The 72,089-nt window shown below is 45.1% G+C and overlaps 1 long non-coding RNA gene across 3 annotated transcripts; it reads left to right on the forward strand.

Moving 5' to 3' along the window:
• The first annotated feature begins 47,724 nt into the window (after positions 1-47,724).
• LOC123073876 (uncharacterized) lies at positions 47,725-50,869 on the forward strand. Of its 3 annotated transcripts, none has more exons than XR_006435775.1 (4): positions 47,725-48,188; positions 48,270-48,597; positions 48,718-49,001; positions 49,750-50,869. It is a non-coding gene; the product is annotated as an uncharacterized lncRNA (long non-coding RNA). The 3 variants fall into 3 exon arrangements; XR_006435773.1 differs by having other exon boundaries at positions 48,718-48,755; positions 48,838-50,868; XR_006435774.1 differs by having other exon boundaries at positions 49,204-50,867.
• Positions 50,870-72,089: the final 21,220 nt, after the last annotated feature.

The raw sequence follows: 72,089 nt of genomic DNA on the forward strand, positions 1-72,089 counted from the left end.
TTCTATGTCTACTTTGTCTAACAGTTGTAACTTGCAGGTTCTATTGTCGGTATTGAAACATGGTCTGCTCCATCATCGATCTATCCCATCTGCCACGTTCCATGAGCTCTTCCGGGAGGCCGATGCAGGCGGGTATGGGTATCGGACCTTCCAATAGTCTAACCCCCCCCCCCCCCCCCCCCCCCCCCCCCCCCCCTCAATAAGGGAAGGCACCTTCTCGCCATGTGGCTCCTCCAAAACCACCAAGCACTCCTTAGCCAAGAGGAGATTGTCAATGATGGCCTCGCCAACTAAGGGGTCTAGGAGGGAGGGGGGCTATGGCCATCAGCCAATATGGACTTCTATCTTTGATGTCTAGAATAAAAAGTACAAAGGTTTGTGTACCTTCTGGTTTATACTAAAATGTCAATCAGCTTTTGATAGGTGTGAGATTTTGTAATGTTTTATAAGAAAGGACACATAGTGAGAAAAACATAATCTGAGCTAGAGCTGATGTGTAATCAGAGCTCGCTTGTTTGACGAGCTAAGCTGACCTCAATCTTTGTCACTCACACTCAGACTCGTATGCACACCTACGTATACCTCACAATTATTAAGATAAAATAGCTATATTTATTTTGTAAATTTACAATTGTTCTAGGATATTGGTTTTTATGAAAAAAGAAAGATCAAGTTTTTTTGTGCAAAAACAAAACAAAACAAAACAAGAGTAATAGATCAATTAGTGTACATATGAACTTTCCTGTGTTGAAGAGGTGCAAGTCGTATGGCATCCAAACTACATTGAAGCTTTCAAATGCTGACCACAACCCCTTCTGCCAAAATTCCCCTGAGTTGACATTCTTACCACGTGGCTCATTGCAGCTAGAATTGAAACTCCCCTCCTCCCCTCTTAACTTCGGCCATCCCTGTGGGGTGACATAGGCAGAGCCCCAAAACCGCCACCGCCTGGACACACCTCGCGTCCATTCTCCCTCACTGCTGCCGGTTAGCCCCGCTGGGCAAAGCGACGGCGGGCGGCGCCCGCAACCTTCTAAACTCCCCATCTACCCCATAACCTGCACAGGTCGTTGCAGGTGGAACTCTCTGTAGCGCCCTCACACTTCTGCCGCTCAGGGGTGGATGTCGTTATCTGAAGGGCCGGCACCCTGCCTCGGCTTGATCTGGGGGCGCGACTGTTCTAGTGGCCCGTCATGGCTCAGATCTAGATCGAGACAAGGATCTTTGACCATGGTCATGGTCACAGCAAGGGGGGCTGCGGCAGCCTCCATCCTCGTGAGATGTGCAATATGATATTTAATTACTTTTGTAATGAATGTTAGTTCAATTATTAAATGTGACATGCAATGATCTTTTCAGTATGTTGTGGTTCAGCAGAAAGAGCTTGTAGTTATTCTAGAGTCAGACCAAGTCACAAAGCACATGATTAGCATCAGCAAAATGTGTGCGATGATTATCACCATCGCATGCAGTTCCTTTGGTTCAATCGTCTGCCCAGTACAACATAGAATTCTCACCGTACAGTCGCACGCGTTGTCCGAAGTTAACACACACATTTTTTATTTAGTATACCATGTGGAGAACTTGCACACGGTGGAAAGATTACGCGATGCCTGCGATGCTCTCATCATCGCAGATAATTCGTTCATACCAACCATTTTTGCCCAATATGGCACATGGTAGTCCTTTCTAAATTATGCCCGATGGGTCAGCCAACGCACATGTTTCATTTCAGGATAGACGATTATATCCTCTATTCTTAAAAAGTCCACTCCCACTACAAGCAATTCTCACAACATGCAGCCTTTCACCTCATCAAGTGTGCCATGTCAGTATCCACTCCCACTACAAGCAATTATTAGAACATGCATTCTCCCACCTCACCAAGTCATGCATTCCCCACCATTTAGATAAACTCACGTCCTTAGCATGTTATCTTATTCATGTGGTATGGAATGTTGACTAGAATTGGCAGTATATATTGACCGTTAGGATGAATTAAAGCGTGGTAAATATGAATTAAAGAAGGCAATACGTGCGTACAAGTATTGGCAAGTGTGTCATCTATTCGTAAATACAAAAGCATTTTTATTGAGAATTTCTATAATTCTACAAGACTTTTTGGAGATATGAATATGGAAATGAAAAAGAAGTATATTAATCTGACAATCTGACTTGAGATGTTTCTTCATTAAAAAGTTTAATTTAATTCAATTAAAAAATTATTTAAAACTTTAAGTTGCTAACATCACAAAAAAAAATGCTAAGATGCAGTAATAATATTTCATAGCTACATGTCTCTTACTGTTTCCGCGCCAACGCATTGGGTATCATTTAGTTTTATAATGAGTGTGATGCCTTCGTCACACAGAGTTCAACTCTAAGTGTGTGCTATGTGTGTCTCTTCATAGCACGGTTCTGCACCAGTGATAGTCCATTCAGTTTTGCCTTAACATTGCTCAAAGTAGCACACCATGTAATTCAAGTTATCTTTGAAGTATAGAACAAAAACTGGAAAGATTTGTTATTCTTTTTGTTTTAGACTAAAATGCCCATCAACTTTTAATATGTGTGAGATTCTATAATGTTCTATACGAAAGCACACATAGTTGAAATAGTCAATACGACCTCAACAGTATCCAAGGTCGCTTGTTTAACGATGTAAGGTGAGTTCAATCTTTGTCACTAAGACTCACACTCATGTGCACACTGACATATCTTACTAGTAATAAGATAAAATAGCTAGATTCATTTCGTTTATTATAATTGGGGATAATGTTTTTTTGCCATCTCCCTGCTCTCATTTTTGAACAAGAGTAGTAGCTCAATTAAGGTACACTTCATGTTTCCTATGTTGAAGGACTGCAAGTCGCATCACATTGTATCTATATGGAACTCTTCAACTGCCGCCCGCTAACCCTTCTTCCGAAATCCCCCTCGGCTGTGTGCTGCACTCAACCTCAACCACCGCTTAAGTAAATCTGTCGGTATAACGCTGCGAGACAGCTGCGAGACCTGCTGCCAGATCTCATCCTTGGCTTTCTACCGAGGGGAAGCAGCTTCGCTGTGAGACCATTGGGTCTATCCATGTAGACCGGGAAGTCAGACTTTCCACAGCCTAATACACCTATGCTAGGCGGCATGCATCAGTTAGACACATATACGGTTTCTAAAGCTACACATCAACTGATAGAACGCTTTTGTTTCCTGACGCTTCCCATTCCATAGAGCTAAAGGTAGTACATGCGTAAGTCTCTAGTATACTTTGATTTTGCTCTGCAATCTCAGGAGGAAAAGATAAGTGAAATTTTCTAACAAATTGCAATGCAGATATTCACAATAGCTGTGTGGAAGGTTTTATTTATACCGTGGATACCGATTGACCTCACAACACCACTTTTTTCAAAGAAACATCATTAATTATTTGTCCAAACCAAATTAATTAATTGTTGTACTAATGGAGCAGTCATGCAGTTTTCTCCTTCGGCAAATACATTTATGTTTGCGCGCCTACATGGCTATCGTCCTAGGCATGGATTTGCATGCATGCGGCATGTAGACCAAATAAATTCTTCGAGGTCATCATCATCAAGTGCTAAATCTAAAAAATTCATAATATCTCATTCAAATATTTTACCCTTTTCAGGATCTGTTTTCACCTCCCATTTTATCGTGCCAGGAGCATAGACACTATCAGGTAATGATACAAGAGTTACCAGACCACTGACAAATAGTTATCAATTTTTTCGAGTTCACAGTTATCAACTTGTTAATATGAGAACCAAATGGTCCACATTTAGTTATTAGCGTTAAAATCGTGCGAGTTACCAAGCTCATCTTACATTACCTATCGACTCCATAACTAGGTCATGCACAAAGAGTGAGGGCTTTTGGTGGCCGGGCTACAGGCAGGCCGTAATCTGGTCCGTCGGGATGGGCTTTGGGATTGTGGATCAGTCATGTCATTGCAGCAGCGTGGCAGGCCTAGTGGGTGAAATACAGTCCCTGATACACCTAGCCTCGCATAGGCGTATTGATGTTCGGCCCAGCAAATGTTCCTGTCCCCCGGCCAGCTCGATCACTCATTGGCATGGACCGGCATTTTGGTACAGGGTGATGTTTTCGAAACATCACATCTAAATGGGTCCAGTGACATATGTGGAGCATGTAGATCCACGCGACCAGGTTGGCTCACATTACCCTCTCTCCCACACAAGGCTCGCACCGGCGGCTGCTCTGTAATTTCACACAGGCGCGGCGGCGGCGGCGATTCCCCACCGGCGATATGTCGACGGACGGACTTGAGCTCGACGGGTATGTTCCTATTGCTTCAATGGTCTCTCTTCCCCCGAGTTCCTTCTCCCGTTCTTTTGCAAAGTTCATCTACTGATGCTGCTAGATCTTGGTCGCAGGAGGGGGGAGCACACATCGGCCGATGGGGTTGTGATGTGTTTCCAGTGGAATCCCAAGATTCCATGAGTGCACCAGTTCTTCAGCTCGAGAAGGGCGGCGAAGGACGTGGAGCTGGAGATGGACAGAGATACGAGGTCTGCTTTGAAGCTACCAGCGGCCGGGCGAGGAGGTGCGTTTTTTCCTAGTCCCAATCATGCTTTATTCGCAGCTGTTGAGCTTAAACTGCTTCTCCCAGTTTAGTTCAGTTTCTGATGTGTCGAGGCATAAACAGGATTTTGTTCTGAGGCATCTCCCTTTCTAGGGGAAGCATAGTAGAGTTATCATAGTTAGAATTGTGAGTTGCACAGACATTGGCTCCTCGTAACCTTTTTTTTCTGATTAGCAAGCAGTGTAGTATGGATGTACAATCTGGGCTGTGTGGGACGCTCCTTTTTGATTCTAGGATTACCGAGAATATGATGTTATGCTGCTAGATAAAATTCTCGTTTGTGGATTTAGCACGCTGCAAAAGGAAACAAAATTAACATGTGCATCGGTTTGGAGGTTTGATTTTGTAATTATAGCTGGTATCGGGTGTGGATCGTAACAACAAATTAAGGTTGACATTGAGGATGTGTTTATTCTATATGTAATCCTTCTGTTCAGTCTGTAGGCAAAGAGAAACAGAGCACTTAGGTGGTTCCCCACTCCGGCGGCGGCTCAACTCCAATCTGCAGAACACCGGATGCCAAGGGCAAGGCCCTCGTCCACGGATCTTTAGGGGGAAATTCATTTTCTTCGTTGTTTCGGTCGGTGAGGCTGTATCACACGTCAATTACTTGCGCTTTTCTCCTAGCTATTGTTCATCAGTTTCAGATTTGAACTTTTTTGGTGATTTTTATTTTGTTCCATCTATTCCTTTGGTACGGGTGATCTAGCTGTATGGCTCGATCGAGATGCATATCACTTTTCTTGTTGACTCCGAAATAGACTGCTCTCCTTTATTTTCTTGTAATCCCCTTCCATCTATTCCTTCTGTACAGATGTGGTTTTCTTTTGTTTACTTGTAATCCCCTTTGTCCGGATTGGATAGGTCTCTCCTCATCTTGTTGTTGCGCAGATCCGAATTTGCCGTGATGTATTTTTAGACAATATAGAGAATTTTTTTATTCATACCCATGCTTATGTGCCAGACCGGCTTAATTTTTGTGATTTCTTAGATTCCTCTAACTTGGATAATCGATGGTTAATCGTACTGGAACTTAGTAGATTTGATGTTCTGTTCTTGATGTGCTAATCCAAGGTTGATAATTATTTCATTCAAGTGGGGTAAAGTTTGAATTCATACCACTGATTGCAAAGATCTTCTGTTCCATGGATTTCAGTTTGTTTTGTTGACCCCTTTCCCACTACAGTCACAGAACTGAGCAATGTTGATGGTCAAGTGTGCCGTGGCGGCAAGGCCACATTCCTTGCCGGGAACGCTGGTTCGGGAGCTACAAGTGGTTGGACAAGAAGGTATTTCAGATTAAAATGTTCTGATCCAAAAAAAACCTTTAATTCAGAACATAGTATGTGCCGGCCTTGTTCTTGGTTAGGTTTTGAATACAACCACATTTCACTCCCGAAATCAGTATCATACAAAATCAAAATCCGTGGCTTCTGTGCCCCTTGTGCAAGAAACATTCTATGGGTTAGATATTTGGAAATAATGTGATGATGCATGGATGGGTTTTCTTTATTCACAAAATGAATTTTACATGTCTGAATGCATTGCCTGATTGGCTTGTTCTTTGTTCACTGCACAACTTACTTCGGAGCATCCTCTAATGAAGCGATTTTTTGTTCTGTTCTTGATCAGAATCATGCTGATATGGTCTGTATCCTGAACCCTGAAGTAGAAGGCGTTTAATCCGATGCATTTTCCTACTGTTGTGATCTTATAATATTGCCTTCTGGCCAAATCAGCAAAATCCCTGGTTGAAGCTGCGCAAGCTCTGTTTCTTTGGCTGTTGTTCCCTCTCAGCAATCCATTCGACTCGGGTATATGTTTGTAATTATTGTAATGGATTTGTACCATTTGTGAACCATGTCAAATTGTTAAGGTGGATGATGGGTATTACAACTATGTATGCATGGTTGCTAGTTCTGTTCGTAGAACTTGATCTGTGTATTAGTCAAAACCGACACATGTTGTGTGTTAGCTTAACAGGAAGAAACTGCAATTGTCAATGAGAGCAATATGTCGAGAAGGGAGATGGCCCAGTAGTCTAATGATTTCTGTAACGGAGTGTTTGAATCATCTTGGTCTGGCAAACTATTGTTAATTGCTTTTCCCAACCGTGACCATCCATTCTTGGTGTAGGCGTACAAATCAATGGTTTCACTAAGGTTTTGGATTGGTCTTGCGATTAAGAAATTGGTTCGTGTACTTGGAAGAAGTTTGAGTGGTGACCGCGCCTAGCGACAGCTGCTGTAGCTACGTGCTAGTGAACTTGACCACACTGAAAAGTGCAGCGCCTGTGCAATGCTGATCAAACTGTGGTGAGGTGACATGACAACACGGCTTAAAGTGCACCGGCCTGCGCAAAGCTGTTCACACCGGCCCTGGCGCTGTTTCACTTTACGTCCAGACTGACGCGGTTTAAATCATTGTTTGGCCTCTAACCGGCTTAATTAAGCTAAGTTATGCAGCCTGCCATGAATCAGTTGGTGTGCCAATGACGACGCTGTAGCATTTCAGATTGTCAGTACACATTTTTTTTTGCGGGTGCAGTACACATTTTCTTAGCAAATGAAACATCAACATAAACAATTAGGCATGAACGTGGCGCTCCGGCGTGATTAATTGAGAATAATATGTTTGTTCTATCGTATAAACCATTAGCAGTTTAGCACTAAACATGACGCTAAGCTATTTCGTGCAGAACACATAGAACCCAAGTGCCAAGTTAGTCGTGATGCTTTTTAGATCAAAAAACATTGTAGCACTTGCTAATCCCCACAGACAGTAGTGTTAGCATGAAACAGAATAAAAGTAATCAGTGGATGGTGGCTATGGTGAACAAACTTGTGTCTTCCCTCAGCGAAAATGGTCCACGTCCATACTTGAACAACCAATGGGCTCCGTTGGCCAAAAATCCTCCATGGCATGCATGCACAAGGGTGTGCACTGGTCTTGAGCCTGCGGTCGCTGTGCGTAAATGTCAGATGAGCAGGAGCCTATGTAGGAGATATGCCCTAAAGGCAATAATAAATGTTATTGATTATCTCCCTGCTCATAATTATGTTTATGTTCCATGCTATAACTGTTGTGGTTCCCGAGCCCGTATATCCATAAAGGCTCTGGGGAGAACCCATATGCACGTGTGGAATAATAAACGGTAAAATGTATTCCTAGTCGTGCCTCTAAGACTAGCTCAAATGTTGCATGATGATTATGTTTTCCCAATCATGGGCATGTATATGCCAAGCAACTTTGAGGGCACAATGTCAGGAAGGACATTTGTGTTGAATCGACCCGAATTGATGTTATGCTATGAGATACATTCGTCACAAGTTAATGGTTTATAACACAGAGATAGTTAATGTTTGCATAATTCCTTAGACCATGAGAGTATCGAGTTTCTTCATGCTTGCTTCATGAACTTTGGGGTTTGTTAAACGTCATCCGTAACTGGATGGCTATTACGGCGGCTTACGGGTTCATGGGAAAGTATGTTAAGTAACTTGATAGCTCGAGATTGGGATTTGCTCCTCCGACGATGGAGAGATATACTCGGGCCCTCTCGGTGTTACGGTGTCCATCATCGTCTGGCCAGACACTTTGTGATTTGATCACGGGGATGCCGGAACACGAAACGAGAAAAGAGAACAAAACCGGTAACGAGGTAACTTGCATAGTGGACAAAGTGTTGGCCCACAGGGATGCAATAAATCTCACCTCAGGTGTTTGTGATATATCGTGAAGCAACAGGAATAGCTCACCTCAACTGGAGGTTCACTCGAATATTCATTCGTGTGGGTATAGGGGTCAATATGGGTGTCCACGGCTCCGATGTTGATCATTGATCAGAAGGGGTTCCAGGTCATGTCTATACTTCACCGAACCTATAGGGTCACGGTCATTTATCTGCTGAATACTAGACAGGGAGTCTGAGAGAAAATCACCGAAAAAGTTTCGGACACCGAAAAGTTTCGGACAGCGGAATCGTACCGCAGAGAGAGGTCACCGGATGAGTTTCGGTGAAACCGAAAAAGTTGTTTCGGGGTATGCCATTAAGTCAAAATGGTTTCGGCACATGCCTGATAATTCTTGGAGGGTGCCAGAATCATTCTGGAAACTTTTTGGAATATTCAGAAATAAAAACCGAAAATGTTTCGGAGCTGCTGGTACCGCTTTGGCTGTTTTTCGCAGATGAAATTCACTAATCTGAAATTGTTTCAGAATGAATCCAAAATCATTTTAGTGGGTACTGGAATTATTCTAAGACCCACAGAAATATTTTCGGATTTAGTGGACGCGAAAATTTGTCTTCATGAATAGTGAAAACGCATTGTTGTTTGCTTTTCGCAGATGAAAATCACTAAACCGAAATTGTTTCGGAACGCGTTGAAAATTATTTTAGTGGGTACTGGAAATGTTCTAAGCCCACATAAATATTTTCAATTCGAAAGGACGCTGAAATATGTCGTCATGAATAGTGAAAGTGCTTTTTGCTTGGCTTCTTGGAGAAGCCACCTTGAGGGCCTTTTTGGTATTTCCCCCCTTGCCTTCTTGGAGAAGCCACCCTTGGGCTTGGCCTATAAATAGGGGTGGAGGGGGCTGCCTAAAGGATCATCCCTTCTCACATACATGCCATTGCAATGATCTGGCTTCTTCTCTCCCTCCCAGCGAAATAGTTTCGTAGAGCCGAAAGGCTGTCTGGGTTCCGGCAGGAACTAGTTCTGGACGGCGAAGCCCTGCCGGATAGCTGACACCGTATGTGTGCAACTCTGTAGAGAGGTCGTAGTTTCAATCTTAGTGCCCTGAGGGGCTGTTCGAGAGTGCCTCCCGAAGGGCTGTCCAAGTGACGGTCCAAGTTCTATGGGTCCTCCCGGAGGGCTGTCCGAGTGACCGTTCGAGTTTCGAAGGTCCTCCCGAAGGGCTGTCCGTGACACCGTCCGGGGGACTGTTCGACCGCCTCCCGGAGGGCTGTCCGTATGGCGGATGAGGGTATACATCCTCGCGGTTGGGAGGATGTAAATCCTAGCTGCGGGGATCTGCACCGCTGATCGTCATCGACTCTACTTCTCGCTGCGCTACGAGTCGGTAACGAAAAAGATCAAACCTTGTATGCAGTCTCCATAGTGGTCCTGGGCTGGTGCGTAGGTCAGAAATTTTTTGTTTTCTGCTACGTTACCCTATAGCCTAGCTGCCTTTTGCATGTGCGTGCGGCCAGACGAGTTCAATACGAGCCAAAAACAAATCAAATACATGACATATACAACGCCAGCACGCATCCCTGTGCACATGGAGCGGCCGTGATTCCGGCCTGCCTGCAGCGCGGCCACCATTGGCATTTTTCGATGCACAAATAGCTATTTAACTAAATGTACTATGATGATAAAAAGTATAACCAGTACAACTTAGGTACGTACGCGCGCTGGTGATAATTTTTATCTACACAATTGGGTAATAACATCAATGCCATGGTGGTACTAAATCATGTTTTATTACACCAGTGCAATGACGTCAGAGGTAGTTGTACCATGAATAGATGGGTAAATGCTTCAGTGCGATGGTGTTAAATACAACCTGGACAATTAGGTAACTTGTACATTATTCTCATGGGTTTTCACCTTGAGAGAATATGATATGTATTCTTCCATAGTCACCCACCACCGCTCTACCGGTCCACATGACTAGCACCCCAAAAGAGAAATTCTTTGATTGGAAAACACTACACTAGTAGAAAACAGGGCTTTGGTCACAGGGCAGTTTTCACATTAGCCCCGGTTCAGTCACGAACCGGGACTAATGTGAGCATTGGTCCCGATTCGTGAGCCCAAGGGGCCGGCCGGGGCCTCGTGGGCATTGGTCCCGGTTCGTATGGACCCTTTGGTCCCGGTTGGTGGTACAAACCGGGACCAACGGGCCACGCTCCTGGCCCACCACCCTTTAGTCCCGGTTCATACCACAAACCGGGACTAAAGGGCTGGTCCTAGTTGCGGCCAGTGTTTAGTCCCACCTCGCCAACCGAAGGGGGCTCACACCAGTTTATAAGCCCGTCCCTCTCTGCCTTTTAAAGTGAAAATAGATGCCCTTATACAGGGAATTTGACCTAAATTCACAGTAAATTTCATAGAAATTTATTATGAATTTAGGTTGAATTTTCTCTATAAGCACATCTATTTTCATTTTTTTTATATTTATAAAATAAATAAACCTTAATAAAACTAAATAAACCTTAATAAATTAAGTAAAAATAGCAGGAGAAAAATAAATAAAAATAGCAGCAGCAAAATAAATAAAAATAAAATGCGTTTGGAAGGGATTGTCCGTTTTGTACACGAAGTGCATCCAGTTTATGCCGTAACCCTCTCAACTTTCTTGCACATGCTATGTGGATGAAATGATGATATCATGCCAACTTTCAACCTTTTCAGAGTTCATTTGAAATGCTTTTCAATTTTAGGGTCTTATAGCTCAAAATAATTAGTAAATGCATGAAAAATAACAAATGAAGTCAAAAAGGATTGAAAAATAATGATGTGACTTTGAATGGTGCATTTTGAACACACAAAAAGTCAGGAGTTCAAATAAGTTTTAAAAAATGAAATCCCTTTGTAACAGACGAGTTTCCGGATGAAATCCTGATACTTTGAAGAGATTATCCGTTTTGTACACGAAGTGCATCCAGTTTTTGCCGTAACCCTCTCAACTTTCTTGCACATGCTATGTGGATGAAATGATGATATCATGCCAACTTTCAACCTTTTCAGAGTTCATTTAAAATGCTTTTCAATTTTAGGGTCTTATAGCTCAAGATAATTAGTAAATGCATGAACAATAACAAATCAAGTCAGAAAGAATTGAAAAATGATGATGTGGCTTTGAATGGTGCATTTTGAACACACAAAAAGTCAGGAGTTCAAATAAGTTTTAAAAAATGAAATCCCTTTGTAACAGACGAGTTTCCGGATGAAATCCTGATACTTTGAAAGAGATTGTCCGTTTTGTACACGAAGTGCATCCAGTTTTTGCCGTAACCCTCTCAACTTTCTTGCACATGCTATGTGGATGAAATGATGATATCATGCCAACTTTCAACCTTTTCAGAGTTCATTTGAAATGCTTTTCAATTTTAGGGTCTTATAGCTCAAAATAATTAGTAAATGCATGAAAATAACAAATGAAGTCAAGAAAGGATTGAAAAATGATGATGTGGCTTTCAATGGTGCATTTTGAACACACAAAAAGTCAGGAGTTCAAATAAGTTTTAAAAAATGAAATCCCTTTGTAACAGACGAGTTTCCGGATGAAATCCTGATACTTTGAAGAGATTGTCCGTTTTGTACACGAAGTGCATCCAGTTTTTGCCGTAACCCTCTCAACTTTCTTGCACATGCTATGTGGATGAAATGATGATATCATGCCAACTTTCAACCTTTTCAGAGTTCATTTGAAATGCTTTTCAATTTTAGGGTCTTATAGCTCAAAATAATTAGTAAATGCATGAAAAATAACAAATGAAGTCAGAAAGGATTGAAAAATGATGATGTGGCTTTGAATGGTGCATTTTGAACACACAAAAAGTCAGGAGTTCAAATAAGTTTTAAAAAATGAAATCCCTTTGTAACAGACGAGTTTCCGGATGAAATCCTGATACTTTGAAAGAGATTGTCCGTTTTGTACACGAAGTGCATCCAGTTTTTGCCGTAACCCTCTCAACTTTCTTGCACATGCTATGTGGATGAAATGATGATATCATGCCAACTTTCAACCTTTTCAGAGTTCATTTGAAATGCTTTTCAATTTTAGGGTCTTATAGCTCAAAATAATTAGTAAATGCATGAAAAATAACAAATGAAGTCAAGAAAGGATTGAAAAATGATGATGTGGCTTTGAATGGTGCATTTTGAACACACAAAAAGTCAGGAGTTCAAATAAGTTTTAAAAAATGAAATCCCTTTGTAACAGACGAGTTTCCGGATGAAATCCTGATACTTTGAAAGAGATTGTCCGTTTTGTACACGAAGTGCATCCAGTTTTTGCCGTAACCCTCTCAACTTTCTTGCACATGCTATGTGGATGAAATGATGATATCATGCCAACTTTCAACCTTTTCAGAGTTCATTTGAAATGCTTTTCAATTTTAGGGTCTTATAGCTCAAAATAATTAGTAAATGCATGAAAAATAACAAATGAAGTCAGAAAGGATTGAAAAATGATGATGTGGCTTTGAATGGTGCATTTTGAACACACAAAAAGTCAGGAGTTCAAATAAGTTTAAAAAATGAAATCCCTTTGTAACAGACGAGTTTCCGGATGAAATCCTGATACTTTGAAAGAGATTGTCCGTTTTGTACACGAAGTGCATCCAGTTTTTGCCGTAACCCTCTCAACTTTCTTGCACATGCTATGTGGATGAAATGATGATATCATGCCAACTTTCAACCTTTTCAGAGTTCATTTGAAATGCTTTTCAATTTTAGGGTCTTATAGCTCAAAATAATTAGTAAATGCATGAAAAATAACAAATGAAGTCAGAAAGGATTGAAAAATGATGATGTGGCTTTGAATGGTGCATTTTGAACACACAAAAAGTCAGGAGTTCAAATAAGTTTTAAAAAATGAAATCCCTTTGTAACAGACGAGTTTCCGGATGAAATCCTGATACTTTGAAAGAGATTGTCCGTTTTGTACGCGAAGTGCATCCAGTTTTTGCCGTAACCCTCTCAACTTTCTTGCACATGCTATGTGGATGAAATGATGATATCATGCCAACTTTCAACCTTTTTAGAGTTCATTTGAAATGCTTTTCAATTTTAGGGTCTTATAGCTCAAGATAATTAGTAAATGCATGAAAAATAACAAATGAAGTCAGAAAGGATTGAAAAATGATGATGTGGCTTTGAATGGTGCATTTTGAACACACAAAAAGTCAGGATTTCAAATAAGTTTTAAAAAATGAAATCCCTTTGTAACAAACGAGTTTCCGGATGAAATCCTGATACTTTGAAAGAGATTGTCCGTTTTGTAAACGAAGTGCATCCAGTTTTTGCCGTAACCCTCTCAACTTTCTTGCACATGCTATGTGGATGAAATGATGATATCATGCCAACTTTCAACCTTTTCAGAGTTCATTTGAAATGCTTTTCAATTTTAGGGTCTTATAGCTCAAAATAATTAGTAAATGCATGAAAAATAACAAATGAAGTCAGAAAGGATTGAAAAATGATGATGTGGCTTTGAATGGTGCATTTTGAACACACAAAAAGTCAGGAGTTCAAATAAGTTTTAAAAAATGAAATCCCTTTGTAACAGACGAGTTTCCGGATGAAATTTAAACTATTCAAATTTGGAAACTAATGGAGTAACAGAAAGTTTATAATTATTCTGAGCTAAAAGCAAAAAGAATAAAAAAATAAATCAAAAATCAAAAGAAAATAAATAATTCAAAAAACAAAAAAATACTGGAAAAAATAAAAAATGCCGCCTAATGAGCCACACGGCCTGCATACGACTAGAAAACCCATCTGCACATGGGCCAGGATGCAGGCCCGCAGGCCCAATAGGCCCAACATGGCAGTGATAAAGGTAGGCATGTGTAACGCCTGCATATTAGAGAGGAGCTCAGCACCTGAGCTGCAACGCAGCTTATAAACAGGTGCTGAGCACTCTCAGCTAGCGAGGTGGGACTAAACTTCCCACCGCACCGCGCCAGCACATTAGTCCCGGTTGGTGGCTCCAACCGGAACCAATGCTCCCCTTTGGTCCCGGTTGGTGCCACCAACGGGGACCAAAGCCCTCTGCTTCCCGCCCTTTGCGCTTGTGAAAATAGGACTTTGGTCCCGGTTGGTGCCACCAACCGGGACTAAAGGGTGGGTATTGGTCCCGGTTGGTGCCACGAACCGGGACCAATGCCCTTGTTATATAACCAGGACTTGTGAAAATTTCATATCTCCGTCGCCAGTGTCCCCCCGCCCGACGACGCCGCGAGCTCGATCTACGCCGCCAGGCTGCCCCGCCTCCGTCGCCGTCGCCCGTGCCCCCGAGCCCACGCCATCGCCCGTCGCCGTCGTCCTCCGCCCCTGCCGCCGTCGCCGTCGCCCGTCGCCGTCGTCCTCCGCCCTCCGCCGCCCACGCCGTCGCCCTCCGTCGCCCGATGTGAGCCGCCGCCACGCCCTCCTCCTCCCTGTAATGGCCGCCGCCGCTGCCGCCGCGCCGCCGCACCCCCTAGCTAGCTATTACATATGTGTAGTTTAGATTTGTAATTTAGTTGTATTAATTTGGATGTGTAGTTAGATTTGTAGTTAATTTAGTTGTTGTAATTTAGATGTGTAGTTTAGATTTTTTTGATGATATTATTATTGAATATGCAAATGTTTGTATGTTCATATATATGCAAAGAATATATCAATTTTTTCATAGAATTTTTATGATTTTTTTTCTGTTGTAGTTTTGTTCAAAGAATTTTTATGATTTTTTTGTTCATAGAATTTTCTTTGTCAATTTATGTATATGTTCATATTGTGTAGGAATCTGAAAATTGTGTATGATCAAAGTCATTTATGTATGTTCATATTTAGAAGAAAAAGAAGGAGAGAGAAAATGAAAATAAGAAGAGGAAGAAGGAGAAGAAGAAGAAGAAGAATAAGAAGAAGAGGAGAGGAAGAAGAGGAGAAATAAATAAGAAGATGAAAAAGAAAAAAAAAGACTAGAAGAAGAAGAAATAGAGGAGAAGAAGAAGAAATAGAATAATATATTATTCTATTTTTTCTTCTTCTCCTCTATTCCTTCTTCTTCTCCTCTTTTTTTTCTTTTTTCTTCTTCGATCTCCTCCTCTATTCCTTTCTTCTTCTCCTCTTTTTTTCTTCTTCTTCCTCTTCTTATTTTTTTATCGGGTATGTCGTTGTCGATATACATGCCCCCCTCCCCGATAAGTGTTTAATAGAATTAGTTAGAAAAATAATAGAACTAGTTAAACTAGCTAGTTTATTTGTAGTAAGTACTACTTTATTCTATTTATAGTAAGGAAATTAATAGAACTAGTTTGTTTTTTTAGTTAAAGCAATTATTCCCGCATCGACGTCGACGATGCCTATCCCGCATCCTCGTCGTCGACTCGGCGGAGGAGGCCGGCTTGATCAGAGGGGCCATGTCCGGGACTGGGCTCCGCTGGGCTGGTTTTGGGAGGTGCTACCTTCCGGTGGGCGTAGGTTGGTGAGGAATCAGCCCGTCATTGACCCGATCCTTGTTTGGTGGCGCTCGCGTGGGCCAGTGACGGTGCCGAGGCTTTCGGACACCGCGGAGGAGGTACGTCACCGTGTCAGCGAGGAGGACCAACATGTCCGTCGCTACATGGTTGCGTTGGAGGGCAGGTTCGACAATACCTGGCAGGTTCTTCAGGGATCTCACTGGAGCTATGATCCTGTGATGGTTCCGTCCCTTTGGGTGTCCACCGCCCGCGCCGATACCCGCCGGGCGCTACTGTTCTAGCTGTACTAGCGATGCTATATGTATGATAGTATTCGAGGTGTATTAGTGATAATATTCGGCGATGTACGGATGCATGGAGATGATGTAGTTTTGCTTATAATTGAATGCATCCTAATTTGAATACTACTTTATTTTGTGATTTGATTTTGCTTATTGAATGCTCAAAGTGGAAAACTACTCCGATCCTACTTTGAATGCTAAAATTGGAGAGCACTATGATTAGTTGATAGCTTATAGGGTTTTCGTTTTCGCAGAAATCTAGGAGCCCCCCCGGCCCCTCCATCATCCCCGCCGTCGTCCCCGTCACCGCCCCCTCCGACATCGAGGTGAGACAAGCCAAATCCTCTTTTAGAAAGATAATTAAACGATATTTCGGGTTGACTGTAAGTCTATCGAGTCTCCACCATATATGAGAGGACGAAGAATCCCGACTGTTGTCGTGGGGGTAGCTTCTCCTTCATTCCCGTGTGCTAGACAATTTGGTGTAATGCACTCGAGAACGAAAGGAGGAGCTACCATCACCGACGGTCGCAAATGTCAGAGAGGAATCAGTGAGGGAGAGTTCCACCATATATATATGAGAGGACGAAGAATCCCGACTGTTGTCGTGGGGGTCGCTTCTCCTTTGTTCCCGTGTGCTAGCTAGACATTTTGGTGTAATGCACACGGGGACAAAGGGAGGAGCGACCATCACCAACGGTCGAACGTATACACCACGTGAGCTGAGAGTTTTCAAGAAAAGACTCGACAAACCGATAGTCAACCCGTGATGAATAATAATGATCTAACTTAGGTTTTTTAGTACATATATTTAATTGTAGATGTTTAATATTTGAATTATATATGAACATAGGAAATGTCGTACTCGGACGATGAAAGTCTCCCGGGGGAGTGCGACTGGTGCCACGACGACCGAGGTCAGTACGACATGCCTCACCTGGACGAAGATCGGCGCTTCAGTATTAAGCTGGAGGAGACGTTCGATGTTGAAACGGTACGCAACGACGACAAGCTAGTGTTATTTTTTCGTAATTAAGCACAACTTCAACTATTTCATCTTTTACAATTCGGCTAGCTTATCCCATGCCATGCAAGACGCTACGTCTTGGAGAGGATGGGTTTTGAAGACCATGAAAGTATGGAAACAAAGAAAATTCACCTAAGGACCCATCATGATATAGATTTTGAAGTAAAGTTGTATAATTCTGAGAGCGTAAGCCATTTTTGTTGCAAAAATTGGGAAGCATTTTGCAAGATGTATGGTTTTGATGAGGGTATGCTTGTCACCATGGATCTTGGTGATCCTGACATCGAGCAAGACAATATGGACATTTGGGTCCTTGTTGATACGCCTCCAATCCTACCGCTATGTGAGTTTCTCAAACATAGTTATTAGCTAATTTATATTGTTCATTTCAAAATAGTTGACAGCTTATTTTCATTGACAACTTATTTTGATTGTTCAAACAATGTGCGGAACATGGTAGACAGAACCTACTACACCGATGGCTCTGAGTTAACTTATAAGGAGAACACTCATCTGGTCGGATTTTGTACTGATACTGAGAATTACAATATCTACAATCAAACTCCTCATCATTATGGTCCTCCATACGTGCCACTAGTGCACGTGTTGAACTACGGTAACTACTATGGAGATACCCTGGTAAGATTTCTTACTATTACGACATCCGTGCATATTTTGCATAGTTCTAAAACTAGTGCATTATCATTGCTAACTATGAAGTTATTACTATGTTTTTCAACAAATAATCCCAGAGGATTGTGTGCCTCATTTGATGTATAGAATGGTAGGCTTGATGTTTTGAATATACAACCAGGTTATCCTACGAATCTCAGTTGTCCATACCGGATTTCTAAAAGAAGTGGAGACATGCAAATCAAAGAATGGAAAAAATGTATGGACAATCGCAAGGAGCTTCTTGGAAGCAAAAGGAAGTGAGGCGCAAGAATTGGAGACAGGATGATCTCCATTCTCCATAATGGAGAGTCAGGGTCTATATTGTTTTATGCTATTTTACCTTAAAGAGGGTATTTCGGTCCTACCTAATATTGATGATCATGTGCTAAGAAAAATTAAGTAGGGTTGGTTCGATGACTGTGAGGATGATGATCGTATGACTTGTTATTAATAACGAGTAGAAGTTGTATGATGATGATTAGTAGGACTTGTTATTATATATGATGATGCATGATGCGTGCATGAAGAGTTATTATATATCAGCGGGTGAAATGAACATGGATTGGATTGAAGTGAAGGCAACATGCATGTGGTGCGTGTCGAAAGTAGTACAATCCAAACTTGATCAAGTCCGGATTAGTATTACTTTCGACATGCACCACATGTTGCCTTCACTTCAACCTAAGCCATGTTTAGGCATAGCAGTACGTAGCGTTGGTAAACCAAGCACAGAGATATAAGAGAGGACACTTCTCTCTAATAGCTACCTAATAACAACCTAAATTAACCCCCCAAAACCCCCAACCCCCCCCCCTCTTTCAAAAAAAACAAAAACCTCAGCTCCTGCCAGGTGCTGACGCGTGGATGCCTATTGGTCCCGGTTGGTGGCACGAACCGGGACCAAAGGCCCTCCTGCCTGGGCTCCCCGCACCGGCCACGTGGACGGCCTTTAGTCCCGGTTCGTGTAAGAACCGGGACTAAAGGGTTAGGGCATTAGTAACGACCCTTTAGTCCCGGTTCCTGAACCGGGACTAAAGGCCCTTATGAACCGGGGTAAAAGCCCCTTTTCCTACAAGTGCTATCACATCAGTTCCGATCAATACTGCATGCATCTTCCACTTGTCAATAGTTGCAGTGCGTGTCATGACATCCCCTAGCATCTGTCGTGGCCTGAAGATGCACTATCTGGACACATATATGGAAAACTAAAGTACCACTAAAGATTAAGAAAATTACGTGGTTTCTGCATAGGGGGTTATTCTCACCAAGAACAATCTGGCAAAGTGAAGGTGGAAGGGTAGTAATAAACAATGTTGTTTCTGTGATTAGGAGGAAATAATATGTCATTTGTTTATTTTTTTCCTGCTTGCTAGTTTAATGCATCGTACAATTCATGTGGCTTATAAGCTTTCTCCGCAGACAAAAATATCGAATATGTGCCGCAACTGTTTTGGTGGGGTTGAGCTTAAGACCAAGGCGCGCCTCCGTGTGGGAGTTTATGCCGTGCTTTGGGCTTTATTGAAACTATTTAAATTATTGTATGTTTGACAGAATAAAGCTACATAATTTTATGCAGGTTATCTTACGAGCTATAGGACAGATCCATATTTGGTCCTTACTATACAATACGAAAGTGGGGGAGCTTATGGACTATGGGTGCAACCAATGGCAGATAGTGACAAGGATACGTGGCTCGTGGCTCCCCCCGCCCCCGCGTCGTCTCCTCTGAGGCGACTCGGGGGTTACCCTAACCGCCGCCGCCGCCACCCCTCCCTCCCCCTTCCCTACCCTCCGCATCCGCCCGAGGTGCCCGCCGGCACGCGCGCGCGACACCGATGAAGGTGGCGGCGGGGATCTGGCGGCTTCACCTGCGTGGAGGGCCTAGGCAGCCGGGGCGGCGGCCCCGGATCTGGCAAGGCGGCGGCGCCTGGGCGGCAGGCTCGCCCGCGGGTGTGGGTCTTCGTCCTCAGCCGCGTGGGCAGCGAACGACGGGGGACACGGTGCGTGGTCGGTGGGCTACTCCGGTGGTCCTCTAACCTCAGATCTGAAGGTTGTTTATCCTCTTTCCTCTAGCCCGCTCACAACCTGTGCTAGCACCGGTGCTTTTTTGCCGGTCTGTTGGTAGCTGGTTGCGGTGGTGTTCGTCGGGACCGGGAGAAATCCCTGGTTGGTGTCTCCGACCACGGCGGTGGCCAGGCCCTCGGGCGCGGCTCCCCTTCTTGAAGGCACCGTCGAGATCCCCTCTTCCCACCCCTCCCCCTCCGTTCCAAGGTTAATTCCTGTAATCCCTTGCGGATTCGGCGGCGGCGGCGCTCGGCGTCGTAACCTCCCTGGGGGCGTCGTCTGGTTAGAAGGGTGTAGGTGTGCGGTGCTAGATCCGAGGTTTGCAATTGCAGCGGGGGTCCGTGTGACAACTTGGTTTCCAGCGATGCCAGGCTTGCCTTTCTCTGTTTGGTGCTTGTTGGCCGTCCCCTGTTCGCCGGTGCTCGGCTCCCTTGAGCCTGGGTGGAAGAGGAAAGGGTTCCCCTTCCCGGCAACAGAGCCGTGGCAGCTCAATGAGCACCAGGGCCATATCCCGCGCATCCTGTGCATGATCTGTTTCCCTGTTGCTCACCGCAAGCTCGATGCTTCTTCAGTTCCGATGTGTCGTTTCCTGCAGCTTACTCTCTTCTTGTTTGGACACCGGCGGTCTGTGCTTATATGCCCAGTGAGGTATGCCCGCTGCTGCGACATGGATGCGAGCAAATGTTCTGTGTCTGCTACCCCAAGATCGTGCCTTTCCTTGTTCTAGGGTGAACCCATCCCTCGCTCGACGGTGCGGCGTCCTTCGATCCAGGACGAGGGGGTAGGGACCCTCTTCGGCGAGGGAGAAGGAAGGTGTGGTATCTTTCTGGTCCAGTGCAGGAGTTTTTGGCGTGTTTGTGGCCAAGGCGGTAGGCAATGCCATTGTCGATGTTGTTTCCTTGGGCGCCGGTGTTTCAAGCTTCAAGGGCAGTCCTTTCTTCAAGCGGTTCTTCATCTCTATCTAGTTTAGGTGCTTGTAGTTTGGGATTGTGTTGTAAGCTGTATCTTCAGCACCCATGTATCTTTGGGCTGCTCGTGTTTTATTTTCTTTGTAAGTGGCGGTGGGCTGCTCTTGTTGGTTGTAATACCTGGCCGGTTGATGGCTATGTTAAAGCCGGGCTCATCCTCGAGCCTTCGTTCTAAAAAAAACAAGGATACGTATAACCGGTTGGACGGAGGTTCAATGGTAATCTATGTGTTGTACCACCGGTTGTTGTTTTTTTTTATAAAGGCCGGTTGTTGGTTTTTAGTTGATCTTTTGTACTTCAGTACTTTGATTTTGCATTTGAATTTTAATAAATATATAGTTGTGCGCATCGTATTGATGCAGAGGTCCGACTCCTTTTCTAAAAAAAACTCAAAAATCTAGATGCCAACTCTTGCTCTGGCCCTTGGTCGAGCCAAACCCGGCCTCCCCGGCGTTCGAGCAGGAGGGATATGAGATTTGAGCCTCCTCCGATTCAACGCCCAGGACATGATGTCAAATCCACGTGATCTGGGAAACCTAACCCCCGCCGAGATGCACCAGCCTGTGCCCACCGCTGCATCCTATCTCTTTATTGTAAAGATATATAGGAGGTTATTTCGATTTTATATCCTTCCGTATTTTCTTTCTGCTGCAAGCCGTCACTCATTTCCAATCTTGAGCAGTCCATTAACTAGATCAATTTTTAATATTTCACCGGGCACAGAGGTTGATCACCTCAATTTTTAACCGAGACTAGCTCCGGCCAGATAAGCGGGTCGTGCATGCATCGGAATCAAGAACGGACTAGGCATTCCACACAGCTTCATCGTCCCAGCATAGTTTCCGGTAGAGGCCAATTAAAGGAGGGAGCCTGGTGCACACAAACTACTATTGTGCTTCCGCGGGTGCCGTACGAAGCTGCATCTGTTACAACGAGTAAAGATGGACCACAACGTGGTGGAAAGTCGCCATGTCTTTGACTCATGCATCAGCATATTTTTTAAGAATACATAGAAGCATGTGTATCAAATGTTCTACAAGAAGGGGAATATATCCTGTCCACACGATATAACGTTACAGACGCAGTGACGATCCACTTGCTAGCCTAGAACAACCACTCTTCATCCGTCCACGAGCCAAAGAAGATCTGTAGATGGCCACAAAGCTGCCCAGCACGTAGTACACCCAGCTTGGCCTTCATCGATGACTCTCTGTAGGATTCTGGCTTCCAAAGGGTTGGCTTGGTTAAAACTATGTTGTTCTTGTGCTTCTAGATTTCCCATCGACAATAATGATTGATGATTGCGGCCAAGTTTATTTTTTTGGAAGAAAAGGGCCCAAGGCCATAAATTAAGTAGCATAGGTCATTACCAACACATGGTATTGAAAAATAAACTACATTTAAATACTCCGTGGTGCCTCTGGCAGTGGCGGAGCTAGAAGTTTTGTGGAGCCTAGGCAAGTTGAGCATAAGTGTATAATCTAGAAATCAAAAATCGGGTATTCCGATACACAATATACAAGATACCACACAAATCCACATTACTAATCAAGTGAAAACATAAATAGAAAAGACAAACAAAATTTAATTTTAAAATAAACTAATATATAATATATCAATATATGCTTCATACAACAAATAAAGTTGAGACTTGACAACAGAAGATATATAGCCAGTCTTGCATATAGGCAAACTTGCCACGTTGCCAACAAAAGTAAAGCTATCCATACCAGAGGTCACCAGATGTGACTATGCAATAGCTTCAACCACGGTAAAAAGCATCTCTCACTTGTTCATCTCTGAAATTTAATGATAAATTTTGAAGTAGGTTGTTAAACAAGCAAGTAAGGAAAATGAGATACGACAAGTAACAAGTTCGTATTACAGAACTATACTTGTGTCAAAGATATATTGCATTCTGAGTGTGAAGACACCAAAAGGTAATAAGTATTGCATGAATACAATGGTCTGCAAGTTGCCCTATTCTTATATAATTCGATTTTCTATTTTCCAGCAGCCATCAAATACATTTTATCTCTACTCATGATTTTATGATTGTTCGCAACGAAAAATTCCCTCAATTTAAGCTAAGGGTTCAATGAACACGACAAACAAAGCTCTCAAATACTTATCAGATGTATGAAACAATTGCTAGTTAGCTAGTTCTACTACAGATTTATTTACCTGAAAATAAATAATTGTATATGAGAAAAATCATATGAGGAGCTTTAGGAGGCCCTGCCCTGGCCCAGTGATCAACACAGAGTAATCTGGAATCTGTTTTATCTTCCCTTCTACAGTTCTACTTCAAGATGTTCAGTGATGCGAGCTGGCGCAAAAAACTCTCCTTCCAATTTATTCTGCAAGAATCTTTTCAAAAAAATAAAATCTGCAAGAACAATTCATTCCCTAGCCTAGACCAATTGTTCAAAGACGAGGGATCCCTAGCCGGCTAGCCCTACTTACGATGGATAATTCTTAGTTTCTAACCGAACTACCGAAGATGACGAGGACGAGTAGACTACCAGGGCGCCGGCCAGTCATTCGTCTAGGCGTCTAGGGCTCTAGCGCCAGGCCACCAGCCACCAGTCCCTGCGCTCGCCGCCAGTGAGGAAACGAAGACACGGAGTTCGAGCAACCAATTTGTCCATCCTACGAATTCCCTCGTGTCTCTTCTACATCGGCCTTGGCTGCAGACTACCATTGGGCCGTGAACCTGTGAGAATCGAAGGTCCATTTTTTTGCTTGGGTAAACCGAGCTACCAAACATGTTTGGTTCTTTGTTAATTAGTCTCGATCGCAGTTGTCGAGGCCTAGCGAGCCCGGGCAAGTGCCCAGGGTCACTGGGCAGTGTCTCTGCCACTGGCCTCTGGGCATCCACCTCAGTGGAGCAAACTTTTTAAACACAGAAGCTTTTAAAAACTTCTTTAAAATAGAGGAGCTTGTAAAAGCAGTGGTCGGGAAGTCACCAATTTTCATCAGAAGACGCCGACGGTTGTGATTTGTGAAGCAAATCTCAGCCCCAGAGAAGAAAACACTCTAGACCACAAAAAGATTGCCGAATCCAGATGGAACCACTCTAGACCGATCGAACTGCAGAAGATTTGCTAGAGAAACGGCTCCGCGCGCCCTCCCCCGTCGATAAGCACACACGATTGGAAAAAGGCTTATAGGTGGGATCAAATTAGTGGCGGGCAGAGTCAGGAACATGCCACTGCTTTACTGGAAAGGAAGAAGTGGTGGGTAAAAATCATAGCCCGTCCCTAAACTTTCCATAACATTGGCAGGCAAAATTCATGACCCATTCATAAACTCCTCCAAATTTGTCAGCGGGCTGAAAGCAAACAGTGGCGGGCACGTCAGAATTGCCCGTCGCTGGTTTGTCTTGCACCAGTGGTGGGCGGAAAGTATGTCCGGCACAGCAATATTTGGGTAACCTGCACCCATTTTTCTCAAAATTTTCAAAAGTTTGAAGTAACTCCCCTGTATACTTAAACAGCGGCCACGTGTGCATGCACGCCCAGGATTCCATGCACGTCGTAATCCCTTCCTTCACTCCCGATGAATGTGTCAAGGTTAAACGCTCATCATGACAACTCCCATCGGCTGTAACTCACGTGTATATTTAAACGCTCTGTGTGAGATGAATGAACATAGAGAGAGTTCACTTGTCTAACTCAGGTGCCGTGCGAAGCTGCATGTGTAAGGGTTAACGACGAGCAAACATGGACAGCAGTAAGGTGGTGGCAAGTCGCCATGTCTTTGACCCATGCATCAGCAATTTTTTTTAAGAATACGTACAAACATGCATATGAAATGTTCACACAAGAAGGGGTACAAAGCCTGTCCACACAATAACGTGACAGCCGCACCGTACAATCGAAAAAGTCGCTCACATGAACCGCCTCCTCCTCCTCCATAAAAAAAGCTAGGGTTTGTGCCTCTCGCCGGCTCCGCCGCAGGTCTGCCTCGTCTCCGGTGGCCCTAGGGCCATGGAGGCGAGGTGGATCCTGGCAAGGGCCATGGAGGCGAGGTGGATCCTGGCAAGGGCCATGGAGGCGAGGTGGATCCTGGCAAGGGCCGGCGAGAGAGCTCCGTTGTTAGTCGTTCCTTACAGATTTGTTAGGGTTTATGTCCTGCTCAGGAAGACGAGACGGCGGCGGCTCTCTGAAGATGGAATAAAGGTCTCCCCGCCTAGCCCCCGTTCCAGTGGTGCGTCTAGCATCACTGGTGGGCATGTGGAGTGTGTTTCCGGCGGATCTATCCTCGGTGGATTTGCTCGGATCTGGTTGTTTTTCGTCTATGTTCGTGTGTCTTCGGATTGGATCCTTTCGATCTACGTTATCCTTTATCGGCGGCGGTTGCTGTTCTGATGCGCTGGTCCTATGGGGCCTTATCACGACGACTTCCCGACTGTCTACTACAACAAGTTGTGCCTGACTCCAGCGAGGGAGGGGCGATGACAGCGGCGCGCCTTCAGCTCGCTTCAGTGCTTGTAGTCGTCGCTAGGTGGTCTACGGACCTGGATGTAATTTTTATTATTTCTGGTGTTCGTTGTACTGCCATAATTGATGATGAATAGATCGAAAGTTTTTCGCAAAAAAAAAATAACGTGACAGCCGCAATTATCCAATTGCTAGCCTAGAACAACTAGTACTCTTTACCCGTCCACGTATGCAATGGACCAAAGATGGTCAGTCCTCTCGAAGGAATGGCAGTTCATCGACATAATATAGTCCTAGATAAGCCCAGTGATGCCGACGCACCAGCAATTTGCTTGGGTCTTGCTCAATCATTAGCATTAGTGCTTAGCATGGAAATCCTTATACCTCCTAAGCCTACGCTACAAAATTCTGTGATCCAGTTGTCCATTTTCCTCTACGCGTGAAACTTCAACTCTATGTCTAGAACATGGTTGGTTGGGGTCTTGGGGCAGGATGAGCTAGCTCTCCTCACGGGTATAATGTGCCTAGAAGCATATGGTTCTCATCAGTAAAGAAATGGGAGAAAAGGGTCACAAATAATGAGTTAGATACGAGTGTGAAACTTATCACACACACACACACACACACACACACACACACACACACACACACACACATAATTGTTTCGTGCAATGGTGCACCTACCCACTTTGGCGAGTAATCTTAGGGTCTGTGATCATGAACAAAGTCATGAAGTGCTCACTTTGATAAGAGTACATGCTGGCTGGAAGACGTGGAACTTATGTCAGCTTGGGGTGTTGAGTTTGTACCGAATAAGTGCACAAAACTATAAATTCAATTGATGGCCAAATTACTAAACCATCTCTCCCTTCTCTTAATATACATAGACCTCAAAGACAACCGCAAAGGATTTTGTTCAATAGTTAATATCGTTGATCAATGATTCGAAGCCATCGATAAGAACAACACTATTGCGCGCGTGCTCAGTTCATCCCCGCCGAACATTTCGTTTAGGCGGGATTTGATTGGCCGCAGACTTCTGTCACGGCATAATCTTTTGTCCCGGTTGGATTTGATTAACCTGACACAAGGTCGGGATGTGTTTCGCTGGAACCTTACTACATCAGGGTCTTTTACAGTAGACTCTATGTACCGTGCGCTCACACATTCTGAGGTACCAGTGAGTAATAACAAGAAAATTTGGAAGTCCAAGATTCCACTAAAAGTGAAAATTTTCATGTGGTATCTTCGTAAGGGAGTTGTGTTGACCAAAGACAATCTCGCACGACGCAACTGGCCAGGGAGTAAGAAGTGTTGTTTTTGTACTCATGACGAGACAATCAAACACCTCTTTTTCCAATGCAAGTTTGCACGTTCTACGTGGTCAATCATCCAAATAGCGTCAAATTTATATCCGCCCACAAGTGTTGCCAATATATTTGGTCACTGGTTGGACGGTATTCCAAATAGGTTTAAAGCGCTTATAAGGGTGGGAGCATACGCCTTAATTTGGTCGCTCTGGCTATGTAGAAACGATTTGGTTTTTAATGGAAAAAATGCTTCTCCTCTGCAGGTTGTTTTCCATTGTACGCAATCGCTTCATACGTGGTCTATGCTACAACGATCGGAGCACCAATCGCTATTCAAGGCGGTGTGTACGCGGTTGAAGCAGGTGGCTACAGAGATCTTTTCCCAACATGGGTGGCAGCATAACCTCCGGATCGATCCACCACCGCCTTCGACATAGGCATAGTGTCGGTCTATAGGACTTTACTGTTGCCGATATGTCGGTTTATATTTCATGTTTTTTGTCAGACTTTTGGATTTGGCTGTGTGCATCTCAGTTATGTAGAGGCGGGGTGTTACTCATAATGTTTTCTATCCCCTTGATGCTACATTATGAGATAATAAAATCGCCCTTTATCCAAAAATGATTCGAAGCCATAGAGTCAACATATCCATGCACCAACAGCTATATATTCCCCTTAGATTGAATTCTATTTACCAAAAGTTGTGCAGAGCCGTCCTATGCAAATGGTTAAAACTCCTAAGCACGGATGTTAATGCGAAGGTGGGAGCTATCACAAACAATCAGGCGGAACAAAACTTGTGAGATTTGCCGAACATTCCAACACCTGCCACTTGATAGTTTACTTCCCTGTACATTTGTAGATGTTAGTTGTTTTTCTTTTCTTCAATTTTTACATATTTAAACTATGGATATATTGAAGAAAATACAGTAGAACAATTGTTCCGTGGTTTCTGGGTCGAAACAGTTATGAATACTGCATGTCTTTTACTTGTACCACACCACATCTCAACTACTTATGAAAGAGTGAACTAGAATTTTTCTACAGCCACACAAACAAGTGTATATGGACAACGAAAACCCTCAGATCTAATCCATTTAGTCAAATCTAAGAGCCCATAACGATCCGGTGCTCTTCCATTCAATCTAACGGTTCGGATACGATGTTCTTGCGCGACGGATCCCCCCTCATCGATCTGCCCTGTAATTTAGGAAATCAAACTAACTATCATTTAATTGTGAAACCCCCCGTCTCCTTCCACCTCTGTGTGGGACCCTGCGCGACCACTCCTCCCTTCCCCTCCCCCTCACGCCTCCCACGAGTGCCGCCTACCCTCACTCTCCTCAATGACCAGGTCGGTACCACCCCTGACCGGAGCAGCGATGGTTCTATGATGGAAACCTCAAAGAAGGATGGTGAGGGTGGTGACACTGCAGCCGGGCGGCAACGCCACACGCCCACACCCAAATTCTAACTTGATCCCGTGAATCAGAAACGAAGGTATTATTGTCTACAGATTGATACTGTTGTAGTTGTCACTTGTCATTCAATTTGATTACACAAATCACTTATTAGTAGTTAGTATATTTTGTCACTTGTCAAATCAATTACATATTACATATTTGCTTTGTACTCATATTAGAATTTCATAGGTCATGAAGAGAAAGACACCACAAGATAAGTAAAATTTTCAAGCCAATTCCTCTAAACTCTAACTCTATAATTAAAAATGCAAATCCAACTAGAGAGGTAGATGTCATAGAGCAACCTACTGGACAAAATGTTCCCCAATACCAGTTCAGTTGATATGCAAACCCTCGAGCAAAATATTATGGCCTTTGTTGAAGTTCTACAACAACATAGAATCGGAAGCACACCATATGAGCGAGACACTCAAAAGGGCCAACAAATTTCAATCAGTTATGTCTCTTGTGTTATGTTTTCTGTGTACTTCAATGTGGTCTTCGCCCCCCCCCCCCCCCCCCCCCCCCCCAATAGTCAAATCCTGGCTCCGTCCCTGGGCGCCGGCGCCGGCGGGAGGCAGAGAATCTTAGTTTGTTTGGAGGCGGCTGTAGCTAGGCGCAGGGTTGACTTGCCATAGCAGCCCTCCTCCTGTCCTGTACTCCATACGCATTGCAGGTTGCAGAAAGACAAGCTGCGCTTTCCTGCTTACTCAATTCAATTTAGCTGACCCAAACTAGATTGCCTCCGGTGAGCCGAGTCAATGCTATGTTTGGCCAAGCCAAACTGAACTAGCTTTGCCGGTGGGAAGACAGTCGGCTGCAGACGAGAAGGACAAATTCATGCTTGGATCTGGCACTCGAGCAGAGGAAGAGGTCAGCTGGGAGGCAGCTCGGTAGCCATTATTGCGGCGAGAAAGACGTCGGGGGAGATCGGTCAGTGCCTTACAGTTGGCTTCATCTACGTGGTACATGTCAGTCCATGATGTATTCTTTCGCGTACAGGCTGTGGTATTTCCTCATAAACTGAATTTGGATAGGCTATGGTATATTTTCTAAAAAATTGAATTTGGCTCACATCACGATGCTCAATTGAATGGTACACAAGCCATATGCAAAAAAAAATTGAATGGTACAGATAGCAGGAGCAGCTGGGCTCGAGAGCCAAAACGCTGCTCTCCATCTTATCCTCAATCTACCTCTAATAATAAAGCATCTATTGCGTCTGCCCGTTGCAGGAAAGCCCCTATGTTATTATATAATTAACCCGCGGTCCAATAAAAAAGTGAAAAAAACCAACTCAGAGTCGAGCAACCGCGCCTCCCACCCCTATCTGTATCCACCCCCGCCGCCGGCCTGCATCCTGCGCCACGCCATCCTCTCCACACCCCGGTCTGCCTCCTCTCCGCCGCGTCGTCCAAGTCCTCCGCGCGTAGTTCGCCGACGCCGAGGCCCAGGCCGCCGCGCTCCGGGCCCGCTGGACGGCTCGAGCGCGCGCCCCCACTACTAGGAAAAGGGCTATAGATGGAATGGCCACTAATGGCGCACCAGACATGTGGTGCGCCATTGCTATGTAGCAGTGGCGCACCATGTGCTGGTGCGCCATTAGTGTGAAATACACTAATGACGCATCAGACACACGGTGCGCCATTAGTAACAAATTTTACTTTTTTTATTTTGTCAGACATACTAATGGCGCACCAGCAACATAGTGCGCCACTATAATATTTTTTTATTTTTTACTTTTTTATAAAACTACTAATGGCTTAAGCTAGTAATGGCGCACTGCTCCCCCGTGCGCCATTAGTGTATATTTCATGGACACTTGATCTCGATCCCCCTCCATCTCGATCGCTATCCCACCTCACCAGATCCGGTCCCCCTCGCCGCCGAGCACCCCCCGCACCCTCTACCCCGCTCCACCGGGCGCCGCCGCCGACCCCCCGCACCCTCCCCCGCTCCACCGCCGCCGACGACCCACTGCATCCTTCCCTGCTCCACGCCGCCGACGACCCACCGCACCCTCTCCCCCGCTCCACCGCCGCCGACGACCCACCGCACCCTAGCTCCCCTGCTCCACCGCCGCCGACGACCCACCGCACCCTCCCCGGCCCGCTCCACCGCCGCCGACGACCCCCCGCACCCTCCCCCACTCCACCGCCGCCGACGACCCACCGCACCCTAGCTCCCCTGCTCCACAGTCGCCGACGACCCACCGCACCCTCCCCGGCCCGCTCCACCGCCGCCGACGACCCCCGCACCCTCCCCGGCCCGCTCCACCGCCGCCGACGACCCCCCGCACCCTAGCTCCCCTGCTCCACCGCCGCCGACGACCCACCGCACCCTCCCCGGCCCGCTCCACCGCCGCCGACGCCCCTCCGCACCCTCCCTGGCCCGCTCCACCGTCACAAATTATTACTGTTTTTGTAAAAAAATTGTTACTGTTTCATATTCATATTCATTTTCTAAAAAATTTATTAGATGCAACAAAAAATAAAAAAAAATTACTTATGGCGCACCTATGGCTGGTGCGCCATTGCTACATAAATTTTTTTTACTAATGGCGCACCCGTCGTGGGTGCGCAATTGCTATGTAAAAAAACATTCTAATGGCGCACCGCTTCGGGGTGCGCCATTAGTAAGTTTCCCCCCTTAGCTAATTCCTCCCCTCTCCCTTGCCAGTCCACCCGCGCGCTCACCTGACCCACGACGCCGCCGCCCCGACCCCCACCGGACTCCACCCCCGTCGCCCCCGCGCCCCCGTGCCCCCCACCACTGCAGCTCCCCCGCGCCGCCGCCCCCGCGCCCTCCACAACTGCAGCTCCCCCGCGCCGCCCCGCGAAGCACGTGGCCGCCGGCCTCCCCACGACCAACCGAGGCACCCAGGAGGACCGCCGCCGTCTTCTTCTTCGACTACGAGGACCCGGACGAGCTCGGACGCCCTCGAGCCATCCCTTCGACGCCGCCGCCGCCGCCGACCCCGACCCCAACCCCGACCCCGACCCTCCAGCGACCGGCCGCGCCCGCCCAGGTACCTCTCCTCCTTCCTCCTTCCTCATTCTTGTCCAGCGCCCGCCGCCCCGACAGCATCTCCAGCAGCACCTCTGAGCAATTTGCTCCACTTGTTCATGCAAGCTAGTAAAACTGTTGTTCTTCTTCTTGCTCCTGTGATGGATTTTCTGAACCTTACATTCGTTCATGCACTAGTACTTCTTCTGCTCTGTTTAAAACTGCTCTTCTCTTTTTGTATTAGTCTCAAATAAGCAAGCATGATGCAATTATGATATGGGCAACCGCAGATAAGTAGTAGGAGTAACTATGTTTGTAAATCAAAATTGCTTCACTCCTCGTGATAATCTGCAGATTCAAGTTGTGGCAAAAAAATGTTCTGTCTATTTGCAGTGTGGAGTATACAGTTATTACAGTGTCAATGTTGATGATTTACAGTGTGCAGTAGTCATATTTTTCTTTGAAATCTAAGTGCAATTTCTCTGTCTTGTTGCTAACTGAATTTACAGTACTAAGTGGTCTCTAAATTCTGCAGTATTTATGTTCATGACTTTACTGAACTAAGTTGTCTTTTCTAACAGTGCCTTGATTTAAATAGTTATATTTTAGCTTCATGGTTCTGTGTAATTTGTGCCTTGATTTTCTGTCATCTCTGAATTTTGCTGTTCCTGTGCTTGCTACTCCTTAATTCACACATGTACAGGAGGTACAAGAGGTTAAATTGAATCTAACCCTCCAATGTTATATGTTTTGAACTCCTTTCTAAAATCCCTTCTATTATTTTTATCCCAAACAAGTACCCAGGTTTATAAAGATCTAGTGAGCATTGCCAGTGTTGGGGAGGGAGTGATCTGAATTGGTTTATGTGACTCATCCTCATTAACTTTTCTCTCTAACCTTTTTTACAATACAAATAAATTGTTCCTTCTTCTGTATTTGACCACTGTTTATTGTGGTTTTGATTTTGTTACAGTGTTCTCAAGTATAACAACATAGTGGGATCATTTGTCAACATAGTGGGATCATTTTGCAGATTCCAGCAAACAACATAGTGGGATCATTTGTCAAGGCCAGCATCGGAGTGCTAATTTACAGGTATAAATAGATAAAAGATTCAGAGTGTAGCTCTTTGTGCTCCCTGCATCCTTTTTCTGAGTTGTTTGTGCTCCCTGCATCTTTCAGCTCTCATTTTCAGTGGAGTTGTTGAATTATATGCTCTTATTGGACATGTTTTACGTGTTGATCCATCAATTCCTAGTTTGCTGGGTTTTGTCTCCGACCATCGTGTCGTGATGATTTTGCAGGTACCCTGAGAGGCCCTTGAGTTTGCCGGAATGTCGATTAACTTCCGTTCCGGCAAATTCGGGTACTCCATATGTCCTATTTTCAGCAAAGGTCATGCTGAAATTTTTTCGTGAATTTTAGCATTACTTTGCTAAAAATAGGACATATGGGGCACTTCCGACTAATGCATGGGCCGGGGTATCTTAGTACTTAATTAAGTAGGATCAACTTCCTCTTGTGTTATTCATATAGAAGTGTGATATCTACTCATAGTTATTACTAATGTCAGTTGCTCGTCATCGATAAACCCTAATCTGGTAGGATGACCTACTACAAAAGCCCATACCACATATTCTATTTGGATGGGTGTGTTTTCACCACACTGTGGATTATCTTATTGGACCCAACAGAGATGATGTAGTTTTGAATTATGAACATAGGAAATGTCGTCATCGGACGACGAAAGTCTCCCGGGGGAGTGCGACTGGTGCCACGACGGTCGAGGTCTGTGCGACAGGCCTCACCTGGACGATGATCGGCGCTTCAACATTAAGCTCGAGGAGACCTTCGAAGTTGAAACTGTACGCAACGACGACAAGTGTTTTTTGCATAATTAAGCATGACTTCAACTATTTCAACGTGTAATTTCATCTTTTACAATTCGAGTATAGTTTATCCCATGCCATGCAAGACGCTATGTCTTGGAGAAGATGGATTTTGAAGATCATGAAAATTTTGAAACAAAGAAAATTCACCTAACGACACATCATGATGTGGATTTTGAAGTAAATCTGTATAATGCTGAGAGCGTAACCCATTTTGGTTGCAAAAATTGGGAAGCATTTTGCAAGATGTATGGTTTTGATGAGGGTATGCTTGTCACCATGGATCTTGGTGATCCTGGCATCGACCAAAACAATATGGACATTTGGGTCCTTGTTGATACGCCTCCAGTTCTACCGCTATGTGAGTTTCTCAAACATAGTTAATTATTAACTAATCTATATTGTTTATTTCAAAATAGTTGACAACTTATTTCCATTGACAGCTTATTTTGATTGTTCAAAAAATGTGCGGAAAATGGTAGACAAAACCCACTACACCGATGGCTCTGAGTTAACTTATCAGGAGAAAAATCATCCGGTCGGATTTTGTACTGATCTTGAGAATTACAATATCTACAATCAAAATCCTCAACATTATGGTCAATACGTGCCACTAGTGCACGTGTTGAACTACGGTAACTACCATGGAGATACCCTGGTAAGATTTTTTACTATTACGACATCCGTGCATCTTTTGCATTCTTCTAAAACTAGTACATCATTGCTAACTATGAAGTTATTACTATGTTTTTCAACAGAGAATCCCAGAGGATTGTGTGCCTCATTTGATGTATCAGAATGGTAGGCTTGAAGTTTTGAACTTATATCCAGGTCATCCTACAAATCTCAACTGTCCATACCGGATTTCTAGAAGAAGTGGAGACATGCTAATCAGAGAATGGAAAAAATGTATGGACGGTCGTAAGGAGGTTCTTGGAAGCAAAAGGAAGCGCCGCGCAAGAATTGGAGACAGGATGATCTCCATTCTCCATAATGGAGAGTCAGGGTCTATATTGTTTTATGCTATTTTACCTTAAATAGGGTATTTTAGGTCCTGCCTAATACTGATGATCATGTGCTAAGAACAATTAAGTAGGGTTGGTTCGATGACTATCAGGATGATGACCGTATGACTTGTTATTAATAACGAGTAGAAGTTGTATGATGATGATTAGTAGGACTTGTTAGGATTAGTATTAATTTCGACAAACTCGCTACTCGCGGTCTCAAGACTTGTAATGTTCTATCTTTGTTCGGTCTTTTGAATTCGGAGACTAATATGATGAATTGTATTCGGAGACTAATCTTCTATTGTATTCGATGAATCTGCTGTTGCTGTGTGGTGCTGTTTATATTCTGTCCAATAATATATTTTGTAATCTGTGCAAATATCAGAAAAGAAAAAAAATCCCTAATATACATACTAATGGCGCATCACCCAAACGTGCGCCATTAGTATGCCAAAGGATACTAATGGCGCATCACCCAGCAGTGCACCATTAGTATGGCAAAGCACATGCCCACTGGGAGGCATACTAAAGGCGCACTGCCCGGTGCGCCATTAGAGTACCAGATACTAATGGCGCACCAGCGGTGTGCCATTAGTAAAAATTACTAGTGGCGTGATGCTAGTGGCGCACCAGTAGTGCGCCATTAGTAGGCAAAACTGGTGCGCCACTAGTAAGCCTTTTTCTAGTAGTGCCCCGATCGCAACGGGCTGCTCAACATGCTCCTCGTCGCCGTGGGCAATGGCCGGGGGGAGGAGGAGGACGCACGGGAGGCGGGGCAGTCGCAGAATCAGCGCGCGTCGGATCTGGCTGAGCCTTACAGTGACACGGACGGGGAGGCTCTGGCCGCGGCCGCCGCGCTCTATGCCCCGCCCCTGCTCGCCGAGCCCTGCCTCTTCGGGTCTCCAGCCATGTATGCTTCCGGGGACCCCACAATTCCAAGCTCGTCAGCAAGGGGGGGGGCGCAGACAGCAGCCTAGCCCATCATGGCGTCCACCAAGGTGCAGCAGATCATGACCCTGGCCATCAACCTCAACTTCCGCTTCCTCCGCGGGCCTGGCATCTCATCTCTCTCCCTCTCCCCATCTTCTCCACCTCCGGCCGTCGCCACGGCCAGGCCGGCATGGTGGTGCGCCATGCAACATCCAGTAGAACCTCCCCACCTGTGTTTTGATTTTCGGCCAAAAAAATCAATTTTCGGCCGAATTTCGTCCATCTCGCCTGGGCCCGGTAAGTATCTGTGCCGGCCCAAAATTTCGGCCCAGTTTGAACGGCTTTTTGGACCAATCCTACTTCTGGGGCCTCCCCACCGTTTGCCTAACTTAAAAGCATCGAACCATGCTTGAACCCTAGACAAATCACGATCCCCGCTCCTCCTGTGTCCGCGGAGGCGGCGGCGGCGCTGCGCTGCGCCCAGACGCGACTCCTCCACTCGTCGCCGCCTGCCTCCCCGCTCGATCCTGCCCCGTTCAAGCCATCCCGACGGCCAGCCCCCTGCTGCTGACCTCTGCGGGCTGTAGCTAAATCCATCGACAACTCCTGAACTCTGCAGCCTCTTCCTGTACTTGTTTCAATCTTTTCTTTTGGAGCTGATGGTGATGTTGGACTGACGCAAAGTTTGGTAAACATTTATATATGTACTCCTTAGTGTTGTTGGACTGCTATACTTTTGCTCTGCTTTTTTCAAAAAAATTGGCCGAATTTCGGCCAGATTTCGGTCAAATTTCCTTTAAAATTTAAATTTTGGTTTTGTAATTTCGTCCGAGATTTTATCGAAATTTTTGAAATGGCCGAATTTCGTCCATCTCGTCCAGGGGGGAAAAATATGCAAACCGAAAGCCAAAACACAGCTCCCCACGCCATCCACCAGCGCCGCCAGCCACCATCACTTCCATCTTCCAGCGTCAACTCATCATCCACTCCATCCACCAGCCATGCAACACTACCGGAATCGCACCCTATGCCGACGGCCAGGGCCGTCGGCATAGCCATGACTAGCCGTCGGGTCAGGCCTATGCCGACAGCCCCCGTCGGCATAGGGCCGTCGGCAACATATCCGTTGGCGTAGCCAGGATGACCGTCGGCATAGAAAATCCGTCGGCATAGACCCTATGCCGACGGTGGCCGTACATCTATGCCGACGGCCTTGGCCGTCGGCAACTTCATCGCCTAACGGCGGCCGCCGTCAAGTGCTGCCCAATGGCTTCTCGCCACGTGGCGAGACGCCGTTCAGCATGGGCGTGTCTATGTCGACGGCCCAGCCGTCGGCTTAGGTTGACATTAGGCCGTCGGCATAGACACGCCACGTGTCAGATACTGGGCGCTCCTGGGGCAGGTCTATGCCGACGGCTAGGCCGTCGGCATAGTTTACACGTGTCGTCCACTGGGAGCTCACGCCAGGCCTATGCCGACGGCCAGGCCGTCGGCATAGTTTCCACGTGTTGTCCACTGGGAGCTCATGCCAGGCCTATGCCGACGGCCAGGCCGTCGGCATAGATTCTGTCCAGTTTTTTTGCAATCCTCTGCTTTTTTGCAAGCCACACAACATAACTAAGGATTCATTTAAATTAATCACATCAAATTTTCAGTTTCTACCGCGTTTAATCCACCTACATCTCTAATAGGTAAAGATGGGTCCTAATCCCACCCGAGGATGTGTAGATTGAGTACGTTCTCCATTCTACCCCGTTCCGAGACAAAATTTCAGCAGCACCTCCCCGCTGTTCTCCAGATACACGTCTCGGCAAATAGCCGAGAGAATGTGCTCCGGAGAACAATGGGGAGGCGCCGCCGAAATCCTGTCTCGGAACGGGGTAGAACATGGAGAACATACCCAATCTACACATCCTCGGGCTGTCCGTGGAAAACGCTGGACAATCCGAAAGAGCTGCGGTGATACATATGCAATTGAATGCATATTTATCGATGCAACCCTTTCGGACGGGAGACGCCTAGGTTACGCCAGTTGACTTGATAATGAAATCTAGTCACATGAAAAAGGAGGTGATGGATTTGTAGCTCACCTTCCGCTGTAGAGGATGTAGTCGAACAGCAGAGGGATGCTCAGGGACCAACGCGTCGGACAACGGCCACTCCGGTGAAACGTGACACCACAAAGCCTGCAAATTCCACCCAAAAAACAACTTAGATCATCACATCTCAGTCAAGTGTCAAACTTTTGTCTTCTATTCTTTTAACAAGATCATCATGACTATCATTTTTTTAGCAAGATCATCACATCTTAGTAAGTTTCAAAATTTTGTCTTCAATTATTTTATCAAGATCATTATGAGTATAAAAAAATAGCAACAACATCATCTGCTCCTCATTGATTCATCTCATCGAACCAATTTTTTTTGCAACATATGCAACATATAGCATCTCATCTAACCAAATTTTGTTACTACCTATCTCACTATCTATCTAACTATCTAACTATCTACCTATCTAACTATGTATACAACTATCTATCTAACTATGTATCTAACTATCTAAATATCTATCTAAATACCTATCTAACTAGCTACAAAATTACCAAAAAACACTAAAAAATACATAAAATTTCACCTTCGAGAGGGCCGGCCGGAGTTGGGGCGGGGAGGCGCGGAGTCGGGGCGGGGAGGCCGGCGGGGGGTCGGGGCGGGGCAGCCGGCGTGGGGACGGGGCGGGGAGGCTAGAGGGGGGTCGGGGCGGGGCGGCGCGGGGTCGGGGCGGGGCGGCCGGAGGGGGGGCGGGGCGGGGCGGCCGGTGCGGGGCCGGCGCGGGGCGTCGCGGAGTCGGGGCGGGGCGGCCGGCCCGGGGTCGGGGCGGGGTGGCTCGGGGTCGGGGCCGGGAGGCGCGGGCGGCGGCGGGCTCGAGGTGGGGCGGCGCGGGTCGGAGCGGGGAGGCGCGGGCGGCGGCGTGCTCGGGGCGGCGCGGGCGGTGGCGTGCTCAGGGCGGGCGGCGGAGGAGGTGGGCGGCGGCGGTTAGGGTCGGGGTCGGGTGCGGTTAGAGGGAGAGAAATGAGTGGAGGAGGAGGGTGGCCGCGCGAGGGGATAAGGTTGGCCCTATGCCGACGGCATGGCCGTCGGCATAGGCTCGGCCCACATGTCAGCAGCCCGGGGGGAGTGGATAACGTGGACATATGCCGACGGCCCGGCCGTCGGCATAGATGGGAGGCCTAAGCCGTCGGCATAGATGGCAACTACTTTTTTTTTGAAAAAATAGTCCCACCTCGCCGAGGGAAAAGCAATTTGACCTGTTTAAATAGTTCACTAATCCATACGTTATAAGCTCCGGTATTCATTAGACTTATATGAAGAAAATGGACAATTGCTGTGAACTTTTCAGTGCTCGGGCACCGGGCGTGCCCGGGCAGCCGGCCCGGTGCCCGAGCACTAAAAGGTTCACAACAATTGTACATTTTCAATGATGAATACCGGAGTTTTTAATCAATTCAATTATTACATTTTTAGATTCTTAGTTTACCGTCTGTATGGGACCCGGTACCCGGCACCTGGAGGGGGGAAACGGACGCGTCGGGTCTACACGGAGGGGATCTTGCCGTGGGTCTGGCCCGGATGTTGCTCCTAAGTGTTCCTATGGGTTTACCTAACACAACCGGGTGGATAGGTCCACTGCTTAAAGCCCGTCCGTACAAAGTCAAAGGGCTAGATCCCGTGGTCAAACGCTACAGGGTTAGGCGGGACGGGGCCCTGGGGGGTAGCAATGCCACCCGAGCGTCGCACCGGGCCCTCATACATGCGGGGTGGTGTGGTGCCATGTCCGAAGAGGCGGCACGCGTCTCCGGGGTGTGCCCCCTCACGGACAGCGCCGCCGCCGGCACCTGGAGGGGGGAAACGGGCGCGTCGGGTCTACACGGAGGGGATCTTGCCGTGGGTCTGGCCCGGATGTTGCTCCAAAGTGTTCCTATGGACTGACCTAACACAACTGGGTGGATAGGTCCACTGCTCAAAGCCCGTCCGTGCAAAGTCAAAGGGCTAGATCCCGTGGTCAAACGCTACAGGGTTAGGCGGGACGGGGGCCCTGGGGGGTAGCAATGCCACCCGAGCGTCGCACCGGGCCCTCATACATGCGGGGTGGTGTGGTGGCATGTCCGAAGAGGCGGCACGCGTCTCCGGGGTGTGCCCCCGCTCACGGACGGCGCCGCTGCCGGCACCTGGACGGGGAAACGGATGCGTCGGGTCTACACGGGAGGGGATCTTGCCGTGGGTCTGGCCCGGATGTTGCTCCAAAGTGTTCCTATGGGCTGACCTACCACAACCGGGTGGATAGGTCCACTGCTCAAAGCCCGTCCATGCAAAGTCAAAGGGCTAGATCCCGTGGTCGCTACAGGGTTAGGCGGGACGGGGGCCCTGGGGGGTAGCAATGCCACCCGAGCATCGCACCGGGCCCTCATACATGCGGGGTGGTGTGGTGGCATGTCCGAAGAGGCGGCACGCGTCTCCGGGGTGTGCCCCCATCCAAGTGACGGCGGCACTGCCTTGCGTGCAGGGGGGCACACCGCGGAGCCCCAAGACGGGCGTCTACGCATGCCTGAACACTTTCACATATGCATCGGGACCCGTGCGATGTTTCGGTGACATAGCTACACCCCGAATCCCCCCCCCCAACTAGAATTCCCTCCGTGTCGACCATTTCCCCCCTCCGTGACACGGCGATAGCGACGTTCGTAACGGGGGGCAATCGATATACAATCAGGGTATGTTTTTTTTAGATAAGGCATAATTATCTTATGCAAAAACAAAAACTAAAATAAAGTAAAAATGAGAAAATAAAGTAAAAATAAAAAAATAGTATGCCGACGGCGAGGCCGTCGGCATACCTGTGCACACACGGAGGTGCAGTCCCACGGATCGATGACGTGGCATGGCGCACGGATCGATGACGTGGCAGAGGGGCCTATGCCGACGGCTATACCGTAGGCATATATTTGCCATAGGTAGTATAAAGCGAAATTTAAAATAAAACTAAAAAAATGTATGCCGACGGCTAGGCCGTCGGCATATCTGTGCACACACGGAGGTGCAGTCCCACGGATCGATGACGTGGCAGAGGGGTATGCATGGGCCAGGTCTATGCCGACGGCATAGCCGTCGGCATAGGGCTGGCACGGGTATGCCGACGGCCGCCGTTACCACCCGTCGGCGTAGGCTCAACGTCGTCAAACGGTCAGCGCTGACGGCAAGGGCTATGCCGACGGCCGCTCCTATGCCGACGGGCCCCGTAGGCGTACCTCGAGCGGTCCCGACGGCCTCGTATATGCCGACGGCCCCGTCGGCATATATGTATTTATGCCGACGGCTTTTCTACGCCTACGGCCTGCCCTTGGCCGTCGGCAAACGAAGTTTTTCTGGTAGTGCAACGACCAGACGAAGGGGCGCTGGTGTCTGGTCCTTCGCGAAGGCCACCGCAGCTCATCTCCAAGACCTCCTCTGCTGTCGTTTGTACCCCAAGTTCTTCACCGAATCTCCTCACCCGCTGGCTGCTGCTCTTCTTCTCCCTCGACCTCATCTCTGCTTCTGATCCTCTGCTGCCGCACCTAACCTGCTGCTTCTACTCTCTGCTGCTACCCTCGAGGCCTCGACTGTTGTACCTCTCCTTCTCCAACGAACTGCTGTTCCTAATATTCTCTGAACCCAAACTGTTGCTGCTCCGCTTCCTCTCTGAACATCGGTCTGCTGCTGCTTCTCTTCTGTACAACAAAACTGTTGTTGCTCTCTTTCTTTCTCTTTCTCTCTCTCTTTCTATGCGTGTGTGTGTGTAATTTCTGTGAGTTATTAGTGCATGCTCGATCAACTATATTCAAATCAGTATTAGTTCTATATGTGTCTGTTATGTTTCCTTAACATGATTGAAAGTGAATGGAGCCATTGATATTTATCTGACAATTCTTGGAGTTGAGGTTGGACGCCGGTGCGTGGCCGCATCCCTACTCAAGTTGGAGTCGCGAGTAAATTACACTCACGGTCCTGGAACTCGTCGGCCCGCTCCAAAACAGTCCTGGAAGTCGCGAGTCGCTCCAAAACAGTCCCCATACACGCGATTAGGGTACACGTACGGTCCTGTATACGTTTCTCATACGCCGGACGCGCCAGGTCATCCTCGCGAGCTGGTCCAGCCAGACCGCTTAAATCAGATCGGGCTTGGGATAGTCAAATTCCCCCTCAAATCCCTAACCCTTAATCCCAAATCCTCTTCTCTCGATGGGCGGCGGCGACGGCGTGAGGGAGAGGTCCTTCTCCTGCGCTCGTCGGCGCTCCCCTCGCTACCAGCAAGGTTGTGCGCCGCACTTACGTCTCGGCGGCTCGAGGTTGTGCAACGCACACGCACGGCGCCGGCGGCTCGGAGCAGCGGCTCGAGGTTGCCCGCCGCACACGCACACGGGACACGGCGCCGGCTGCTCGGAGCAGCGAGTCGAGGTTGTTTGCAGCAAGCATCGCACGGCGCCGGAGAATGCAGTTCATATCAGTAAGTGCATGACAATGTGAAAGTAATTTTACCTCTTCTAGTAAGGTATTAATGACCTCAGCCTCATAAGTAGGTGCTTCGTGCTGAGAAAAACCCATAGTTTGCATGTTCTCCTCCTGCTCATGCACATTTGCGTAAATAGGTACATCTTGTGCTCATGTACAGAAATTCACATAAATAGCTAAATGTTATGCTCATGTAAATTACCTGTGTCATGGACACATATTCTTCATCGGAGGAGGAAATTTCAGGCTCTGCTCTTACTTTCTTCTTTGTTGGTTTCCTCCTTGGTTTCAACCCCAATTTAAAATCTTTGCATCCGCCTATGTTATGTCCTGCAAGTCCACAATAACTGCAATGCATAATAGCTCCACCTCTGCCAACTTTCCTCCCTGCCCTGCCCTCTTTCTCTTCAGGTTGTTGCCTTCTATTCTTTCTCCTCCTGCCTTTCTTTGTTTTAATTTTGGGAGGAAGCGCTTATCTTCCATACATTTTCTGCCACTCACTTGCATCTTTGCATGGCAATATTATGTGCTCATATGCCTTGTGGTAAGTCTCAATAGAGTAACATTGGTGGACCATTGATTCTGGTGGAATATTTTCATGTCTCAAAGCTGCCACTCCATGACAACAAGGAATTCCGGTTAAATCCCACCTTCTGCAGCTGCATTTCCTCAACCGTATGTCGACACTGAATTGCCTATTTCTGTCTTGCACTTCAAATATACCCAGACCAGCAGGATCTGCATGGCGGGTGTTTGCAGCATCAATATGCCTCTGCAATTTTTCCAGATCTTAGGGCATATGGTTCCAGGCCAGGTTTCTGACTCCAGCTTCTTACCATAGATTCGGCCCATCAACTGCCCTTTTACCCTCTGAATCATGCTCAAAAGGGGGAGTTCTCTTGCTTCTAAAATATACTTATTGAACACTTCCGAATTATTGTTCAATAACACATCACAGTTGGGGAAATCACTTTGAAATCCCCTAACCCATGTTTTAGGGTCTAATTCCTCTAACCAATCATGAGCATCTTTATTAAGAACTAGCATTCTATCCATGTTCTCTCTCCACTGACCATGAGTTGTACTTCTAGCACATCTCCATAATTGGTTTTGCAATATTTCTCCTTTAAAAGTTCTAGTGAAATTCTGCCAGATATGTCTTACACAATATCTATGCTCAGAATCACTGAAGTGTTATGTAACAGCCTTAATTAAACCCTGTAGGTGAACAATATATATGCTCAGAAATGAGAACACGTATTTAGAAGCACTGTTCATAATCATTCTCATATATAAAAAATATTCATAAGCATTACTAACAGTTAGTTACCTTCTGCTTGTCAGACATGACCGTCCAACGTGAGGTGTTGACAATGCCAAGGTCTTCTTTTAGAGCACTCAAGAACCATCTCCAAGATTTTGTGTTCTCAATTTCCACAACAGCGAAGGCCACAGGGTAGATACAATCGTTAGGATCCATTCCTATTGCAGTCAACATAATGCCTCCAAATTGAGTTTTCAAGTGACAACCATCTAAGAAAATAACAGGCCTGCAAGCTAAAAGAAACCGCCTCTTGCATGCATCAAATGAGAAATAACACTTCTAAAACTGACCATCATCAGCAACTTCCAACAAGAATGAGCTGCCAGGATTTGATCTCCTTAACTCTGCTGCATAATCCCACAACATTTTGTATTGTTTTATGTCATCTCCATAGATAATGTTGAATGCTATTTTCCTTGCTCTCCAAAGCTTTTGCCTGTGAACCTTCATGTTCCACTCTTGCTGCACCATTGACCCTAAACCCTTTAGAGAAATCTTCTCATTTGCTCTTATCTTGACAACATATTTGCTAGCTATATACTTGGCAGTGAAAGCTCTAACATGCCACTTCTTACTGCATGTGTTTTAACCATTATGACCTTTGTTCTATTGTCATAAGAAGCATATAAATACCATGGGCATCCATCATTGCACTTTGCTCCAATCCTTGTTTTGTCATTTTTGGGAAATGTGATTTGCAGTCTCTCCTTGCAAGTATACTCCCTAATTGCCTGCCTGACCAGTGCAAAAGATGAGAAAACCTGCCCCACATGAAACTTGGGCTCATTCAAATCCTCTTCAGTGAAATGTTTGAAGTTGAACTTCATTTATTCGTCATCTGAATCTGGCAATTCAAGACTATCATCTTCAGAATTGGGCTCTTCTTCTAGCTTCTTCCCTTTCGTCCTTCCTTTCTTCTCATCATTTCCATCAGCATCTTCAACTTCATCATTGACCAAATCATCATCACCATCCTCCAGGTCATAATCACTGTCAACCAGCTCCGGGTCATAATCTGAATCATCTGAATCCGATTCACTACTTAATTCTCCCTCCCCCTGTACTGTTCCTCTTCTTGTGCTCCTGCTTGATCCTTGTACATTGCTCTCACATGCATACATCATGTCAGAAGTGTTTTCCTGAACGACAACAATGCTTTGCTCTAAAGTATTGTCAATTGTTTTGGTCTTCGTTGGACTGATCACCGGAGGAGGATGTGCACATGGATTTGATACACCATTATCCAATCCTCCTCCACCATAAGAGACATCATGATCTAGATAGAACATAAGGTATTTCTGCCCCTCCCTAACAAACTTCCTAATGCAGTTCATATCATCGTTCCTGGATATTAATTTCAGTCCATCCTCATTTATTTGCATTCCAGGCAGCAGCAGCAATATGTCTATTCTGCCTGCAGTCTCATAACCGAGTACCTCTATTAATTCATACAACATATCCATGCAGGTGACACTGGCATCACAGTAGTCATAGCAGACCTTGCGACCATTCATATAAGACCTATTGTATCCAGTGCCAATGAAAACTCCTCCATGGATGAACTCAATGGTGTAGAAAGCAGTGCCTTCTTCTGTAAAACGAAAAGGAAAACACCAATTTTAGCATCCGACAAAGAACCCTAAGAATCTGCCTACACCCATAACTAAACTCTGCTGAAAGTACTTAAATTGTACTATAACATATCCGGCCAAAATCATCGACATGATTATACTACAGCTGATCTTACGAAGCAAATGCCAGAGAATATGGGGTGGTTGAATCTTACCATACGTAGGTCACAGGGCCGCCGCTGTGTCATTCTATAGGGGACATCGCCGCCGTTCACAGCGGTAGACGACGATCTAGTCGCCGCCTCGCAGAATCCCCTGGGAACGACCGACTCTTGTATTCGCGATCACGTCGATCACCACCCACGGCAGCCAGCCATGGTCGTCATCGTGGAATAACCGAGAGAGGCGAAAGGCTGAAGGGCTATAAGTGGTAACAATACGCAATCAGCGGGCCGGTTGCACAATTACGCAGCGATGCGTTCCGGCTGGACTCGCTCGTAGGATGACGTGGCACCCGTCTCTGCGCTCAAAGTATGCCGAAACGTACACAGGACCGTATGTGTAGCGTAATGGCAAGTATGAGGACTGCTTTGGAGCGATTCACAAGTCCCAGGACTGTTTTGGAGCAGGCCGACGAGTTCCGGGACTGTGTGTGTAATTTACTCTAGAGTGGCAGTCCCCTCTGTGCGTAGTGTGTGCGGCGAAACTAGCTAGTGCGTGCATGCATTGATTAGTTATGCGTATTGGTATTGGCCGGGTCGATTGGATTCTGAGAAAGCTACGTAGGGCTTGATTGTGCATCTCTTCTCTACTACTCCCTCCGTCCCAAAATTCTTGTCTTAAATTTATCTAGATACGGATGTATCTAACACGTTAAACAAGCAGACATATTTAGGACGCGGATTTGTAGCACATAGGTGGTTCACCCACTGAAATCTTACCCGGCCGTTACTCTCCCCAGATCGAGCCATTAAATGATCGAACCATTTTTAGCAAGATAGATACATTGGATATACAGCAAAGTAATACTTACTTGAAAGCGGGCCCATGAATTTATTGACCTGTGCAGTGAAGCAGAGACTGCTGGAAGTGTTTTTAGGTGACCTGGTTTCAATGCCATGGCATTGAATATTGAATGTACTTCAGTGTGAAATTATGGAGAGATTGGTGCAGGCATAAAGATTAAAATCTGGAAATAATAGAGTGGTTAGCACTGACAGTGTATTTCACCTACAACACACTTCTGTAAACCAAGGATTACATGGGCCAGTAACATAGAACTGACAGTACACCACGTCAGCAACACATTTGAAAATTGTACGGGGCAAGCTTACCGAGAAGGTCAGTGTACAAAGCTTCGTGGATCGTTAATTAGCTATGCCTTGATCCTAAATCTGACTACATTGCGAAAACTACAGACAACATAGGTTCAGTGAACAAGTGAACGAATAAGAAGCTCATATCAAGGATCATGCTTCCTGGGTAGTTCTGCAAATTGGTACTGACAACTACATGCAAGAACAGCTAAGTCGGCGCTGGCAAGAAAATTCACTGCTTTATTATCATTAGCTGGAAACAACTCCCTTTGTCAGACCCATCCATGCACAAAAAAAATCACTACTCATACATGATTCACAAAAATTAACTTGAAAGTGAATGTTATTTCAGATAACATGGTTTGTCAGCAAATACATTCCTAGATGGTAGATCCATCAACAAATTTACAACATTGACAGTGATAATACTTGATGAAATTATTCTGTGATGCATCAAAAAGTAATTATAATTACATATCCATCAACAACTCATTAATCGGGCAATATAACTACTCGAGTAAGCACTTTGTTGAATCTCACTGATAAAAATGAACTTATTAATCACCGAAATTTCAAATAAGAAGAGGACAATTCACCCCAAAATCTAAGATGCCCAAATTCTAAAGGTGAAAAAGCTACTAATTTCCCAGATTTGTCACTGTCGAAAAAACCCCAGATTTGAACACCACAAATATGATCTCCTAAAAAAAAACCAGGAAACTTTTGAGAGAGAGAAAAGGATGAAATAAAATGACTTGGAGAAGAGCTCGCAGCAACAATCTTATCTTGTAAAAAGAATTTCAGGAAACCTCGAGAGAAAAATCAAGGAAAGAAATATTTCAGAGAGAAAAAACGAGGAAAGAAATATTTCAGAGAGAAAAAACGAGGAAAGAAAATGACTTGCGAACCGCTCGCCGGATTGGTCCTTGCCTGATCGCCGGCCTTCACCCCCGAAGACTCAGCCCGTGCCAGATCTGTAGTGACAGCTCGTCGCCGTCATGCTTCCACAGTACCTGGATTCATCGCTGGCCGTGTGCGGGGTGGTGTGGGAGGTCGGATCCGTCGGTGGACGGGGGCCATGTGGCAGCAGAGCTTCGTCCCGAGCACCGGCGACGCGTGGGTGGCGTTGGAGGCGGTGCCAGGCCGTACAAGAGGCACGGTAGCCACGATTGGTCCCGTGGGTCGAGAAGGGGCACGGCGGCGCGGGCCGGAGCACGGCGGTTACCCGCTAGGACGGAGGAAAGCAGAAGGATCACGGCGCTGGGCTAGTAACTCGCGGTGGTGCGGGCGTGGGTGCGGGGAGGAGATAACGATGGGAAGGACTACAACGAGGGGAATAGAGAAACAGTGCAAGGCGGCTGCAGATATTAACACGGAATTGGCAGTTAATGTGGTGGGTCCAGCCCGTCCGCAGGGGATCCGGCTTGCCTGCTCCCTCTCCGTACTCCCATCCGTGCTCCCACTTCATCCTACGGCTGTTCTTTTTCCTTTTTCTTTTCTAATCTAATCATCTCCACCCTGATTTTCAGGGAGTGGGGCCGGGCCTTATTTTCTTCCAATCAAATCAAGCCACGTATGCGGGAGCACGGATGGGAGCATGGGAAGGGAACAGGCAAGTCTCGTCCGCACGCAGGTACATGAATTTCGGGAAGTTTTCTTTGGAGATACTTCAACGATACAAAACTTAATACACAGCATTTAAAGCCAGCGATCCGAATCTATATGCGTAGGAACGGTGGTGACGTTGGTGGATGGAGCACCTAGGTGCTTCTGTGTAATTTCCACATATTTATCCCTATGTTCACACAACCTAAACTACACAAAACAACATGAAGAAATTAGAGCCTTCCGATCAGATCACTAAATTAGATCTAACAGCCAAGATTACATCAACACACGTTCAAAGTGCGTTTAGTAATTTTTCCGCGCGGACGAAAACTCTGCCATCCGGCAGGTACGTCCGTGTCCTTCGTCAAAGCCTGTCCGGCTTCCTGTTTTCCGTCCGTGCATCACGCTCGATCCACAATCCTCTCCGCATATAGCGCCGCTGCCGCGGCATCTCATATCTCACCCGTAGCCCCCTTGGCCGATTCCAATAGCGCCTCCACGGCCTCCCAACTCCAATGCCCACGCTCGCCTTCCACGGGATGAACGCCGCCGTCTCCAACGCTTGCCCCTCCCTTGGATCGCCACCACCAACCATTACTGCTCACCATGCGAATCTGCCATTCTTCCACAACATGGACGAGCGCCTTCACAGAGTACCCCTACAACTCCTCAAGTCAGGCCACCGCCCCACGGAGGCGGTCGTCGTCGCCGTCCGCCGCTCCTCCACTCGGCTGCCGCCGCAAGGATGCGGTCACTGCCGGCATCTCCTGGAGCGTGGGCCGTCGCCGCCCACCGCTCGGCTGCTGCCCCATGGACGTGCTCGCCCACACCCCTACATCCGCTGGCCTCTCCTGGAGCGCGGTTCATCGTTGCCGCCCGCCGCCGCCGTCGCCACACGCAGTGCATTGAGGCCCTAGCCATCAAGAGGCATATTTCCCCGTGAGGTACGCTTCTCTGAATTTCCAGTACACACTTCTCATATATGTTCTCTGAATACATGCTTCTCATGTCTGTTCTCGGTATAGAGGCTGGAGTAAGACAAGTTGCAGAGGGAGTTCATCATGTGCCGGGATTGCTTGAAGCACGATTCACTAATATGGATGAGGCCTGGGGCATCCTGCAAACTGGAAGCAAAGCCAAAGTTGTTGGTTCTACAAACGCTAACGAGCACAGCAGCCGGTCACACTGGTCGTTCGCCAGATTTTCATTCACTCGCACTAAGTTGCAGACCGTAAAATCCCGCCCTCATTAATTTTCCATACAGTATATATTGTGTGATGGTCAAAGGAGAAAACTTGATGAATGGAGAGCCATATCCGCTCTTGCAACTACAAGCCAGCACATACCCTTCAGGTTTGCAACTTGCTCCATAAAATCCCGTCCTCATTAATTTTCCATACAGTTGTTGGTTGTAATTTGCACTGCTGATAATATATATGATCTCGCTAACTTATTTATTTCTCAAACTGGCAGGAATTCAAAGTTAACACACTTGCTGCAAAACTCACTAAGTATGCAATTTTCTTCTCCTTGTGCCGGTATGGTTTGAAGCTATTCTTTAGTTTTGGTGATAATGTGCGTAAAGCACTGCAGGTGGAGACTCCTAAACTTTGATGTTTATTCAAGTTAGCCCAAACGAGAATGACCTGGGCGAAACTCTCTGCTCTCTGAACTTTGCGAGCAGGGCGAGCGGGATAGAGCTTGGACGGGCAAATAAACAAGTTGATGTTGGAGAACTGTCAAGATATAAGCTGATGGTACTTGCTCTATTGCCCTCCCTGTTAGTTCATGCTTAGTACGAGTTTAGCATCCAATTCTGAAGATTTCATGGTAACTTGCATCAGAGCTTTGCATTCTATGCCTGAATACCTGACTGCAAATATGGCGTTGTAGATAAAGAAAATGCATTGCCGCATTGTTGACATGAAATCAGAATATTCTTGCTCTTTTTTTATGCAGCAAATGCTACTGAACATGTTAGGAAGAGTCATGTACTGATTCAGATTCTTTGGGAAGGACAAGAATATGGTAAGGAGAGTGAAGTTTAAAGATGACTGCAAGCAAAGCTGCTGGTTGTACCTTTGTTTCGATTTGGTCGCCCTTGAATCGAATAGTTCCTCCCTTTTAACGAAATGCATTTTTAGATGCAACTCACCTAAAGTGTTAGACTATGAATATTTTTCATATCGATTTCATTTTTTATATCCCAACTTATACATTTTTTATACCACTTCCATTTTGTACGAATCCTTTATTTTTTGTTGTGTTTGGGCCAGTCCATTTTCAGAATCATCATGCGCATCATGGTTGTGAAATTGTTTGACTGGAAGGATAATATGATATTAAAATATAGATTTAACAAGAGGTTATTGAGTGTGAGAGGATGTATACAGACTTAACATTGTTTCTTGTTTAATGAAGTTTTGATTTGTTACTCGCAAAAAAATGAAGTCTTGATTTGTTGTCTTTATTTTGCCACTGCAAAACAACTTTTCCTCCTACCAGGTATGCTCCAGTGAGAAGGGTCAACAAGGTTTCACTACAATTCTGTGCTTCGGAAATGATTTCAAACTTCCAATCCCCGTAACAGTAAAGTGGGGCAACAAGGTTGACTTTATTCTCATGCGCAAAAAAAAAGGTTGACTTTATTCTTACGCTGGAAATAAAAAATATATCGAGGTTGTGATATGGATTCAAGATGCATGTTGATTCACGAAGATTGGTAATTCCGATTATTTGTATGAGTAAGGAATTAGATGCTATCCATTTCATGTGAAATTTGAATCTTTAAACAAATTTATCATATATTTAGTTAGGATTTATGATGTTTGACATAATGTGCGTTACTTTAGACGTGCGTTGCACGTGCACACTTACTAGTGTAGGTAGTGGGTTATTAGTGGCATGGGTTTAGTTAGCTAGCTTCATGCTAGAACTTGTTAGTACTAGTCCGTTGGACTAGGTGTTGCCGAGCCGGTGTGTTGGTTGCACATAAAAATGTCCTCAGCAACTACCAACTTTGTGAATTTTATTGGGTGTACTAATGCAAGAAATTGTGCAACACTTCTGGTGCGGCTGCGGCTACGGTGGCGTCAGGAGCACCGACGCATGAAAGAGGCCGGGCCATCAATAGTTCATCTGCACAGGGAGAAACTTAACGGCATCTACCCAAGATAAACGTGCAGCTCCAGCTAAGGTTTACAACCATACGCGTGAAAATCCAGCAAGGAATACAAATGACAATGGGGATGTCAACACGAACAGACCAACCAGATAACAAGAGCATATGTGATCCGGCTCACAAATGAATTTTTAATCTAACCCTTTCTATGGACTTGGCCTTCTCCATGTGCAAAGTAGTGACACCTTATAATGAAGTATTGTCACGCCCTCGTAAAAATGAAGACTGTGAGCTACATCCTATCTCTCAATCAATGGGGAATCTACCATTCTCCCTGACGTCTCATATTCTAATGGTTTTTAATATTCTTTTAGCTCACTTGCATCCACTACTTATCTCTATGCGTCAATTTCCGCCAATTGATATTCAAAGTCAGTGCTAGCACGTAAAAAAGGAAGTCCTAAAATGGTGATTCTACACATTCAAGGAAAGAAAGAACGTTGTATATAAGAGCAAACCATTATATCAAGAAGAGAAGGTTAGGTGGAGTATTTAAAAAAGAGAAGGTTAGGTGGGTGTCCTAGCCACAAGTCTGCATGATTGTGAGTGGCCTAGTTTCAGCTTCATTGTGCATGGGACATACATGACAGCATGGCTACAGCTAGCGTCTAGTGTCGCTACTACAAGTGCTTCAGGGAATAGACATACTGAGTCATGCTTGCACCACCAGAACATTACCGCCGCTTCAATTAAACGTGCAGCTCCAGCTAAGGTTTACAACCATACGCGTGAAAATCCAGCAAGGAATACAAATGACAATGGGGATGTCAACACGAACAGACCAACCAGATAACAAGAGCATATGTGATCCGGCTCACAAATGAGTTTTTAATCTAACCCTTCTATGGACTTGGCCTTCTCCAAGTGCAAAGTAGTGACACCGTATAATGAAGTATTGCCACGCGCTTGTCAAAATGAGGACAGTGAGCTACATCCTATCCCTCAATCAATGGGGATTCTACCATTGTCCCTGATGTCTCATATTCTAATGGTTTTTAATATTCTTTTAGCTCACTTGCATCCACTACTTTTCTCTATGCATCAATTTCCGCCAATTGATATTCGAAGTCAGTGCTAGCACGTAAAAAAGGAAGTCTTACAATGGTGATTCTACACTTTCAAGGATAGAAAGAGCGTTGTATATGTTAGAAATATGAGCAAATTACTACGAGATTTAATCCGAATAAATAGGAAATAGATCATGACAGCAATGGCAGAGATTAAACTAATCATGCGAAGTAACATAGTAGATGAACAGATCACATCTAGGGCACATACTAGAAACATGAATTCTACCACGATCTTGAACAAGATGGATAGAATCACATACGGTGCTGCGGGCGCAGCACCACGGCGTTGACGTTGTCGCCCATGTCGTCGAGGATGAGGTTGCCGAGGTCAGGGAAGAAGTCATCGTTCACGAAGTCGTCGCTGCCAGCAGTCGCGCGAGTGCGCTCCTCAAAAACCTGACCGCCCCTCTCCCGTACAGGATCAAGAGAGGCTGGGTTCCGGAGGCCTGCTGTCCCTTCTCCCGGTGCACGCCGAAAGGAGGGATGGAGAAGACTTGCTTGGCGGCGCAATGATATGGAATGATGGTGAGAAACCATATGAAGCGGCGGCGGCTAGCGTAGACGTCTGCCTGACTATATAGTGCGGGCCGGGTAGGTCGTGGGAGTAAACCCCACATTCGAGTCGTCACGATCCAAAAGAATCAGAAACGGTTCAGTAATTAACGCGTCCGTTAATTATTAATTAATGACTCATTAATTTTTCCCGAGCAGCAAAAATATAGAGAACGTGCATCTCTCTGTCCCCGGCTTGGCTCAATCCCGCAACCCGCGGCTCGTCGTGACGAGGCGTGGCGTGGCGAGGCGAGTGAGGAGGAGGAGCACGCGTGTAGGTCTCCTCTTCTCATACTCATACAAGTGGTAGAAGAGCTCACCTTATAAAGAGGTGAAACTCTCTCTCAACTTATGAGGTGGGACTACTTTAGCCTCACTCACTCCACTCACATGTGTGCATGAATGGGCCAAGAAAATTTCAGAATTTTATTTGGGCTTTGGGCCAAAAGCCCACTAGCAAATTCCGACAATCCCCCACAAAGTCTAATTGGCACATCTCAGCGTTTTGTTCCAAAACATTGTTTATATACCGGTGCTTAGTGAAGACTGTGAAGTTGAACTTCCACTTAGAGATTTTTGCTACACTAGATCACAACTTGAATAGTGGACTATGCCTTGAACTACAAGTTTTCTGCGAGACTAGTTTCACACAAATTCTTGACCGATACTGGGCTGCCGCAAGGCTTCCCCGCGGGTGGAGCGTATACGTCGTACTCCAGGGCCTTTTCATGAATTTATTAGAGAACACCCAATTCTCACAGACTGCGACGTTAACAGTCAAATTCATATAGGTGTGTTCCTCAGAAGATGTTCTGCAGGACAACATCTCTGCTTAGCCGAATAAGCCACTTGGAACACATTAAGATAAGTATCAACCTGCCATGCAGATCAGGAGAGTATTGCATCTTCACGGAGTGGGATAGTTAATATAGGGATACTCTCCTCCCAGCTGACCAACAGCTTGTCTCCCACTTCTACTTCACGGGATCTCCGATCACATAGAGTGGGTTACCACTATGGACAACTCATGCGGTGGGTCTCAAACCCATCTCCATCGATGCATTATCTATCACATTACGTGATAGACCCTTTGTGAAGGGATCTGCCAAGTTTTTCGACGTTTGGATATAATCCAACGTAATAACTCCGGAGTTCCTCAATTTTCTGACAGATTTTAGTCTCCTCTTCACATGCCTTGAGGACTTCATATTGTCCTTAGAACTGTTTATCTTGACGATCACAGTTTGATTATCACAGTTCATCAGGATAGGGGGTATTGGTTTTTCAACCATAGGTAAGTCCATCAAGAGCTCACGAAGCCACTCTGCTTCAACAGTGGCAGTGTCTAATGCTGTGAGTTCTGCTTCCATAGTTGACCTCGTTAAGATGGTCTGCTTGCAAGACTTCCAGGAAACAGCGCCACCACCAAGTGTAAAAACATAACCACTTGTGGCCTTAATCTCATCAGCATCAGATATCCAGTTTGAGTCACTATAACCCTCCAGTACCCTTGGATACCCGGTGTAGTGAATCCCATAGCTCGCGGTGCCTTTCAAATAGCGCATAACTCTCTCAAGCGCATGCCAATGATCATCTCCCGGTTTTGACACAAACCGACTCAGCTTGCTCACAGCAAAAGAGATGTCAGGCCTCGTGGCACTCGCCAAATACATAAGCGAGCCAATAATCTGAGAATACCTTAGTTGATCTCTAGCAATCCGTCGATTCTTTCGAAGCAACACACTAGCATCATATGGAGTTGGAGAAGGCGTGCAGTCGCTATACCCAAAACGACTCAAGACCTTTTCCACATAGTGAGACTGAAGCAGTGTGATCCCACCATTCTCATCTCTCAACAGCTTGATGTTTAAGATAACATCAGCTACACCTAGATCCTTCATCTCAAAACAGCGAGATAAGAAATCCTTAACCTCCTTGATTAAATCAAGTTTGGTTCCAAGGATCAATATGTCGTCGACATAGAGACAAAGAATAACTCCTTTGCCCCCACCATGGCGATAGTACACACACTTGTCACCATCATTTACTACAAAGCTGGCAACAGTTAACAATCTTTCGAACTTCTCATGCCACTCCTTAGGAGCTTGTTTAAAGCCATATAAAGACTTTAATAACTTGCACACCTTTCCTTCCTGACCAGGTACTACAAAACCATCTGGCTGATCCATGTAAATTTCCTCCTTCAACTCTCCATTGAGGAAAGCCGTCTTGACGTCCATTTGATGAACGAGAAGACCATGTGAGGCAGCCAGTGATAGTAGCACCCGAATTGTGGTAAGTCTAGCCACGGGTGAGTAAGTATCAAAGAAGTCTTCACCTTCTTTCTGGGTATAACCCTTAGCCACAAGCCGTGCCTTGTACTTTTCAATCGTACCATCAGGTCTAAGCTTCTTCTTGAACACCCACTTACATCCTACAGGTTTGCACCCATAAGGACGGTCAGTGATCTCCCAGGTTCCGTTAGCTAAGATGGAATCCATCTCGCTACGTACAGCTTCCTTCCAGTAGTCAGCATCAGGAGATGCATAGGCTTCTGAAATAGTCCTGGGTGTGTCATCCACGAGGTACACAATGAAATCATCACCAAAGGACTTTGCAGTCCTCTGTCTCTTACTCCTCACAGGAGTTCCATTGTCACCCTCAACAGGATTCTCAACGTGTTCCATCGCAATGGTGGGTTCAGGAATTACAGCGAATTCCTCACTAGATGGAGTAGGTATCTCCTGATTTGATGAACTCGACATATCCTTCATAGGAAATATTTCCTCAAAGAAAGTTGCATCATTCGACTCCATAATCGTACCAACATGCATGTCGGATACCTCAGATTTTATTATCAAAAATTTATAGCCGATGCTATGAAAAGCATAGCCCAGAAGAACAGAATGCACGGTTTTTGATCCAAGCTTGCGCTTCTTGGGAATTGGTATATTGACTTTCGCCAAACAACCCCAAGTACGTAGGTAAGAGAGTTTCAATCTTTTCCTTTCCCATTCCTCAAATGGAGTCATGGTCTTATGCTTTGTGGGAACTCGGTTTAGGACATGACACGCAGTCATTAGCGCCTCCCCCCACCATTCCTTGGATAGACCCGAAGTGTCTAACATGGTGTTAACCATATCAGTTAGAGTTCGGTTCTTTCTTTCGGCTACCCCATTTGACTGGGGTGAGTAGGGAGGCGTCCTCTCATGGATTATACCATGTTCCGCACAAAACAAATCAAATTCATTGGAAAAATATTCTCCACCACGATCAGACCTAAGACGTTTAATTTTTCGATCAAGTTGGTTCTCTGCCTCAGCTTTATAGTTTTTGAAGAAAGTTAAAGCCTCATCTTTTGATTTCAGAAGATACACATAACAATATCTAGTGGAGTCATCAATCAACGTCATGAAGTATCTCTTTCCACCTTTTGTCAACACGCCATTCATCTCACAAAGATCAGAATGTATAAGCTCTAGTGGCGCCAAGTCTCTTGCCTCTGCAGTCTTATGGGACTTGCGAGGTTGCTTAGCTTGCACACATACTTGGCACTTAGAGCCTTTGACAGTAGAGATTTTCAGAATTAAATTCATATTGGCTAGCCGCGTCATGCAACCAAAGTTAATGTGACAAAGTCGTGAATGCCAAATATCAGACTCATTATTGTGGCAAACATTATTAATAACTTTAGTGCAAATATCTGACAAAGACAGGCGGAACAAGCCTCCGCTCTCATAGCCTTTTCCAACAAATTGTCCATACTTAGAAATTACAACTTTATTGGATTCGAAAACCAACTTAAAACCATCTCTACATAAACGAGAACCGCTAACGAGATTTTTATTGATGGACGACACATGATGAACGTTCTTCAGACGCACGGTCTTCCCCGAAGTAAACTTCAGATCGACCGTACCAACACCTCGAACGATGGCATGTGACCCGTTCCCCATCAGCACGGGAGAAGTCCCTGTGCCTGGTAAGAAGAAAACATGGAGGCGTCAGCACAAACATGTACATTGGCACCGGTGTCAATTAACCAATCAGGGGATTGAAATACTGAAAGGATGGTAGGAAAATACCGTACCCTGATTCCTTCATATCAGTATCACCGATGACAACATTAGCGGACTTGCCGCTCTTCTCATGTTCGCGCTCCTCAAAGCGGTTAGGACACTTCGGAGCCCAGTGATTAGGATCACCGCAGACATGGCAAAGTCCCTTCCCCTTCTTATGAGAATTCTTCTTGAAGTTGGTAGAATGTGATGGCTTGTTCTTTGTATCAAACTTGCCTTTGCCCTGAGTTTTGTTCTTGTTGTTTTTGAACTTGTTGGGCTGGAAGTTCTTCTTCTGTACCATGTGGGCACTAGAAGCTCCCTCAGCAACTCGAGCACGTGTGTCCTTTGCTCTCGCCTTCTCTTCAACATCAAGAGTACCAATGAGATCCGCAACGGAAAACTCCTGTCTCTTGTGTTTCAGGGAAGTAGCAAAATTGTTCCACGAAGGTGGAAGCTTGGCAATGATGCCTCCGGCAACAAATTTGTCCGGCAACACACACTTGAAGTACTCAAGTTCTTTTGCGAGCGACTGTATCTCATGAGCCTGCTGTACAACATGGCGCTCATCAGTCATCTTGTAGTCATAGAATTGCTCCATGACGTACAACTCGCTGCCGGCGTCCGAGGCACCAAACTTGGCCTCGAGCGCAGCCCACATGTCCTTGCCGTTGTCAAACGACATATATGAATCCACAATGGAGTCATCAAGAACACTCAGAAGAGCGCCTTTAAAGAGGGTATCGATCTTCTCAAAAGCTCCAGCTGTGCTGGATTAAGATCGCCCTCAGGCTTGCCCTTGGTGGCGTCATAGCATCCCATGGTCTGAAACCAGTAGACTGCTCTCGTGCGCCACCTCTTATATTGCGCCCCCTGAAAGACAGGCGGCTTCAGATGCACAGCAAAACCACTCGGAGTAAATTGCCTATAATCAGGTTTTTGGATTGGTGGAAATATGAGCAAATTACTACGAGATTTAATCCAAATAAATAGGAAATAGATCATGACAGCAATGGCAAAGATTAAACTAATCATGCGAACTAGCATAGTAGATGAACAGATCACATCTAGGGCACATACTAGAAACATGAATGCTACCACGATCCCGAACAAGAAGGATATAATCACATACGGTGCAGCGGGCGCAGCACCGCCAGCGTTGACGTTGTCGCCCATGTCGTCGAGGATGAGGTTGCCGAGGTCGGGGAAGAAGTCATCGTTCGCGAAGTCGTCGCTGCCAGCAGTCGCGCGAGTGCGCTCCCCAAAAACCTGATCGGCCCTCTCCCATACAGGATCACGGGGCCTGCTGTCCCTTCTCCCGGTACACGCCGAAAGGAGGGATGGAGAAGACTTGCTTGGCGGCGCAATGATCTGGAATGGTGGTGAGAAACCATACGAAGCGGCGACGGCTAGGGTAGACGTCTGCCTGACTATATAGTGCGGGCCGGGTAGGTCGTGGGAGTAAACCCCACGTGCGAGTCGTCACGATCCAAAAGAATCGGAAACGGTTCAGTAATTAATGCGTCTGTTAATTATTAATTAATGACTCATTAATTTTTCCCGAGCAGCAAAAATATAGACAACCCGCGGCGCGGCGCGGCGTGGCGAGGCGAGCAAGGAGGAGGAGCGCGCGTGTAGGTCTCCTCTTCTCATGCTCATACAAGTGGTAGAAAAGCTCACCTTATAAAGAGGTGCAACTCTCTCTCAACTTATGAGGTGGGACTAAACTTTAGCCTCACTCACTCCACTCACATGTGTGCATGAATTGGCCAAGAGAATTTCAGAATTTTAGTTGGGCTTTGGGCCAAAAGCCCACTAGCAAATTCCAACAGTATATAAGAGCAAACCATTATTTCAAGAAAAGAAGGTTAGGTGGAGTATTTAAAAAAGAGAAGGTCCCACAATCTGCATGATTGTGAGTGGCCTAGTTTCAGCTTCATTGTGCATGGGACATACATGACAGCATGGCTACAGCTTGCGTCTAGTGTCGCTACTACAAGTGGTTCAGGGAATACACATATTGAGTCATGCTTGCACCACCAGAACATTACCGCCGCTTCAAGTAAACAGCTTGTAGTCCTTGCTGCATATCTAAACTTTTGAGCACCGCAAAATGGATGTAGCATCAGCCAGAGTGACACTTTCGCAAGAGCAAGCCACTTAGTTTTTTCCACAAGAAAAAAGATTCATTCAGTACGTACACATTTCTCCTCTCTTCTAAAAATGGTGTCAATCAGTGATCTCTGTTCATTCATGGAGGGAGCCGGGGAAGATTGAGTGCCCTGTAGTCATTGGCAAGAACGCGTAAGAATGCAAGGAAATTCCGTGGAGGTCTTTCATGGTGCACTCAGTGCGCGCCATATGAAAATGATTTTAAATTATTTGGAATGTCAATATTGGTCAAATCCAGATTAATCATCCTTGCCATTACAGTTCTCATAGGCTAAAGCCAGGAGTGCACCCCTGGAAGTGATTCAATAGTTTGTTGATGAAAAATTAGAAATTTGAGGACATGCACAATTTTCTTAAGATATCGATTGGCATTCAAAGAGTCAAGATTCAAATTTCGTCATTAGAAAAACAACATTTGGAAAATATTTACTATCCGTGTTTTGAACGAGAAGGATACATACTCGTGCAGCTGAAGCAGCAAATTTTGCAAGCTCGTTGTTCAAGATCTTTCTTCGTCATTTAAAACAGGTGATACATAACGAGTTCATGTTTGTACATGCTTAGTGGAGTGTATATGTACATGACCTCCTTGTGATAGTAATTACACCGCGAGCAACTCAATGAGATGACTTCAAACTCGTGGCTCATGACAGCAAGTGTTTTCTATTCCTCTTTGTTGGCTAGAAATCCAATTGCATTTGCTAGCCCATTCATTTATGTTAGAACCGCAAATATCGGTAGGATATATTTATTTCTGACAAGAATCATATTGATACTTGAAGGAAATATGCCCTAGAGGCAATAATAAAGTAATTATTTATTTTCTTATATCATGATAAATGTTTATTATTCATGCTAGAATTGGATTAACCGGAAACTTAGTACATGTGTGAATACATAGACAAACAGAGTGTCACTACTATGCCTCTACTTGACTAGCTCGTTGAATCAAAGATGGTTAAGTTTCCTAGCCATAGACATGAGTTGTCATTTGATTAACGGGATCACATCATTAGAGAATGATGTGATTGACTTGACCCATGCCGTTAGCTTAGCACTTGATCGTATAGTATTCTGGTATTGCTTTCTTCAAGACTTATACATGTTCCTATGACTATGAGATTATGCAACTCCCGTTTACCGGAGGAACACTTTGTGTGCTACCAAACGTCACAACGTAAATGAGTGATTATAAAGGTGCTCTACAGGTGTCTCCAAAGGTACTTGTTGGGTTGGCGTATTTCGAGATTAGGATTTGTCACTCCGATTGTCGGAGAGGTATCACTGGGCCCACTCGATAATGCACATCAATATAAGCCTTGCAGGCATTGTAACTAATGAGTTAGTTGCGGGATGATGTATTACGGAACGAGTAAAGAGGCTCGCCGGTAACGAGATTGAACTAGGTATTGAGGTACCGACGATCGAATCTCGGGCAAGTAACATACCGATGACAAAGGGAACAACGTATGTTGTTATGCGGTTTGACTGATAAAGATCTTCGTAGAATATGTGGGAGCCAATATGAGCATCCAGGTTCCGCTATTGGTTATTGAACAGAGACGTGTCTCGGTCATGTCTACATAGTTCTCGAACCCGTAGGGTCCGCACGCTTAAAATTCTGTGACGATTTGTATTATGAGTTATGTGATCTGATGTACCGAAGGTAGTTCGGAGTCTCGGATGAGATCGGGGACATGACGAGGAATCTCGAAATGGTCGAGACGTAAAGATTGATATATTGGACGACTATATTCGGACATCGGAAAGGTTCCGAGTGATTCGGGTATTTCTCGGAGTACCGGAGAGTTACGGGAATTCGTATTGGGCCTTAATGGGCCATACGGGAAAGGAGAGAAAAGCGTCAAAAGGTGGCCGCACCCCTCCCCATGGTCTGGTCCGAATTGGACTAGGGAGGGGGGCGCCCCCTTCCTTCCTTCTCCTACTCCAACAAGGAAAGGAGGAGTCCTACTCCTGGTGGGAGTAGGACTCCCCCCTTGGCGCGCCCTCCTTGGCCGGCCGCCTCTCCCCCTTGCTCCTTTATATACGGGGGCAGGGGGGCACCTCTAGACACACAAGTTGATCTGTTGATCTCTCCAGCCGTGTGCGGTGCCCCCCTCCACCATATTCCACCTCGGTAACATCGTAGCGGTGCTTAGGCGAAGCCCTGCGTCGGTAGCATCATCAACACCGTCATCACGCCGTCGCGCTGACGGAACTCTCCCGCAAAGCTCTGCTGGATCGGAGTTCGTGGGTCGTCATCGAGCTAAACGTGTGCTGAACTCGGAGGTGTCGTACGTTCGGTACTTGGATCAGTCGGATCGTGAAGACGTACGATTACATCAACCGCGTTGTCATAACGCTTTCGCTTTCGGTCTACGAGGGTACGTGGACGACACTCTCCCCTCTCGTTGCTATGCATCACTATGATCTTGCGTGTGTGTAGAATTTTTTTGAAATTACTACGTTCCCCAACAATACTTTGTCTGTCTCTCAGTGCCTTTTTACTATTCCGAATCAGCCATATAACCCCAGGCAATAAATCTTATTTTGTATGCCAATTTACAATACAGAGAAGAAAATAACGTAGCCAAGTGTTCTTTACCACCTCGAGCTTCCAGTGTGAACGTCCAGTATACACGCCTTTCATATACTAGTTAATTAAGAGCAACAACACCTACCGCAACTCACACATGATTTTTTTTTCTTTCTATATGTATATATACCATCCCATCTTCACCAGACCAGATATAGTACATTTTCTCTTTAATTTCCACTTCATTTTTTAGCGTCAACTTACTATATTATGTACGTGGGAATCACACATAGATCCAGATAAGATAACATGATAGAAAAACACATCTGAAATAGGAGGCGTCTGTATTTGTGGAAGGAGCCATGGATTTATTTTGCGTGAGACAAAGCAGGAGATGAAGCTCTCCGTCTACAGGCTGGGACCGCCTACATTCTTCCTCTGTGTTGGTGATACCTAGGTTTGCCAGTTGGTGATTGTCGATACATCCTGCTTCCTCATGTCACTCAGCTCCTATTTGGCCCTTCATTCTGGGATATGGTTAAGTAGAAATCAGGAGTGGAGTACTGATCAAAATATAGAATGGATGTAAAAACACATGGGAGTGAGAGGCTTTAAGAGCAATGCAGGAGCACCCTTTCTGACTGTGACGCACTAAAGCAAGTTGAGCTAGCTCGGACCAGTCGGGAACTCCGGAACACATTATCACCATTAGTGTATCACCAATCGCGGTGTGAAAAACTCCATCGACTTGATCTACTTCAGAAGCCGCTCTACTAATCTTTCTGACAATATGTTGTGCCTTACTCTGCTTGGTGAGCCAGTCAATGGTTGTTATTTTTTTCGTCTCGAAGCCATATGTGCCTTTAATAAAAATATATGAATAGGAAAAACACGGAATTTGTGATCCTAGCATCGTTAAACTAGGCGTTAACTTACGTACATCAGGTTTGTTCTTTGCTAGCGAGTTAAGTAAGGATGAGAAATGCTCATGTATATTTTCAGCATTGGGTAGTGACAGTCTCTCATGACAAAGTCTGTCATCACTGGCAACCCATGCGCAATCCATCTTACCCGTTTGCCACTAGTAACAGTGCGATGTCGAGGGACTCGAGTGTTATGAATAAATCAAAACTCCCCGCGGTGACTAGCGTGTGTGTCTGCTGGACGCCGGTGTGTGGCCGCGTCCGTACTGAAGTTGGAGTTGGAGTCCGCTCTGTGTGTCTTGCGCACGGCGAAACTAGCTAGGTGCGTAGCGTGGCCGTAGGGACTAGTGCGTGCATGCAGTGATTAGTTATGCGTAATGGCCGGGTCGTTTGGATGCTAAGAAGGCTACGTAGGGCTTGACCGTGCATGTAGGTAGTGGGTTATTAGCTGCGTGGGTTTGGTTAGCTAGCTTCATGCTAGAGTTTGTTAGTACTAGTGCGTTGGACTAGGTGTTGCCGAGCTTGTGTGTTTGTTGCACATAAAAATGTCCTTAGCAACTACCAACTTTGTGAATTCTATTGGGTGTACTAATGCAAGAAATTGTGCAACACTTCCGGTGCGGCTGCGGCTACGGTAGCGTCAGGAGCACTGACGCATGAAAGAGGCCGGGCCATCAATAGTTCATCTGGACTGGGAAAAACTTAACGGCATCTACCCAAGATAAACGTGCAGCTCCAGTTAAGGTTTACAACCATACGTGTGAAAATGCAGCAAGGAATACAAATGACAATGGGGATCTCAACACGAACAGACCAACCAGATAACAAGAGCATATGTGATCCGGCTCACAAATGAATTTTTAATCTAACCCTTTCTATGGACTTGGCCTTCTCCATGTGCAAAGTAGTGACACCTTATAATGAAGTATTGTCACGCCCTCGTAAAAATGAAGACTGTGAGCTACATCCTATCTCTCAATCAATGGGGAATCTACCATTCTCCCTGACGTCTCATATTCTAATGGTTTTTAATATTCTTTTAGCTCACTTGCATCCACTACTTATCTCTATGCGTCAATTTCCGCCAATTGATATTCAAAGTCAGTGCTAGCACGTAAAAAAGGAAGTCCTAAAACGGTGATTCTACACATTCAAGGAAAGAAAGAACGTTGTATATAAGAGCAAACCATTATATCAAGAAGAGAAGGTTAGGTGGAGTATTTAAAAAAGAGAAGGTTAGGTGGGTGTCCTAGCCACAAGTCTGCATGATTGTGAGTGGCCTAGTTTCAGCTTCATTGTGCATGGGACATACATGACAGCATGGCTACAGCTAGCGTCTAGTGTCGCTACTACAAGTGCTTCAGGGAATAGACATACTGAGTCATGCTTGCACCACCAGAACATTACCGCCGCTTCAATTAAACAGCTCGTAGTCCTTGCTGCATATCTAAACTTTTGAGCACCGCAAAATGGATCTAGCATCAACTAGAGTGACACTTCCGCAAGAGCAAGCCACTTAGTTCTTTCCAAAAGAAAAAAGAATCATTCAATCAGTACACATTTCTCCTCTCTTCTAAAAATGGTGTCAATCAGTGATCTCTGTTCATTCATGGAGGAAGTCGGGGAAGATTGAGTGCCTTGTAGTCATTGGCAAGAACGCGTAAGAATGCAAGGAAATTCCCTGGAGGTCTTTCATGGTGCACTCAGTGCGCGCCATAGGAACATGATTTTAAAGTAATCCGAATGTCGATATCGGTCAAATCTAGATTAATCATCCTTGCCATTACAGTTCTCACAGGCTAAAGCCAGGAGTGCACCCCCGGAATATATTCTATAGTTTGTTGATAAAAAATTAGAAATTCGAGGACATGCATAATTTTCTTGAGATATCAATTGGCATTCAAAGAAGCAAGATTCAAATTTCGTCAATAGAAAAAAACATTTGGAAAATATTTATTAGGAAATTTTCGGAGGAGGCCGGTCTTGGACATGGCGCCTCTGAAGTAGGATGTCGTCGCGAACGAATCGACGACGAGAATGCGGGCCAGGCATCGTTGACGTCGAGAACAAATTTTTATGAAAAAAATTCCTATATATGCAATGTCATTTTATTATGAAATTTTGACCAAAATATCCTCTTTTCAATTATAATGTCCCATTCCTACCCTATATAATATTCCTTTCTCAAAATATTCCGAAAGTTTTCCCACTTATAGTCCTTCTAACAAATATATATATGGTAAACTTTTTCCTATGCAACTTTTTTATATGCAAATTTTTTCTATACTATGATATACAACATTATATAAAATTAAAAAACAGAAAAAGAAACACTAATTAAGCATATTTCTATACATCCATTAAAAATAGAAAAACAACATTAGATAAAAAATATATACTAATTAAACACTAATTATATCCCTGTAACATGCATTCATATATACATATATACTAGTGAAAAATTAATCATCTAAAACATCTAAACTAATTAATTTCTATACATACATATATACTAATATACTAATTAATTCCTCAACTTTTTCTATATATCTAATCACCTAGTGAAAAGAAATTGTCAAATTCTTCTCAAAAATGTCAAATTGCGATATATATGTACTAATTATACATACAAAAATACATATAAATCATTGGGGGCGGCGGGCAGCCGGCGTCGGGGGGGAGGGGGGCGAGACGGCGTCAGGGTGATAACCCACAAGTATAGGGGATCGCAACAGTTTTCGAGGGTAGACCATTCAACCCAAATTTATTGATTCGACAGAAGGGGAGCCAAAGAATATTCTCAAGTATTAGCAGCTGAGTTGTCAATTCAACCACACCTGAAAGACTTAATATCTGCAGCAAAACATTTAGTAGCAAAGTAGTATGGAAGTAGCAATAACTTTGGCAAAAGTAACAGTAGCAGTTTTGTAGCAATCGTAACAGTGGCAACGGAAAAGTAACTTAGGAAAGATTAATATGAAACGAACTCGTAGGAAATGGATCAATGATGGATAATTATGTCAGATGGCATTCATCATGCAATAGTTATAACATAGGGTGACACAGAACTAGCTCCAATTCATCAATATAATGTAGGCATGTATTCCGAATATAGTCATACGTGCTTATGGAAAAGAACTTGCATGACATCTTTTGTCCTAACCTCCCATGGCAGCGGGGTCCTATTGGAAACTAAGGGATATTAAGGCCTCCTTTTAATAGAGTACCGGACGAAAGCATTAGCACTTAGTGAATACATGAACTCCTCTAACTACGGTCATCACCGGGGAGTGTCCCGACTTTTGTCACTCCGGGGTTGCCGGATAATAACACGTAGTAGGTGACTATAACTTGCAAGATAGGATCAAGAACACAAATATATTCATGAAAACATAATAGGTTCAGATATGAAATCATGGCACTCGGGCCCTAATGACAAGCATTATGCATGGCAAAGTGACAGCAACATCAATCTTAGAACATAGTGGATACTAGGGATCCAACCTAACAAAACTAACTCGATTACATGGTAAATCTCATCCAACCCATCACCGTCCAGTAAGCCTACGATGGATTACTCACGCACGGCGGTGAGCATCATGAAATTGGTGATGGAGGATGGTTGATGATGACGATGGCGACGCTTTCCCCTCTCCGGTGCCCAAAACGGACTCCAGATCTGCCCTCCCGAGGAAGAACAGGAGATGGCGGTGGCTCCATATCGTAAAATATGATGAATCCTTCTCTCTGATTTATTTCTCCTGAACGTGAATATATGGTGTTGGAGTTGAGGTCGGTGGAGCTTCGTGGGACCCACAAGGACAGAGGGTGCGCCCCAAGGTGGTGGGCGCGCCCTCCACCCTTGTGGTCACGGGGTGGGTCCCCTTCGGTTGATTCTTTCGCCAATATTTTTTATTTTTCCAAAAATGATCTCCGTGAAGTTGCAGGTCATTCCGAGAACTTTTAATTCTGCACAAAAATAACACCATGGCAATTCTGCTGAAAACAGCGTCAGTCCGGGTTAGTTCTATTCAAATCATGCAAATTAGAGTCCAAAATAAGGGCAAAAGAGTTTGGAGAAGTAGATACGATGCAGACGTATCAACTCCCCCAAGCTTAACCCATTGCTTGTCCTCAAGCAATTCAGTTAACAAACTGAAAGTGATAAAGAAAAACTTTTACAAACTCTGTTTGATCTTGTTGTTGCAAATATGTAAAGCCAGCATTCAAGTTTTCTGCAAAGATTATGAACTAACCATATTCACAATAACATTTAGGTCTCACATTTACTCATATCAATGGCATAATCAACTAGCAAGCAATAATAATAAATCTCGGATGACAACACTTTTTCAAAACAATCATGATATGATATAACAAGATGGTATCTGGCTATCCCTTTCTGAGACCGCAAAACATAAATGTAGAGCACCCCTGAAGATCAAGGACTGACTAGACATTGTAATTCATGGTAAAATAGATCCAGTCACAGTCATACTCAATATCAATTAATAACAACGCATACAAATGACAGTGGTGCTCTCTAACTGGTGCTTTTTATAAGAGGATGATGACTCGACAATAAAAGTAAATAGATAGACCCTTCGCAGAGGGAAGCAGGGATTTGCAGAGGTGCCGGAGCTCGAGTTTTCAAAACAGAGATAAATAATATTTTGAGCAGTATGCTTTCATTGTCAACATAACAAACAAGAGATCTCGGTATCTTCCATGCTACATACTGTAGGAGATATGCCCTAGAGGCAGTAATAAATGATATTATTTATCTCCGAGTTCATAATTATGTTTATGTTCCATGCTATAACTGCAATGATTCTCGAGTCTGCAATATCCACGAGGCTCGGAGGAAGACTCATATGCACGTGTGGAATAATAAACGGTAAGAAGTATTCCTAGTATGGACTCTAAGACTAACTCAAGTGTTGCATGATGGTTCTGTTTTCCTGATCATGGGCATGTCTATGCCAGCAATTTTGAGGGCACAATGTTAAGAGAACATTTGTGTTGAATCGACCCGGATTGATGTTATGCTAAGAGATTCATTCGTCACAAGTGAATGGTTTATAACACAGAGATAGGTAATGTTTGCATAATTCCTTAGAATATGAGAGTATCGAGTTTCTTCATGCTTGCTTCATGAACTTTGGGGTTTGTTAAACGTCATCCGTAACTGGATGGCTATTACGGCGGCTTACGGGTTCATGGGAAAGTATGTTAAGTAACTTGATAGCTCGAGATTGGGATTTTCTCCTCCGACGATGGAGAGATATACTCGGGCCCTCTCGGTGTTACGGTGTCCATCATCGTCTGGCCAGACACTTTGTGATTTGATCACGGGGATGCCGGAACACGAAACGAGAAAAGAGAACAAAACCGGTAACGAGGTAACTAGCATAGTGGACAAGTTGTTGATCCACGGGAATGCCAACATGTCTCACCTCGGGTATTTGTAACATATCGCGAAGCAACAGGAATAGCACACGGCAACTGGAGGTTCACTCAAATATTTATTCGTGTGGGTATAGGGGTCAATATGGGTGTCCACGGCTCCGATGTTGATCATTGATCGGAAGGGGTTCCGGGTCATGTCTATACTTCACCGAACCTATAGGGTCACACGCTTAAGGGTCATCTATCTGCTGAATACTAGACAGGGAGTCTGAGAGAAAATCACTGAAAAAGTTTCGGACACTGAAAAGTTTCGGACAGCGGAATCGTACCGCAGAGAGAGGTCATCGAATAAGTTTCGATGATACCGAAAAGTTGTTTCGGGATACACCATTAAGTCAAATTGGTTTCGGCACATGCCTGATAATTCTTGGAGGATGCCAGAATCATTCTGGAAGCTTTTTGGAATTTTCTGAGATAAAAACCGGAAATGTTCCGGAGCTGCCGGAGCCACTTCAGATGCGTTTCGCAGATGAAAATCACTAAAAACGGAATTTTTTCGGAATGCATTGAAAATCATTTTAGTGGGTACTGGAAATGTTCTTAGCCCACATAAATATTTTCAGTTCGATCAGACGCTGAAAAATGTCGTCGTGAATAGTGAAAATCAGCTTTATGGTTACTTTATGGAAAGCCACCTTTTGGGGCTTTGCTCCAAAAGATCTTGGGGATGACATGGATGGATAAGAGCCATTTTTTGGGCCCCTCATGGGGGTGTGGCCGGCCACATGGGGTATCGCCCCTTGGGGACCCTCTTGTTGATTGGTTTCACTCCTAGGTCCTTGTGGAAGGACTTCATTCATGTGCATTTTGGGTTTTTTGTGAAACTACCATACCCCCTTGGGATTTCCTATAAATAGAGGTGGAGGGGCAGCCCTCCACACTCATCCCTTGCTCTCATACACATGCCATGCATTATCTGGCTTCTTCTCTCCCTCCCACGAAAAGAGTTTCGTAGAGCCGTAAGGCTGTCTGGGTTCCGGCAGGAACTAGTTCTGGACGGCGAAGCCCTGCCGGATAGATGACACCGTATGTGTGCAACTCTGTAGAGAGATCGTAGTTTCGGTCTTAGTTCGTGAGTGCCTCCCGAAGGGCTGTCCGTGTGACCGTCCGAGTTTCGAAGGTCCTCCCGAATGGCTCTCCGAGTGACCGTTCGAGTTTCGAAGGTCCTCCCGAAGGGCTGTCCGCGACACCGTCCGGGGGGCTGTTCGACCGCCTCCTGGAGGGCTGTCTGAGGAGCAGATGAGGGTATACATCCTCGTGGTTGGGAGGTTGTAAATCCTAGCTGCGGGGATCTGCACCGCCGATCGTCATCTACTCTACTTCCCGCTGCGCTACGAGTCGGTAACGAAAAAGATCAAACCATGTATGCAGTCTCCATAGTGGTCCTGGGCTGGTGCGTAGGTCGGAAATTTTTTGTTTTCTTTCGCGTTTCCCTACAGTGGCATCATGAGCCGTGCTATGCGTAGATGCAGGTTGCAATCTAGAATACATAGAGATGTATGGGTATTGCATAATATAATTAGGTAGTAGATGATATCTATTGCTGAAAATTATTTATGCGGGTGACAGATGAAATCTGTTACCCGACGTTCTTGTTACTTCCCTAGAATTTGCGTTTGCTCAATCTCGAGACAACATGGTGGAATTTGACAAAGTTCTGGCAATCCGTGATCCTGATTGATCATGGAAGTGCTATCAGTTCTTTGGGTTCTGCCATAGTCAAATGAAAGATGAAATTCACAGATGAAAGGGCATTGCAGATATGATCTGCACGGGGGTCATGCGCATGACGAAGTTTAGTATGGGGCTCGAGATTTAATTATCTCGTGTTTCACACACCCCGAGATGTTAATCTAGCAACTTGAATAATCATACTTGATGATAAAATGTTGGTAGCTGCGGTTTAAGTCAAAACCTTAGAAGCCACGGAAAATAAAATTTTGCATAAACCGATTAGAGGCGTCTAACTTGGTTTTGCAGGATATGCATGTGATGTGGTATAGCAATGCTCATATTCAATTTGATTATGTATGAGATGACTATATGATGTAATTGACATGACCTGCGTGTCAAGATTCGGCATGATGGCTGGAGCCATATGATTGTCACTTTAATGACCTGCGTGTCAACCTTAAGTAATGCACTTATTTTATTAGCTATAGAGATAGCAATATTATCTGGTGCATCAACAGGGTGGTGGCAATCTTCGTGAAGGTGAACACCGACGCGAATGCCGAAGACGAAGAAATGAAATACTTCTCCATGAGGAAGGGCTATACCATATCATGCTATTATGAATTGCCTGAGATGTTTATCCCGTATGATGCACCCTTCTTGATTGCGCGGTAGTCGCTTTTTATTAGGGTGATCTCTCACTTAAAATATCAAAGTAGTTAGTGTTCACCCAAGTGTAGCACCGTCTGAAATTCGTAACTTTTCGGGGTGCGCCATGTACACATGAGCACGAACGAATCGAGAGGAATGAGGCGGGTGAGGTCAGACCTCGCAGCAAGATCACTTGGTTGTCTTTGACGTTCAGGAAGGAGAGTCCTGAGGTCGGAACACGCCCATCGAAAGATGAACAAGAATCACATAGAGATGTGATCGGCAAGTTGGCCTACCAATTGAAATTCGTGTCATCAGTGATGAACCCGTCAATGGCAAGGAATAGAAATATGGATCTTGAATCACTCTAAATCAATTATGAGAGATATTGATTTGAGTGGGAGCGCACTGTTGAATTAACATGTTTAATTCTCAGTGCAATTAATTATGAACACTGTCTAAGTGTTTCTTGCAAAATAGTTGTAGAATAATGGCTCGCGTTTCCACCTTCCCTGTTAAAATTGAATAGCTGTTAAATATCTGGTTAAAACTTTACGTTTGGTAACGTAATGTGAGGATTGTCCTCAAAAGTGCCGAGAAGGACTTTGTCCTATCGCATGCTTTCCGTATCCTCCCGCTAATGCTATGGATCGTGTGACTCTCGTCCTTCGATCCAAAAGCTAGAATTCTGTTACGGTCAAGTGGAATATGTTTGCTTCCATGAGACCCAAACTTCGAAAGTTGGGATAGTTATATGATATTCATGGAACTGAAAATTATTTTCAGATACAAACAAAGCAATCTTTGTTTGCAAGTATTAGTAAAAGTGTTTACTATGCATTTGACTGTTGGGAAAGGGATCCAGAAGAACGCCTGTCATATAATGAAAGGTGAATAAAACAACAACTCAAAGAGAAAGGAAGTGTCCAAAGGGTGTTAGTATGACTTACACGCCTAGGAAGTCCGGGGCTAAAGCCACTCTTAAGTTGGGTGCTTCTTTTGCGAGTAGGAGAAATACTAAAAGTTAAACTGTTAGAAGTACAAAGGCAGAAAGAAAGATGACTAGAATATCCAGCTCATGTATGAATGTCATACAAGTTTTTGATGTATAGTAGGCTGGTCAAAGATATAGTTCTTGGGAATTATGGTTAAACATGTCAATCACTAATTCTTGGGTATTGTGAGTTAATCACAAAGATACCCGCTCGATTGCATTCTGTTACGAATCAATGTAAGAGCTACTATGGCCTAAAAAGACTAGCCTGAAATGAGGTTAAGGTATACACAGGGAACATAGTAAATGTTACTATACCTTCCATCGGTGTATTGCCATATGTATTTATTTTCATAATTCATTTAGAGTTTTACAAACTCTAGCCCATTGCATAAGGTATCTTGCAAGAAGGTTGTTCATAAGAGAACTTTTTATGTTCGATGTTATGAATAACACAAGGGCCATACTTTCATTATGAATGAGATGTATGTTATGAATATTGATAATAATACAATACCTCTGGGTTTACTTCATAATTCATTTCAGAGTTTCATACACTCTAGCCCATTGCACAATGTTTGTTGCAAAAGAGTTGTTCATAAAAACAACAATTGTTGTTAAGTATTATGAATAACATGAAGGGCCATGCTTCCATCCAAGATGGCATGTATGTTATGAATATTGATGGTAATATGATACATCCATAACACTGACGCTAAATGTCGCAAGACTAAAAGAATACCACACAAGTGTGGCACTACATTTGGTCACATTGGAGAAACCCGCATGGAAAATTCCATTATGATGGATTTTGAAGTCTTTTTGATTTTGAATCATCTGACACTTGCAACTTTCCTCCGAAAAGTGAAGTGACTAAAATACCGTTCACAGGCCATAAGGAACGAACAACAAACTTATTAGTGATCATACATTTGATGTGTGTAGTCCGATAAGTGTTGTTAGTGGTGGATTTATTTATCTTCAGAAATGACTCAAGTAGATATATGGATATTTACTTGATGAGACGTAAGTCTGGATCTTTTGAAATCATTTGAAAGGTTTTCAAAAATGAAGTAGAAGTTATTGTAACAAGAAAATTATGTTTCTGCAATTTGATTGCACAAAGGAATATTTGAGTTACTTGTTTAGCGAATGTATGATGAGTTGTGAAAGGGGTTTCATAACTTGCACCTCCCGGAACACCACTGCAAGTGGAAAGTCCGTGGAGATGTAATCAAACCATTTATGACATGGTAAGGTCAAAGATGACATAAATAAATTTGCCATTTTCCCTTTTAAAGTGATGCTTTAGAGACTGCGGCTTTTACACTGAAAAGAGCTACATCGGGTCTGTTGAAATGAAGCCATGGTATGGTACGCCCAACCATGTTATATCTTTTCTTAACATTTGGAATATGGGTCTTGTGTAAAAGGTTACAAACCTATTCCAAATCAGACAAGTGCTACTTTGTAGGTTATACCAAAATGTTGGGTATTCCTCCCTCACTATACCGAGGCAAATAGTTTTGCCGCGAAACGGTGTGCTTTTAAAGAGAATGGTTCTT

This window comes from Triticum aestivum, chromosome 3D, assembly GCF_018294505.1.
Source record: "Triticum aestivum cultivar Chinese Spring chromosome 3D, IWGSC CS RefSeq v2.1, whole genome shotgun sequence".
Lineage (NCBI taxonomy): Eukaryota > Viridiplantae > Streptophyta > Magnoliopsida > Poales > Poaceae > Triticum > Triticum aestivum.